This window comes from Haemorhous mexicanus, chromosome 2 (assembly GCF_027477595.1).
Source record: "Haemorhous mexicanus isolate bHaeMex1 chromosome 2, bHaeMex1.pri, whole genome shotgun sequence".
Taxonomy (NCBI): Eukaryota; Metazoa; Chordata; class Aves; order Passeriformes; family Fringillidae; genus Haemorhous; species Haemorhous mexicanus.
Window position 1 is genome coordinate 111,211,384 of NC_082342.1, and position 63,552 is coordinate 111,274,935.

At 40.7% G+C, this 63,552-nt stretch overlaps 1 protein-coding gene and 1 pseudogene across 2 annotated transcripts; both read right to left on the reverse strand.

Moving 5' to 3' along the window:
• Positions 1–22,066: 22,066 nt before the first annotated feature.
• On the reverse strand, positions 22,067–29,157 carry LOC132324008 (pre-mRNA-splicing factor ISY1 homolog; annotated as a pseudogene).
• Positions 29,158–35,107: 5,950 nt separating this feature from the next.
• Positions 35,108–44,391, reverse strand: TASL (TLR adaptor interacting with endolysosomal SLC15A4). 2 transcript variants are annotated; one of them, XM_059839931.1, is made up of 2 exons: positions 44,109–44,391; positions 35,108–37,413 (listed from the first exon to the last, which is right to left on the reverse strand). In XM_059839931.1, exon 2 carries the CDS (start codon positions 37,407–37,409, stop codon positions 36,534–36,536), a length of 876 nt encoding a protein of 291 aa, XP_059695914.1. In that variant the 5' UTR covers positions 37,410–37,413; positions 44,109–44,391; the 3' UTR covers positions 35,108–36,533. The 2 variants fall into 2 exon arrangements, with proteins under 2 accessions (XP_059695914.1, XP_059695913.1); XM_059839930.1 differs by having other exon boundaries at positions 35,108–37,410; positions 44,109–44,387.
• Positions 44,392–63,552: the final 19,161 nt, after the last annotated feature.

The window sequence follows — 63,552 nt, forward strand, 5'->3', positions numbered from 1 at the left end:
ATTCAATGAAGTATTTTCTGTCTCTGCCAGCATTCACTCTTGTAATTAAGTGTAATTGATAAAATTACAGAAATAAAGTTTATGGTTCAGATTCAATAATATGCTCCCAGGCCTGTGTGCAGTTTCCAGGATTTTTTTTGCCTTTCTTTCAGTGCCTTTATTCTTCTATCCATCTTGCTTCTCTTCTCATTGCTCTTGTAATTATCAGACATTTTGTGCTTAGAGCTCTCATTATTGCCAGCACATTTTCCTACAGAAAAGTTCAATTTTATAAAGAAGAAAATTGAGAAGGAAAAAAATAGCTGTGTGTAGTTATACAGCATAGTCTCCTATTCAACTATACATAACTGTATTCCCAGAATAAATAAAGCACTTTCTTTCCTATATTTCACTTAGCTTTACAATCAAACGTTTTGGAGCTTCTGATGTATCCAAGTATGGGTATGAATGTATTGAGTATGTGTGCACTCAGAAATGGAAGCAAAGATAAAAAAGAGCTTACTAAATCAGCATGACAGAGACTGTCTAGCTATACCTGAGGGCAGTGATCCCTAAAGAAACGAAGAATGAATCTCCTATTAAAAGTGAAAAAGAGAAGTTTGTTCTGTGCTGAATTTTGAGGCCAGACATGACCTCATGGTGATGCCTGAAAACTGCAGAAGGAAGCTTGAAACATCAGGCAATTCCTGCCTTTGCAGAGCCTAATTACAGGACTTGAGAGCATCATCAGCCTAGAAGTAAATTGGATAAATAGAAACATTGGAAAAGGGCTTGGAAAGAGACCACATTGGTGATTTGAGGTCCAAAAAGATGCCCATTACAGAAATGAGGATGGTGTGATTTTTAACATGTGATGAAGAAACCTCTGGATGTCTGCTTGCTGCTTTTATGTAATTTACAAATGGAACCATTTCAGAAATTCTCTAACAATCTTTAACCTTCTATGTGAAACTGTTCAAAGTCTGTGCATGTGCACTGGAAAACAGTTCTGTTTTCACAAATTGAGGAAGTCTGAGCCATGTGTTACTAGATTTTAGGATACTCATGAAAAAGAAAGGAATAGTCTTTTCTGTTGCAGAAATATCTTGTGGCATATCAGACAGATTCAGTTGTCACAATAATTCATTCCTCCCTCTTTTCCAATTTGTTAGCCATCTTTTGCTTTGTCAAAGTTGGCTCAAGAGATGTTTTTATATTGGGTCTTCAAGCATTTGTAATTGTAATTAATTTATGTGCTTAATTGTAAGACTTTTGTAAGACAAGGAAAATTCCAAACCAGAGAAATAGGTCAATTAATTGTAATTAATTTTCATGTGCTTCCAAAATTCAAACATTCACTCTGTGATTCTTTAAATTGCACACATCATTAGAAAGGTCTTCAAGACCTTCCTGTCTTTACAAACCATACCCACACACTCTGATGAAGAATGGACTCTGGATGTGTACACTGTCTGCCAGTGTTCCCACAACAATTATAAGTATCTTTTTCTATCCTTTTAGAATGCACACCTTTTTCCTCTCAAATACAATGCCAGTCCTTTCTAGCACTATTCTAATTCTTCTAAGTATGGCTGCTTTCCTTATTAACATTGTCCTATATTCTTTTTCCCTATGCTTTAGCAGTTTTAAAACATTCCTTCTTTGGTCACCAACAGCTTGAGCAATCCAGAATACACAATCTGCCTCTTTTCATTATTTAAGTCCCCCTTAATTTTTTATTTTTTTTTTTCCAAAAAGAGCAGCAAAGGTTTATCTTTTCTTCCCAATAAAAGCACCAAATTAACAACCAATATCAGCAAAGGTTTATATTTTCTTGTCTGTAAAAGCACCAAACAATGCAGTAGCAAGCAGTCATTCTAGCGGGAAGACTTCACCAGACTTCTCTCCAGCCATCATTTCCCATGGACAAGTGGAGCTGGAGAGCCAGGCATGGGTTTGTCCACTTCATGGACCCACACCAGTGACATGTGACATGACCTCAAACACTGTTCCCCACTTTGTAAAGATAATTGTTTTCATTCCCCTTCAGAACACAAGAAGCCTATTAAGCCCTACCTAAGATTAGGTGGCTTGAGACAGGCCATAAAATTGAAAAGTAATGTAAGACAAAAGCAGTACCCTTAGGGTCACATTGCTGTGTGTCATCTATCTATATTGCAGTCTTGTAACCTTTCTGTCCAAATATTATGAAATAAAATGCCTCTTATTGTACTTCTATGAAGTCAGGAATCTTCCATTAAGAAGGGTCATCTTAAGGCCACTGCCCTTTGTTATGTTACTTCCACTTTGTTCTCCTGCTACCGTGCCCAAAGGGAGGAATAATGTAGACATTGCTAGTGACTGGAGTTACCATGTTATCCAATCAAAACTTGATTGGGGTATTAAATGTATGATACTTGTGTGAAGGACAGTCTGTACCTTAGGATTCTTTTTTAAAGAACAGATAATAGTCTGGCTGTTAAAAAAAAAAAAAAAAAAAAAAAAAGAAGGATTAAAATTAAATGTGTATTTTTCTCCATTGTGCTGCATCTGTTTTCTGTCAGAATGAATCCTGCTGATCTTGGTTTCAAGGTTTCCATTCTGTGTGCTTTTAAACCAAGGTCAAGCAGTAGGCAGCAGAGGAACCTTGAAGGTGTCATTGGCTAGAAATACATAAGCTTTATAGCTACACCACTAATTATTTATCATTCATAGAAAGAAATATGGATGGGCAAAATGATATAGATACTGATACTTCTATAGCTGCACACAAACCAGAATAGCAAAAGACAGAAGCTTATTTGGCTGTGCATGTGAGTATACATGTACTTTTATTTGTGAGTGCAAATGTCTGTATGGTGATATGTGTTCCAGCCTCTGTGTCCAGAATGAAATTGTTTCCTGTTTGTGCTATATCGCTCACACGTATGGTCTAAGATGCCTGAGAAATCTATGAAGGGAAAAATCATTTAACAAAGCTGTCTGCCTACTATGGTTATATACTACTGTGAGTTTTTTCAAGGTGGTTTCTTCTCATTAAAAATAAAGCCCTTGGAATGAGGCCTTACACCTGAGAAAGCGGACATTTTTTTAGTGAAAAAAAAGAAAATATTACTTTAATAAATTGGGCCCTTCCCTGTATTCCTTGCTCTGTTTTTCCTTAATTTTGTGTTTGCCTTGAAAAAGGTACAACATCCTTGTACACATTACCAGTAACTTATGGCTTCTCATGCATTATCTGTTTAACCTGAATTTAAAGCAGAGTTTATAGGAATGGTTAATGCATATTCAGGGAAGACATCCTATTTTTCTAAGGCAGATGTGACTTCTGAAAAGCAGCAGAAGCAGGGCTTTCTATTTGTCAGACAGGCACCATGCAGACTGACACATTGGGCTCTCAGGAGACATAAAAAACAAACCCCAAATAACTCATCCTCTGACTGTCCAAGCATAGGGGCAGTTTTTCCTCTCCAGCTGTGCCTGCACTCCTGGACAAGCAGTCTCTACCAGGATAACAGAGAAAGGAGATAACAGACCCAGCCATCCTGACCCCAAGCTGTCTGGGCCAGGGAGCTCTGGAGCTGCCTCTTGGCTCAGCCCCTGGCTGTGGGTCCAGATGTCAAACAGGACAGGCTGGGCATCCCCAGCCAGGACTGGGAAATGCACTTCAGCCCCCGTGGGCTGGGTGCTGCCTGGAGCACCGAGTGCTGGCACTTCTGAGCTGTTTCCATTACCAAGACTGCTGATGCAGATCTGCTGATTGCAGCAGCCCAGGTCAAACACACCATAGAATCTGGGGGGGGGTGCTATGCCAGAGCAGCTTTGCTCTGGCTTTGTGCATTAATTGCTCATTAGCAGCTGAAGTGCCTTCCACAGCCACCGGGGCAGTGTCTGCCAGCTCACTTTCATCAAGGAATCTGTTTGCGTCCTGCACGACAAAGCTCTGATGTGAGATGCAGAAACCAAGACAAAAGTGCAATCCTGGTTCAAACTAAAATACCACACATGGCCATTTCATGGATGTGGCATATTGATTTACTGCACCTGTGTGACTTCCTGCATTTTCTGTAGGCAAAGCATGCAAAAATATTCTGCCTTCACAAATATAGATATTTTTCATAAGAAAAAACCCCAGTGTTTGAAAGAGGACATGAGTTTGATCCACACAGTATATGTCTTTTTTATTCAAACTGCCAAAAACTGCTGAATTTATGCCGACCTAATAAAATGTTGGAAGAAAAATTCCTTTAATAAACTTCCTTCTCTTTAAAGTATGACTGAAAACATTTCAGTCTATTTATCAGAATTATCACTGATGTTAACTAACTCATATTTCACAGAGGAACCATGGACAGAGGAACTCATATTTGCCAGGGAACCATGACATTCCCTTATTAGGAAATAAAAATTCAAAAATACCCCGTCTTAATTTAAGGAAAAAAATATATACTCAATTTTGGCCACAGCACAGCACAGTGCTTTTCCTTCCTTTATTGCCTTGTCCTCTCTAAACAATTCTGTGAGATAAAGATCAGCTCCCAAAATTTCTCCTTTTATAGAAGAAGCACCAACACCCACATTTGCTGACCATTAGTACTGTGTCATGCTTTCTCAGTTTCTTCAAGTTCTTCCTCTCAAATGAGGATGATATTTTCTCCCTCGCTTCCACCCCCTCAATCCCCTATATTTTCATGATTACTTCCAATTTTTTCTGCCTTGTCTGCTGCTTGCTTTCTTCCCACTCATCCAGAGTGCTGAGACACTGGGGTAACATTTCTGTCACTGGTAAGAACAAAGAAAGCCTAGTTATTTTTAAGACTGGTAATTACTGCCTGCAGGAAGGTGACAAAGGTTCACAAGAAGCTCAGCATCACCCAACAATGTGCACTCAACAGCCCAGAAAGGCAAATGTGTCCTGGACTGTGTCACATCAGCAGTGGGTCAAGGGAGGTGATTCAGCCCCTGGTGAGACCCTCCTGGGATCATCCATGCAGCTCTGGGATCCCAGCTCAGGAAGAACATGGACGTCTTGAAGCGAGTCCTGAGAAAGGCCATGAGGAATGATGATCAGAGGAATGGAGCACCTCTCCTATGAAGATGAGCTGAGAGAGTTGAGGTTTTCATCTGGAGAAGGCTCCAGGGAGACCTTAGAGCTCCTTCCAGTGCCTAAAGGGAGCCTGCAAGAGAGACAGAGACAGGGATTTTTTACAAGGGCAAGGGGGAATGATCTTAAGCAGAAGGAGAGTAGATTTAGATTAGATATTAGGAAGAAATTCTTTACTGAGAGGGTTGTGGGGCACTGGCAGAGGTTGTGGATGCCCCATCCCTAGAGGTGTTCCAGGCCAGGTTAGATGGAGCCTTGAGTCTGGTTTAGTGGAAGGTTTCCCTGCCCTTGGCAGGAGGGCTGGCAGCAGATATCTTCAAGGTCCCCTCCAACCCAAACCATTCTGTGATTCTACAATCACTAGACATAGAAGTCAGGAAGTTTTGTTTAGATTCTGCTGTCATGAGAATGGGAACTAATGAATTGCAGCTTCCACAGGATTAATTGCTTATAAGTTTTGTTGAGTTTCTGATGACTAAGGTGATGAGGCATTAACTGTCCCTGAAATGTTTCCCCTGGCATCCACTTTTCTCAGTGTATGGAGCCTCAGACACTTCACATGAACTGGATATTTACTTCAGCCTTTTTTCAAAGTGGGCCTGGAAAGCATTTTCCTCATCTACCCGGGTCCCTCATATGTGAAAATATAACAGCTGAGATTTCCAGAGGTTGATCAATCTGAAATCTGCAAACAGATGCAGGTTTATGGTGGAAAAACTAGGTAGAACTAGGTCCAAAAATATTTTCATTTTTACTTGGGGAGAAGGGAAGGAGTGGAAAGCTGAAACTCACATATATTGACAAATTATTTTGATTTCTCTATAGATACATTTCAAGAGAGTAATATATTAAATTTGAAAAATTCCACGTAGCAGTATTTGTGATTTGCAGTGTCCTGACTGGAGCCCATACCTTTACCCAGCACTGCTGCAGCCTCAATGCATACACCAAGTCTTGGGCACTCCAGACTTTGCACACTATGGCCCAACTGCAGCAGTTTTGCATGAGATTCTTTACAACTGAAAAATAGCTCAAATAGCATGTTTTATCAGAAATGGGTTTTGATAAAAAATGCACTCCACAGGGAGCACATCTAAAACGGAGCTTTCTCCACAGGCACTCTCCTTTTATGCACATACAGCATCTGAAATGGAAATGAGCCTCCCAAACTGCTGCTTTTAGGTGGAGAAAATGGGAGGGCAAAATGAACCCACAAGGCAGTTTCGTTATTCAAAAGGCAAATGGATGTATACAGGATTTGTAAAAATTTTTTAAATTGATCACTGAGTTTCTAATGTCTTGTACTGTTAACTAGGAGTGGACATATGACATCTGTGTTGCTTTAAATTTGTTGGGAGCTTCTGAGTATCAGTTCTTCCATTGTTAATACTGCCAGCAAATTGTTGCTCATGTGGAGCCATCATTTTCCTGGATATAAACATCAAAACTTCAGATTAATTTGATTTGTTGGGAATAGCACCACTTGGACAACTCTTAAAGTGAGCCTGCACACTAACAAGATTTAGTTCACAATAATATCTTTGCTTCTTCATTATTTTTTTTCCCCTGCCAATTAGAGTGAACATAATCCTTTCCTTTTTTGTCTTTCACATCATGCCACAGAGTAGCAGTGCGTCAAGGTTGCTGCATCCTGCAGAGAGAGTGAGAAGTTGTTCTGTTTCTTCTCAGGAGAGGTGTGGTAGATGAGAGGGATCCCAGCAGGCACCAGCACTGGCATGCTCTTCCAGCTAGACTTCCCTTCTTCCTTTTCCATTCTGGTGACTCCTCTCCTCATGAGGTCCCTTCCTCCCCACGTGGTAAGCACCTCCTTGTTCACGCTCTTTCTCTACCATCAAATTAAATTATGCTTGTTGATCAAGTGTAAAATTAAATACAATCTGTACTAAATAATTTCTGTGTCATAAGCCCATTTGTGTAGGATTTTTTTTCCAGACATATTAAAATAAGCAGCAGTCTGGTCACTGAAACTGGTGAGGGCTCCTAACATCTAATTTGTGTTTTCATTTCTGTTGTGGGAATTGTAATTCCTGAAAAATTTCACTTTATAAAACTAATTTCTGGATTTTTCCCATGCAAGAACACCAAAGAATGATTGAACTATTAAGCACAACTCATCCAGGCTGATATCTGACTGCTACAGATGTGTGCTAGAAAATTATTGCATCTGAGTTGAACCAGGCAAAGATTCATATATTTTAATCCATGTTGATTAAATGAATATTTTTCCAGTGACATTTTACATTGCACAGGCAATCTGGCCTCTTAGAGGTTCCAAGAAACATTAATCGTAAAGGGGATCTAAGAGTCTTTATTAACAATTTAATTTCTCTAGGGTATTTAATTCAGAGCCCTTTAATACTGTGTTTGACCTTTCCTTTCCTACAAACTTATTTAATACTGCTCCTAAAAGTGATTTTTTGGATACTGTATTTTTAACCTTTTTTTTGACTGGAAATGGAGCTTATTCTCATTATTTGTTTCCAAAAGCCACCTTGGAATCCACTGACAAGGGCTCAGAATCTTCAGAAGCAATTCTCTTCAGTTTCCTAATGTACATTCTTAAGCTTCAGTCTCCCTAGAGAAATCCAGTCCTAATGAGCCAAAACACACAAATTAAATTACCTACCTTTTGGTGTTACCTGTGTTTAAATGAGGTCATGTGACATTTTAGCTGTATTAAAATACCCATTTATATATCAAATAGACAAAAAATTACACTTCCTTTAATTTGTTTCAAATTAATGTTTTTTGACCTGTTGCAAAAATTGTAGTTAAGCAAAGAAATCATATTATACCACCCTGTACTGGTCTTAGCAAAAGAGAATTTTGCATAGCAAATGAACCTCTGTTTCCTCTTATATTCTAATATAGTGTGGGGATTGAAAAAAAATAAGACAGTGAAATGTTGAAAAGATCTTTCAGTTTTCCTGTATTAATTTGTGCTGTGACTATTTTACCCCACCTGGATTTTAGCACAAGTTCTGCCCCCTGGCTCACTCTCCAGGCAAGAATCAAGCTGGACAGGATCCCAAGCCCAGAACTGGGTCCCAAACCAAGAGCCAGGTCAGGACCTAAATCCCTCAACACATCCAAGTGTTGAGGCATCCCCTCCTTCCTCCTGCTCCTTCCTATCCCTCCCCACCTCCAAATAAAGTGAGATCCCTTTGTTTTCACTTGAAGGGAAACCCAGGCAGCCCCAGCCTGTTCCCTAGGGCAATTCCCAGCTCCCAGTTTGTATTTGCTCTCAGCTGCTCTGCTGTACCACACTCTGCAGGGCCTGGGTCCTTGGGATACAATCATTACTTCTTAACCCTTCAAGCAGAAAATTTCTGGAATTATCATTTATTCCAAATTGAGACAAGCATCTCTACTTATCTCCTTCCTTTCACACAGTGAAATGTATCCCTTTTATTACAAATAAATGCAAATATTTATTAGCAATGTGTGCAGCCATTATTATTGTTGTCCTGGTTAATGCTGTCTCTGAGGCAACGGCATATGAAATACTGCTTATGGCATCCCCAAGTGGAAGCAAAACTGCTCTTAAAATGTTCTTTGCAGAGTTTAATACAAAGAGTGAAAATAAATAATGTCAGGTCCTTGCCATGATCTGCCCATTTTAAACTTTTCGATGGCACAAATCATCATTAATGAAGCACTTAACATTACACTCCCGACAGCACAGCATAAAAATTACTGCAGTCATCCAAGGGATAAGAAGAAACATGGCAGATAACTTCTGGAGGGGAAAGATTTACACTCTTTTGATGAAACTTTATGGGCTCGAGTTTACATTAGAATAAAGCAGGGGAAAAATGCTTATCTCTTGAAAGCTTTTAGAGGAGATATTTGGAAAGAAATTGTGGGCTTTTTCCCCAAATGAATGAAGAAATGTCGGAGAGCAAGGTCTCAGCAGTAGTGGAATCTGGTTTGCATCATCAGCTATTTTGGTATAAAATACTGTAGCTAGAGTAATAGGACACAGAGATTTGCATTATAATGCAGAATAAAGTAAATTCTTTTATGCAAGTCCCCTTTGTTACATAGGTTTAGTCACAGTTTGCTCCAAAATAGCTGACAGTAAGCTCAACAGCTGTTATCTAATGCCTAATTTCCTTCCTGTTTATTTGTAAAAGCGGAATATCATGCTCTTTGTATAAAATTATGCTTAGAGAACAATCTCAAATTCACTTGCCTGAAAGGCACGGATCAGCACAAAGACTCCTGTTTGTGGTAAAGGACATAACAATCCAGGTGAGAGTCTGTGAGAAGCAAGAGGTTTTACTCACCTGCACTCAGAGGTATGGCAGGGTTTCTGTGAAGCTGGGATGGGGGCTGAGCAGGTCCCAGTGATGGAGGGGGACATGTCTGGGGGCACAAGCTGATCGGTGCCATAAGAGAAGACCACTCAATCCAGACTGCTCCCTGGTGGGAAACAGGTTTTAAGCCAGGACCTGGTGAAAGGGGAAGAGGAATAACTCTGTAGAGAGTAATTAGCATTTGTGATCAGAGGACAGAAAAGTATAAGGATGGAGATATCATTTAGCAAAACCAAAATGAACAAATTAAATATTTCAATGCCACATTTCATTTTGCAGCGATTTTTAAGAGAACCAGCAGAAGAAAGATGTAACCTTTAGCTTGGTTCACAATGCATGTAACTGGAAATAAAAGAGTTGGGTGCTGTGCTGCCTTCCAGGTGGAAAAAAAAAAAAAAGGCAAAAAGCCCCAACCAGCCACCCAAAACCCCTACCATTCATCAACATTTCACACTGTTCAGTCCAGGGAACACAGAATTCTGTTCTCCCGTGGAAAGTGCTTTGAGGAAAACCAAGCAATATATTATATTCAGAGAAATGGTTTGCTCTCCTGAGCTTATAAGGATGGCATCTAGGTTCTGAAATTCAATTTGTCTGCTTATCAAGAGGAACATTTACTTTCCTCATTGCAATCAATTCCTACTCAAAATAAGGTGATGATGTTAAACACATATATTTTCTCAAACTTGATCCACTTGATTGAAAATTTGTGATTTTCTCTCTATTTATTGACTAAAATGCTTCTAAATGCAATCCTACTTTATTTTCTATGCAAGTACGTGATCTATTTAAACCCTGTTTGTATTGCTTCACACTTTCTCAGAAATTCACCTCATTTGCTAACATATTTCATTTATCCTTTGTGAAGAACAAATTGTCTTTGTGAAAGGATCATAACCATCTTAAAGTGTTCTCTGCTCTCTGTGTTCTGCACAGTAATTCTCCAGAGTATCACAGGCTCTCCGAAATGCTTCTGGGATGAAATAACAAATAGCAGCACAAAAAGCAGAACCAAATTGTGATGTATTTGCATGTTACTAACCAAGGAAACTGTAAAAGAAAGGTAGCCAAAATTAAATTCGTGTTGATCCAAGATCAATATTTTGTTGTTATCTTCACTATAGATTGTTGTAGTTGTCAAATTTATCATCATTATAACAATGTCCCAAACAGGAAACACAGAATTAACTCTATCCATATGTTTCTAGAAAATGTATCACTAAAATGCCACACAAAGGTGAAAGTGTTGTTTTTCTTTGACCCATAAATTTTGGTCTCTATCAAAATAGGTCAAACGTTCCTGCAGGATAATCTTTTATTTTTTTTTTAATTAGAATAATTTAGAGGAATTGGTGTGTAATGCACATCACTTTAACAATAGTGCAACCAGCTTTCAGAAATATCACTATGATAACTCTGCTTCCAGTTTTGTCATGGAATAATGTTTTCATTTGACCTATTTTCTTCCAGTATTCCTGATGGTTGCTGTGGGAAACCAAGACAATCCTGAGCTTCTGCTAAGTTGAAATGTGTCCCTGTGGTTATTAATTTTTTTGAAATATAGGGCTAATGTTTTTCAGCACAGAAGCTGGAGTAATAGGGATTACTGGGCATGTGATAAATGCTGTATATGACAGAAATGTGTTCGGTACCATGAGGGGAGAATTTCAAAGGCAAAAATAGGAATGAAGTGCCTTTGAACATTAATTGGTAGATGAGCACCCGTATCCTTGATTAACATAATGAGAGTGGGAAAGAATAGAAAATAATTTGGTCACTAGAAACCTGTTTCTTACATAGTCTTCAGTAGCTCTTGAAACTGAGACTAGATGTTCTAAGGGATCACATAATATTTCTCTTAATTTTTCCACAGAGGAAAATCATGCACCTGACTCACCTGTCCAGTTAATCACTACAGCCTGGTTTGGAGCTGAAAATGCAGGAAAAACCTGGTAAGTGTAAAACCTGGCTAAGGAAAGTGCCCTATAATCTCACTGACTTACTCTTCCCCATGTTGAAGATAATTTTGATCTTACCTGCTTCTGCATTCAGCATGCACACAGCTCTATTCTAATGTTTGGCATGATGTGACTGACCAAGGGACTGCCAGAATTGGGCAGTCTGACTGACACTTCTGTCATCATGTCACCATGATTCCTTTGCTAGGGTCAGTGATTATTCTACATGTATACATATTTCAGGAGCAATAGCTGACCAAGCATTGAGTGTTCTTACTAAAGGGTTGCAGGGAAGTAGCCTGTTTAGCCTGGAAGGACTCTGACAAGACAAATACTTTGATTTTTGTCTTTTTCTTTGATTCATGACAGCTTGAGTGTTCTCAGTGAATCTACACAGACCCCACTGTGCACCAAGCAGGACACACAAACAGGGTACTTGGTAACCCCCTGCCTGGAAGGTGTTCAAGGACCAAGCTGTGCCTTCATAGGCAACTCCTAACTAGCTGCTGAAAATCTGGCAAATGCAAAAAGCTTTTATGAAATTGGTGTTGTCAAGCCCTGAAGAGACCCAGGGCATTTCTTTGCCTTGCTGCTCTGGAGGCCAGAGAAATGTTTTCAGCCCCAGGCTGAAGCAGCACTGGGGCCCTTGAGCTGTTTCTCCCAGGGCAACAGAGGAAGAAGGGCCATGCTGAGACCCTTGGCCAGCAGCAGACTGGTCTGGCTCCAGAAATCCCCAAATGCCACCACAGCCACAGCCGTGAGCAGCGACCAGAGCCTCCACTGCTGCATCTGCACTGGCACACAGGGAGACAAGAGAGAAGGCTGAAGCCTCACCTCTTCCTAGGACCAACAAATAAAGTGCACAGTAGAAGCTCCTGGTTTGATGGGAGTTTTTTATGATAGATGAAACATTATCTTTGTAACTGTTACGTGACATTTTGAGCCCTTCTGTGGAAAGCCTTTTCCAGCAGAAATGTTATTGCTATTTATTATTTTCCATTTGGTTTGAGGTGCAGTTTATACACAAGTTACATGTCTCAAGAGGAATAGCCATCCATGGCTTACAGTTTGAGCTGAAAAGAGATCATTAACCTGGTGACATTTGTGGAATCATTAGCAAAGGTGATGGGTACCCTTGGCAGCTTGGGGAAAGATTTTATACAGTGCATAAAGGTCCTAAAGGCATTCTTCATGAGGATCATACAGACCTTCTGTCCCAGTGACACAAGTCATGCTCTGACTGACAGTACAAGATTTAGCACTGGTTCTGGGAAGACTGATTTTCAGTTTATACACCTAAAAGCATGCAGATGTTGGCTAGGGAAGCCTAATGAAAGCAGAAATAAAAGCAGGGTGAAAAAGCTAAACACAGAGAAACCTGTCAGAGGAGATGTGCAGCAGTGTGAGCTGGAAGCAGGGCCAGGTGAGAGAGCAGCACACAGTGCAGAGGATGCCACACTGCTCACCTCTGCTGCCAACACCTGCAGGAGCTTCTGTTGAGAAATATTGCACAAAAAGTGGGACTTGTTTTGTGTATTAAATCAAAGACAAAAATATAGGTTTGGTATGTTCATTGGTAAGAAAAGAAAAGCAGAAGGCCCAAAGAGAATAGTGTGCGTGCTTTTTTACTACTCTCTTAGTATCAATACTGAATGACAGCTCTCTGGCTGCTCAAAAAATGTATCTCTAACCAACCAGTGACAAAATTCAGAAGAAAAGTTGATGCAACAGAGCCATAATTTCCTCTCCCTACAGCAAACTGACTGAGGCAATTACACAGCCTAATATCTTTCTGACATCCAGCAAACTCCTGTGGATAAATCCCCTCTTTTCCACACTTCAACACTCTTCAGAGTGTCACTCTTTGTGCACAGAAAAGGTAATGATTTAGACAGCAATTTCCAGAAAACTTTTCACATGCCATTCTGTCAGTAATCTTCATTCCAGGATGAAGAAACATTTTCAATGGTTTCGAAGTTTTAGAAGGTCCACTGAGATTTCTGTGGACCAATTACAAAATAAAATACCTACTCACTACTTTAAACCTCCATTTTCAACTCAGAGTGATATGATTTAATGCCTAGGATATCTGGGTATATTTAATTTTCTTTTTCATTTTATTTTATATTTTATTTTTATTTTATTTTATTTAAGAAATATATTGCTAGATTTATAACTTAGAGATATCATAAGATGGCTGTATCTGGACTTCTTGACTCACAGTCTTTGTCTCAACACTGAGTGCCTGTATAATACACCAACAGGTTCCTATTGACACATCAACATTTCCTATTAAACCACCCCATGGTGGGAACCTCAAATGTCCTCCCCAAGCTCATAAGTACCTGGGCAAAAAATTCCATGTAATAGATTCTCATTCCCTGCACAATAACTCCCCTTTACAGCTCTCTTGTTATATCCCCTTTCCCAGCACTTCTTCCAGCCTTGCAATTGGATCTTGGATCTTTCCTGCTGTATTTGTGAGCCAGCTCATCTTACTCCTCCTTTTGCCTCTCTCTCACCACCAATCTTTTCTCAAGGTTTTTCACCGTGACCTCTTTGGAGATAGTGTTTCTGGCTGCCCTGAGCACAGAGCAAACAGCTCAGGGGCTGAGCAGCTCCCTGCTGGTTCCCATTCGGAACAGAGAGATCCTGGCTGAGCAGCCAACTCCCAGCAGTACCCCAGGCAAGCCCTGTAAAAGTGATGGATACCTGCTTTCCCCCAGGCTTTCCCTGAGAAATTTAGCCATGTTTTGGCAACTAGGCATCTATCTGGAAAACCTCCTGAATGCATAAACATTCCTGGGGTTTACTAGTGCTAATGCTCGAGTCCATTCCCTTCCTGTATGTGCTTAACAGTGGAATTTCTTCCTGGCAGTCCTGCCTGCTGTCTGTGCAGCAGGCTCAGAGTCACACAGAGCTCTGCTTTGGTAACACCAGCACAGCTGCACAGGCTGAGAGCTGGGGCTCTGCAGCCTGGAGAAGACAAGGCTCCTGAGAGACCTCAGAGCCCCTTTCAGTACCTTAAAGGGGAACAAGGCAGACAAAGAGGAGATTTTTACAAGGACTGCAGTGACAGGACAAGCTGGGGCAGCTTTAAGTGGAAAGAGGTTTAGATTACAAGTTAGGAAGAAATTTTTTTAAGATGAGGGTAATGAGGCACTGGAACAGGTTGCCCTGAAAGTAGTGGAAGCTCCATCCCTGGAAACATTCAAAGCCCGATTGGGTGGGGCTGTGAGCAGCCTGGCCTGGTGGAAGGTGTCCCAGCCCATGGCACAGGGCTTGGACCAGATGCCCCTTAAAGGTCCCTTCCCACCCAAATCAGCCCAGGATCAAGCAAGCAGAGGGGCAGGGGCTGCAACAGGAGGGAACTGCCCTTCTCCTGGGGGCACAGAAACCTGGCTTTGCCCAAATGGCACAGCCATCCTCTGAGCCTTCCAAGCACAGCTAGGGCTCCTTACCTCCTGTCCAGGTAAGGGGATCAAATGGCCACACAAAATCCTTCCGTATTAGGAGCAAAAAAACCAACAAGCCTGAAGACCTTGAAGGCCTGCTGGTACATTAGTAGGTGTCAAAGAGATCTTTCTGATCTAGTCTTTGACAGGTTGCTATTTTCTGCATTTCTCAAGCAACTAAAACCTAGATAATTATCTGTGTCTCTTTCCAAGTTCTTAAAACGCCAGACGAAGGAAATTTTCTGCAGATTTTCCCAGAGTGTGGATTTTTAAAGCTGATGATGGTAAAACAATGACACCTTGTGGCACCGAAGAGCAATAAAACCCACACAGCCACAGGTTAAGATAAAGCATTGCCAAGAAATAGATTGCATTTCCCAGAACTACTTTGAATTATTGATGAGCTAAGTTTTCAGCTACAAGTTTGTCCTTAGATCTTTAATCTAAAATTGTTCTTGATGTTTACAACGTTTGAAAGCATCCTTCTAATGATGGGAATACTTTAGACACTTGTTATTCAGGAATATAGCAAATTTCCAAGAAAGTTCTGTAACTATTTTTGCAGTGAATAATATTTTTTTTTCATTTATCTAATATATTCATGTTGTTAAAAAACACTCAGAGGAATTGTTCATCTTTTAAATGTCCCTGACCTTACTTCAGGCAACTAGGTGATTTAAATTGCACTGGCTGGTGGGAGAAATGTTGTGCAGAATTGCCAACAAGAAAGATGTGATGCCTGCTAGTTTCATGTAGGTTAAAGGGAAGACTCCACCTGTCCACACTTTTCTCAGAAATGAGGATTTTCTGTTGTAATTATTTTAAATGGGTGTAACTGAATGGAACAGATGTGGTGCAATGTCATTTTAAAGTTCTTATCAGATTTTAGGCTTGATAATGGTGATTTTATATCAACCCTATTAACTCCGAAAGACTGGAAAGTTAATGATTTGAAGGCAGCTCTTCCTTTAATTTGTGGATCTGTTCAAATCAGAAAGTATTAATGACTGTAAGTGAATGAGAATTCCTACAAACTGATAAAGAGCCCAAGATTGTTGCAGTGAAATGGTTTTTTGAAAAAAACATTTCAAAGTTTATAGAGTTCCCAATTATTTTCCTGTCTACCAAGTACAAGCTTTCAGTACCAGCACTGACTACTGACCTTACCAGTATCTTCTCTGACCTCCATTTAGACAAGGTATACTGCAAATTATTGAGATTTTGAGTGAATTATGACCTGATTAAGATGACTGGTGAGCTATTCCTGGTATTACATTATGCAACTAAAACATTATGCCTGCATTCATATATTTTATAACTGTCTAAAAATTAAAATCTTTTTGTCAGCATAATAACATTGCTGGGACAGCACTACTCAGTTCCAAGGGTATTCTGGGGACAGGAAAGAAACCCACATTGTTATATAAAAAGCACATCATCATCAAAGAAGTGATATACAGGAACAAGGTATATTTGGTGCCTCTGTCATTTGTCACTGAGGAGTTTCAAATCTTGACACCCTTTTTGCATCAAGAGGTAGATTTTTTTTCCAACCTGATGGCAACAAACTATATGTTTTACATTGGCATAGTGGAAATTACACAATAAATCTTAAATAGTATTCACCTCAAACATTAGACAACAAATAAGTCAAATACATCAGCAATGGCAGATGACTAATAGTGCACTTTGGTAAAATGTGGAAATCACTTCTCTCTTGTAAAGGAGCCTGTACTCACCAACTATTGCAAGATCTAAAGGTGCATTGAGCCATTCCTGCTGTGGGCAGTGCACACCCAAAAAATCCCAGAGCCTTTCTATCACACATTAAACCACAAATTAAACCAAAACTCCCACCCTGGTGCTGTCTGAGGACTGCAGTGCAGGCCTTGGCATGTGCTCAGCTGCATCTCCCACCTTTCAAAGGCCACAGCCTGACAGGGGCATCCTGCACCTCCTCATCCGTGTGCGGCTGGCAGGTGAAGTGCTGCCAGGAGAGCTCTTGTCTGATGGGAGTGCTGCTGGTGGTCAGTGGGACAAAGAGGTCATAATTCACACTTCCATTTCTCAGTCCCTGTAAACTTGCTCTGCAGGCAGAGACTAAACCAGCCCTCAGTTACTCCTGGGCTTTGCCAGCTCTCCTGCAGCTGCAGAAGAGCCAAGGGCAAGTTCATGACAGCCAATTCTCTTCTCACTCATTTATTTATGCCTCTCACCCCACCTGAATCCCAGCTCACCCAGATGCTGGAATATTTCTTGCACCCAGCAGTGCTACAAAGCTCACAGGTGAGAGAGTTTTCCATGACCATTGTATACATGTTTTATTGCCCTCGTGTAGCATCCCCTTACATGTTCTGTATTCACTCAGTTTTCATCAGTCACTGACTCCAGGGACCATTTCTGGGTTTGCACTTTCAGTAAAGATGAGGGAACTCAACTGCCTGTTCTTAAGAACATGAAAATGCTGGAAAATGACAGAAAATAACAGTTATTATGCTTATGTACAGTAAAATATCCAGACAACTCCAAAAAAAGGGATGTGATTTTTACTCCTTGTTATGGTGTGATGGAAATAGAATATCTATGTCCTGATGTGCAGAGCAAATTAGATGCTTTTACTTGCTTGTTGCCTCAGTGACTCATTAAAGTGAGTTGATGAACATTAATTTTTACATCAGAAAAAAAAAAAACAAGTGAGTCTTCCTTTCTTCCTTTGTTCTCACCTTCTGTTTGTAAAGTTCAGGGAATTAATAAAGACTGTCACTTTCACAGCTCACAAATGAAAATTAACCATCCTTATTGTGAGTTTGAAGATCGATTTAACCTCCTTTGGCCCTGTTGTGAACTACACCTGTGGCATTTTTACTGTTTTACCACCTTAAACAGAAAAGTAGATAATGAAATCCTAGATCTTCTAAAATCCCTTAAATATATTTTTATTTCCTGTTTCTGAAAAGTACCCAAATGCCTCTGTTTCTTCTGACCTTTTGCTTCCATGGGTTACCAATCTTCTGATTTGCAGCCACTTCAGTCCTCAGGGGAGCATTGCTCCACCACATAAACCAGGGGTTCAGGGAGGTCTGATTTTGGGAATACCTGGAGGCTGAAGGCTTCAGGCATCAGTAAGACTGTGTGTCATCCCCTCAGAAAGCCTCCAAAATCTGTCTGCCAGGTAAAACTCCTTAGAGAAGCAATGGCAGTTTAACATAAGACATATTCGTTGCAATTGTTACATCATTATACAAGGTCTTAAAAAAGGGTGAAGTAAAATCTGGTCATTTTTTTATGCTTCAATATCTACTATTTTTATACTACTTTTTTGAAAATCTTCACCAAATATAAATGCATGTCAGGATGGTGGTGCTCTTACATTTCATTGGCTACAGCCCTTGCCACATGTGGAACCCTGACAAAAAACCTGTGAGATCTTTCCTCACCATGGGCTGCCTGGCACTAATATTTGAACTAGAATTAAGAGCTGCTAGAGCTCAGAATTCCTCCCCTCAAGATACAGCCACAGGAAAAGATCCAGAAAATTATCCAGGCTTGAGCTGGCATCTGGCAGGTAATCAGAGGACACAGGCTCAGTTTTCCCATCTTAAAGTGGAGCAGAGATATTGTCCAAAACATAATGAGCACCCTTTTTTTTTGCCTCCAGTTCCCCAGCCTTGCATTCAACCAGTCATTCCTGTTGACACCTTGCCTGCCACTGCAGCCCTGCTGCTCCAACACCCCTCTGCTGCTGGTGAAATATGAATTTCAGTGACTCACTCTGCCCGTGCTGGGGGAAATGAAGGTTGGTACAAGGATGGAGACATTTAAATGTGGACTAGGGCAGCTGAGGGAGGTGCCATCTGAACCCCACAGAGCATCTGCAGCCCCAAAGCAGGGCTGGATTCCCCGGGTTTGGAGCAGCAGAATAGCAGCAGAGGAATTTTGCTGGATGTTTTCTTCCTCTCCTTTTCTGTTCTTCACATCAAAAACTTTTGAAAATGGCTTATACTTGGCTTCTTTGCTCAGGGCAGTTGTTTTACACTCTCAGCAGACTCAGAGAGATAAGAAAATCCTGAGTATGATCACATCCAGTATCAAACTCTCCTTCATATTTTTTCCTACCAAAAAAAAAAAAAAAAAAAAAAAACAAACCAAAACTTTTTTCAATTAATTGGCTGAAATTCTTGAATGCCCACACCAGTGGCTAAGACATGTTCCCATGGCTCCAGCCCTGTGTTCATTTCAACCATTCACTGCTCATTTTCAAACTGTTTTTTTTGGCCTTAGTCAAACTTGAACTTTAGTTGATAAATAAATCATAGCAGCATGCCCACTACTCTACTTTATGATCTTGTGCATAAGAAAAAGGGATGTTAAATTCACACAGCTTTTGGGAAGAACAAGAGACTTGTTTTAAAACTGTGATCTGAGATTAAAGCTCCAGAAGGAAATTGCTCAAATTGGATCTTACAATCAGGACAAGTCTGAGCCAAAAAATATTCCTCCTTTAAAACCCTGTTGTGCAATGTGTTTCAATTACAGGAGCTCTGGACTAACATTACCACTGCACAGGTCAATTTAGCTAACATGTTCTTAAATGTGTTATGGCCTAAACCTTATAAAAAGGATTTAAAACCAAATTGTTTGAATCATGCACTCATACATTTTAGCTATGCATTGAGATATAATTTCACTACCCTAAATATAACCACAATATTAAATCAGACTGTTTATGTGAGGAAGATTATTTACATATTTCCTCAGAATTAGTCATTTGGTTCTTCATTCAGTCGTGGCTGTTGCATATATTAATGCTAAAATCCTTTAAATATATTTTTACATTTCTGAGAAGCAGACAAAAACCTCTGCTTCTTCTTAATATTAATACCCTTTGTCCAATGTGTTCCCCAGGCCCAAAAGTGAAAAGATTAAGTAGAGAAATCCCCCAAAACTGAAGAAAACAAAACTGTTATAAATACTCTGATGAAAACTCTTCTCATTTTACTTTGCTCAACCTTAAATCTTCCACAGAGTAAATGCTCACTAGTTCTTCAGTCACTCATATAAAGGAAAAGATAAATAACTTAGTCTGGTTTGCTTTTGCATGTTTTTAGTGATTGTTACTTAGATTTAGCTCAGTCAAAACTTTTGTCTTGTGTGCAGTGATACATCTACCATTGCAACAGCGTGATACTGAATTAATACTTGACTCAAAACTAGCTTTTTGATGCAAATTTGGGATTTTTTTTTTACTCACAGGTGGAGTAGGTGAAGATTTAATCAGCAGTGATGATACCAAATGCAATGAAAAGGAAGAAGAAGAGGTTAAAATCCTGAAACTGGTTACCAGAGAGAAGAGATCAGTGCTTAGGACAGTTTTGAGGCTGTCAGATAATTTAACCACTTTCATGTATCCCAGTCTTGGATGCCTGTACCACTGAAAGTGATGAGTGGGCTCACTTAGTTTAAGGTGCTGTTGAAGCTGTAGAGCCCAAGGGGAAGCATCTGCTCCTGGAACAGCCCAGACACTGCTAGGGGAATTCCTTTGCTTTGCATGGAAGGATCAGGGGGAAATTTAAACCTAAACTCTGCATCCAACCTTTAAATTTTGACTCTAATTTGTTTCTTTCTAGGAAAGGTGCTGCACAAAAGGCTTGTGTGGCCGGGAGAGGTTTCAAATCTTCTAAACTTGCCTAATCCAATCCAGCATCTTTCTGAGCGATATAATGTCTTTCCAACTTATGGAAAGCCTCCAAACAGGAGGAGAAATCAATGCTCCCTGACTCCATTGATATGGTAAATCAGTGGGTACAGCTTGAATTTCAGCTGCCAACTCACACTGAGCTGGTCAGGGTCCATTCTTCTAAGTGCAGCTAACAAGCAATTTGCAGGTTCCGATGTGAAGCTATTTTGAGGGGTGGTTAGATCCACCCCTTGGTCTCATGCCCACTTATAGGTAACATCTCTACCCTGATGACTTGAGGCATCATGGGCCCATCAAACTAGAAAAAGCTCTCCCTTGTGTTGCCAATCTATCTTTGACACCCCTATCTTTGCAGCTTGGTCTACCTGCTCATTGTTTCAGTGCTCCTCATTAGCCCGGCTCTTGGGGACATGGGCATCTACACAATGGACTTTCACAGGTAGCTTCTCTACCTGAGTGGCAATGTCTTTCCATTCCTCAGCAGCCAAAATTGGCTTTCCTCTAACCTTGGTAATTATTTCTTTCCAGGGCATATATACTACAGGTTTCTTCAAAGGGATCTGGCAGATCATACCCAAAAGCTTGGTCATGGGAGGTTGGGGCTACTTTCTCTTTACTGGAATCCCTTGGTTAGTGTTTCCCTCCTTGAGTTGACACACTCGTGCTGCGAGGACAGAAGTGGGTTTCCCATCCCACCTTCCCATGTCTTCCCCATGGTCACACAGGAAGAACCACAGGTCAGCCCATGGGGTTGTCTCTCTAGCTGAGTGACACTGGGCTCTGACTTTGGGGCCTGTGACTCTCACTGGTGCTGCATTGATCTTCCTCATCTCCTCTTTGAACTCCTCTTTGAATTCCATAATCACAGCAGAGACATGAGCCTGAATCAGGCCATTGATCATACTCTCATAATTTCTAAGCTTGTTGGTGACAGAGCCCACTGTCACTTGATTGGTATCAGCCTTAATTGTTGCAAAGAAGGTGGTGTATTGAGATGGCCCTAGACTTGCCAGGCTCCACAACATTTGCCCTGTGCACCTGACCTTGTCAGGGTCATTATCATGCTGTCCATCCCTCCCATACAGTTAGTGTATGACAGCTCTGAATCCATGTGCCGGCCTTCCAGAGGGAATTTAAAATCCATTAATTCTATACCTTATTAACCCATAAATCAAACTGGGTAACAGCCACAGTAACCTTAGCTATAGGACCCATGTTTAGAAATGGGCCTGCAAATGGGGGAAAGGTAGCCACGACCACATGCCACCTAAACCTGAGTAAGCTAGACCACATGGTGACACTTAGTGAGGTTTCTATCTGCAATACACTAAAATTAGATTACTCAAGAGCTGTTACTCTTTTTTCACCCTTTTTCTCTCAATGCCCTCAGGCCCCACTGCTGGGTGCCAAAATCTGTCCTGGTTTACAAGACAGGTGTCTGCTAGGGAAGGCAGGAGCCTCCCTTTGAATGGAGAATTCCCCCTTCCTCCAAATTATTAGAATTTTGAAATTAAGGGGCTCTCAGGCAAAGATGTGGGAGTAGGAATAACAGTTTTTTACTAGTGTGCATAACAAGGTAAACAAACAACAAACACAGCATTAGTAATTATTTACTAGTAATAAACAGAACCTGGAACCCCGCTCTCGGCTGTGGTGTTGTCCCACTCAGTGCAGTTCCGGGCATGGCCAGCAGGGGCGCTGCCGCTCCCGGTGGGCGGGGCCGGTGCGGTGACTCCCCGCGCCTGCAGGGGGCGCTGTGGGGCGGGCTCGGGCAGCGCGCGGGAATGGCGGCTGGGCCTGGACGGGAAGGGATGGAGGGGAGAGGAGCGGGGAAGGGACAGAGGAGGAGAGAGGAGCAGGGAAGGGATGGAGGAGGCGAGAGGAGCAGCTTCACTTCACAAACCCTGGGGCAGCCGATTCCAGTGCCCCTGCAGGACTCTCGGAAGCAGCAGGCTGGAACAGCAAGGATGAGCAGAAATCCCAGGGCAGGGGGCAAGAATGTACCAAATCTCCCCAGCAATAGCTGGAACCTGCGGGATGTCCTGGCAGGGCAGGGGGATGCGGGGCCCAGCAGCGGGAGAAAGGTTCCCTGCTGGCTTATGGTGGTGGCAGCCAACTCCTTTCCCCAGGCTGCAGGTCTGGCCATCCTCCTCCAAAGAGAGAAGCTGCCCACAAACCGATCTCTTCTGCTTGTCCCCCATTCTCACAGTATCCCTGCCCCCCACTCTGCCCAAGAGAAAACTCCCAAAAACCAAAGGAGTTCCCCCTCCCCGCTGTCTGAAGCACCCAGCCATCAGTGCGTCTTAGCAACTCAATGGGGAAAAATTCCACACTAACAAGGAAAAACAGAAAAAACCCAACCCCCAACATTACTGTTACAATCCTAAAAGTGTCTTTGCCTCCTCGCTCTGTGCCAGAAGGGTTTCTGGCATACTTCTGGAGCAGATCCATCTTCTTTCTTCGTACAAGAGCTTTCTCAGTCTCCGGCTGAGTTGGCACTGGAACACGTGCAATAAATTTCTGTTGGCCATCTTCACCTTCTCTCTCCTTGCCACCTTCCTCATCACAATCTTCCTTGTGGACAGCTTATATATTTTCTTCCTCCTCCTCCTCACCTCCTGCAAGTCATGCTTCTCTCTCCATCTTCCATTTTTCCACTGCTTCTGCTATAACTTTCTTCTCATGTTCCTGCTCCAGGGGCTCCAGAATCCCACATCTTCATCCCTGTAGCCATAGTACTCAGCCTCAATGTCCTTCATAAGCTCAGCCCGAGTCTTCCACGGGGGTGGCAGGGGCTCCTTTTCAAAAAGCTCTCTAACTCCTGGCAAGTCCTTTGCAGCCCCAAAGTATTTGTAGCCTCTGTTTCCTGGAACTTCTTTCCCTTCACAATCTAACATTTTTGGGCCAATGATAGCATAATCAGGACTCACAGCTCCTTTATTCTGTATTCCCAGTGTCCTTTGTCCCTCAGAAGTTTGTTGAGTTCATCGTTCAGGTCCTGAATTCTGAATTCACCCCATCCAGCGTTTTGGATCTGTGCCACTTTCTTAGAAATCTCCCCAACAATCTGTCTCCTCCATTTCTCACCTTTGGGCAGCTTATTACACTCTGATGCAAGGAAAGGCCTTCGCTCCTTGACTTTTCCTTCCTCAAGCTGGGCTCGCCGAAATCTTGCCAAGGCTGTCTTGGCCTTCTCTGCATTGCAAGCCATGGTCCTGCTGTGCCCCTCAGTCCCACCAAACACGGCGTGCACGCAGAAGCTCCAAGCCCCAGAACTGAACCCAGCCCCGCTCCCCTGTGGCTCTCTCTTCTCCCTCTTTACTCGTCTCCCAAGATTATTTGCAGCAATTAATTTTAAGTTCTTAAGTCCTATAACCTTGAATTTTATCTGCAGCAGTTTAGAAATAATTAGTTCACAAAAAAAATTTTACTTGTGAAACAGACAAAATCAGAATACAACCTGACACCCTGTCAGTCAGGGTGGTGGTAGCAGTCCAAGTAAATGGTGGCTGCAGTCCTCCTGGAGTGACAGATGCAGTTCTGTTGAAGCAGTGATCCTGTAGAAGGGTAGAGATGTCCTCTGAAGGTTCAGTGGTGGTGTAGAAGGATCTGGTTTTCCTCTAGTTATCCAGTGGAAAATGCTGCCTGTGGTGTTCTGAATCTCAGATTATATCCAGGTGGGAATGCTTGGCTCCTCCCCCTAGGTGGAGCATCTCACAATGGGATGAGGGAATTCTTATCAGTCATTCAGTGAGACTCAATGGGCCATTAACAGAAGATATCTCCTTGAGGGAGAGATCCTGGGAGGATCATGGAAGAGATAAAGAGCACTGCCCCACCTGGTTTTAACAGATGGTGATAGAATACATCTGGTTACATCTTGCATTGCAATCTAAGACAGCTAAATATTACTTTTCTACATTGTAAGATATATAGTTGTTTTCTTTTAAAGGATAAGATGACTCTGACTAAAACAGCTGTGATGAAGCACTAACACCTGTTTGTGGGTAAAGAAGATACAGTGTGTTCACCCTTGATTATGTTGAAGATTCTGATGCTCATTACAATCTCTGCTGTTTTATCTTCCATAGCTAACACAGAAGAGTCTGTTATGATTCTACATTATGCCTGTTACTGATTGTAAGCTGTTTTAGTGTTTTCCTTTGTTTCATTTTTCTGTCATAGGTACATGACTATATATTTAGAAAAGTGTAATCTCAAATTCCTAGGACGGTTACCACTGATTTATCGATTACATGATGTGAATTTACTGATTTTGTTATAGGCATTATTCATAAGATGTTATTACTGTATTTTTAGCCGTCTTCTTATATGCTTCAACATCTCTTTGTGTAGTTGTCTAAGAGACACATGTCATTTCAGGGTCCTTTTTTCTGTTCTCTAGCTGCTTAGGCATCTCTCGGACCAGGTTAGCTCTCTGGCTAGTCCCTGCACTGGCTCTATTGGGTTTGACCCAATGCTGTCTCATAATTTTTTTTTTCAAAGTTCCAAGAAAAGATATCTGAGCTTCGTTGAAAGCCTCCTCCAAACTGCTAGTCAAGTGGTTTTCCCCAGTTATTATTACAGAAGCAGTTTGCTGTGTTTGAAGCACTTCAATCCTGAAGGAAACTTCAGAGGGATCCAGGTACTAGATAGTTTGATTAGTCTTTAACCCCAAGGCATTTACTCATAACTGTTATTCTTAGGAACCTTGTTTTAAAATGTGTTTAGGGAATTCCCTCCCAGTTGGAGCTTGGGCAGTGGCCAGGCCTTGGCTCTACCTGGATGGAGAATCTGCCAATAAACCCAGATGTTGTCTGCTTCAAAACTAGATTCAGATCACTTTCACTTGGCAATTTGACCCTTTATAAATGACAGCTGAACCTATTTTTAGAGTGAGCTTGTGAATTATTATCTGGAAATAATAATCCAAGCCCTCACTAAATTGAGGTTTGTCAGCTCTTTGCAGACTCTGGGATGATGTACAGTATTTCATAGATTCCTAATTACCTAATTTCACATGTATTATTAATTATGTGTATTATCTGAAATATTCTTAATTGGTGTACCTGACTTATTCCTGACTGCTCTCAGTTTCTTGTTCCTTATATGTATTGTTTTGCCTTGATGTTTTTTCATGCTCATAACCAAACTCATGCATCTCATTTTAAGAAAACGAAAAGAAGGGGAATTTAGTGCCTTAAGAATGTCCAAGTAATGTAATATGTACATTAGAAATTTAGACGACAAATCATTTTGAATAATGCAATATTTGCATTAGAAATTTGGAAAAAAGATCATCAAATCTAAATCCCAATTGAGTGTGCCACAGCAAAGCCTAATTGATTCATGGGCTTGAAGAGAGGGCGTGCTTGTGGTTTATCATCAGCAGGTTCAAAGCAGTCACCTGTTCATTCGATCAGACACCGATCCCCTGCAAGAAAGTGAGGCCCAGTGGAAAGAGAAATAACCTAACCCCCATACAGCCTTTGTGGCCAGAACAGGAACAGAGGTAGGATTGCCAAGACATAGCTGTGTCTGCAAATTACAGGGGTAATTTGCCAACAAAAGCCTTATGTCATCATGATGGTATAGTGTTCCTACTAACTTTCTTCCTGGAAGGTTCCTTATTCCCTGTTCCAGGATGACATCCAGTGATGTCAGAGATCAGCATTTCCAGCTAATGAACTTTCTCCTGAGTCTCAACTATGTGGACTTTAAAACAATGGTCATTTGTTTCCATTTCCCTAAGAGACATTGGACATTATTCTTTTGTTTTCTCATGCTGTGAAACCGTGTCGATGACATGATAGAATTTGATATGTTTTGTTGATTGTAATCAGTCTTTTATGTATCTTACCCCATATCTAATAGATAACCAGTGGTAACCTTAATGAGATAATAGCTCACAAGAGCAAGCTGTGTTAAAGTCAGAACATATGAGCCTTTTTTAAATTAACAAAAGGGGTGAGATATTATAGACAGGTAGAAGAATTATGAAAGAAAGGCCTTATGAAATCAGGCCTTACTCTGCTAAAATTGCCAAAGCTGGCCTGTCATTTCCTCTAAGTGCAGCTAACAAGAAATTTGCAAGTTCCCTTGTGGAGCTATTTTGAGAATGAGAAGTTGTTTAATACAACAATTCTGAGGGTGAAAAACAAATGCACCTGTATAAACAATAAGAATTGTCTCATGAGACCCCACAAAGGAAAAATGTATACATATCTAGAGATAGAAAATTTGATAGACATATACTATAGCCATTTCTGACCAATGAACCGAGTTTCACTGTATTGCTGACCAATTAGGTTTAGCACAGTGCCTTCTGATATTTCCTACATATATGAGCTTTGTGAATAAAAAATTAGCTTTCTGCATGAAAAAAATGGAGTCTTGGCTGATTTATTCCAACACTCAAGTAACTGCCTTTCCTTGCAAATTGTCATTGTGCATCCTGGATCAAAGCACTTCCTAGGAGTCTCAGGTTTCTCTCTTATTCATCACTTCTGTCCTCTCTTTCTTTGCTCTCTTTCTTCTCATCTAAATGCAATTTTTTAAGGTTTTCTCTCCTCATGCCTCCTAATTTCTGTGATCTGAACCCATGAGTGTTTTTCCCCAGTTTGATTCTACTTTGACCTTTTTTTCTCTCTGGTCTCTGCCTCCAGTTGCTGTGGCAGGTCATGACACAAGCCCTCTGCTGTACATTTCACCTCACGCTGGGCAGCCCCACTCAGCTCTCCAGGGCTCTTTTCACCAAACACTGGCCTCTTCTGATCTGTTTGTGTCTTACCAATCTTGTAATTTCCTCTGCTTCTTTCCACTTGTCCCTAGCCAACAGTACTGCAAATTTTTACATGGCCACCCAGTTCAGTTCAATGACATTTTTTCATCTTAAGATATTTCCTTTCTCTTCCCTTTCCTTTCTTCTATGAGCATAATTGTTGATTTTTCCTGTTTCAGCCATGACTTCTAAGTCTTCCTAGACAAATGACTTTTGCAACTCTGTTGACCACAGCTCTAGATCCTTTCACAACTTTTACCTGACATCACACTTTTTCCTATTTCCTCCTTCATTATTTTTCTTGATAAAAGAACTGTTGAGCATGCCAAATTAAAATTACATTTTAACCTTTTGATTCCATGACACTTTACCTTTTCATGCTCTCATTTTTCTTGTGCAATTTTGCCCTCCCTTTTAAATTCAATCTCTTCTGTCTCCATGTCTTCATGTCCCAAGTATAATTTCTTTTGCATTTCTCCTGAATTCTTTTTTTATCTTTACCTTCAAAGATGTTTTATTCTATTCTGCCTAAACAACAATGTAAAAAAAAACCCTTTAATTCTATTTGGTTTCACAATAGCTACATCTTCAGTTGTCCTTTAAGTTTATTCCACATATCAAATACAAATCTGTGGCTGTGTCCATCCACACAGATGGCTCTTGTCCAAGTTCTCAGCTTCTGCATTCTCAAGCACTACAACATCCTTGACTAATTCAGTCCTGCCCTCCCCACCCTTCTACAAAAATAGTTTTACTAGTTCCTTGTTTTGAGCACATCATTCTTCTCTCTGAATTCCTCCACCGCTATCCTGCCTTCATATCATCAAACATGAATAAAAATGAAGTGTGATATCTCCTTACAGTCTTACCTTATCCTATCAAAAGCAAGACAAATAAATAAATAATAATAGGAATAATAGAAACATGCATGGAAACACACAAGATTATGAGATTGGCACATCTCATTGTGAAAACATCAGTATAACTTGGTACATCTAACAGAAAGCTTCTCTCCCAGCCACATCACTGAAGTTACTGTTCATATATTTTTGATAAATTTTCCCTCTTTGTATTAAAGGTTTGCATCTGGTACCTTAGTTAAACTGACTAATACTTTGTTTAATGACTTGGTCCACTGAGGTCATGACTTGTGAAGAAAAGTGCTATTTAATTGGAGCCAAGATGATACAACTTGCCAATAAAAAAACTTGGCTTTTAAATATTATTTTTAAAGTTGTATTTGAAAGATCATACTTTTTTCCCCTTTTCTTTTGCTTTACTGTTTTTTAAAATATGCTAATCACATCTAACAGTCAAGGATCAGAGGCTGTGTGACTTCATTAGATAGAAATACAATTAATGGAATTTTCCCAAATGCTGTTGTTCATGTGAGCAGAATAAGGAAACAGGTCACTGGTGAACTTCATTTCACAGTACATGACAACTGGCATGCAAACAAAATGCAATCTCAAACTGGTTTATCTTCTTACTACTGCCTTTGATCTTCAATTGCATATTTCTATACATCAGTGGTTCAATAACCTCTATAGTGTTTGCCATGACAGCTGACACCAGATTAATTGATTGTTACACAAGTACCTTAGAAATATGATGAAATAATTAGTAAATAATCATGTTCCTGACTGAAAAGCAATATATTATTGTACAAAGGGATGAATCTAGCATTTTAATAATTTCAAATTGATTTAATGAATGTGGTTCTACCAGACACCATTCTGCTTTGCTCCAGTCTTCAAAAGTACACTTATTAACAGACCTTCTGTTTTCCACAGGAGTGCTCTGGACTCTGTGTTCAGTCTGGATTTTTTTTTTTTTTTTTTTTTTTTTTTTTTGCAATAGCTCATAGGCTAATAGAAATAAGAAACTTTACTATACTTGTTTTAAAAAGCTTATGTTGTTGTAATTGATTAATTTTAATAGTTTTTCCAATGACTAAACCTCTAGCTTCTTATCTAAGTTTAGCTGGTCAAGGCCTGAACTAAAAGTAGGATGAAGGGGGAAAAAAGCTGCCATAGATCTGCTCTGTACATCACCATTGATTCAGTATAATGTCCCTATGACATCCTTATGCCAAAGGAGAGCACGTTTCAAGTTGCCTGGACAGAAGAGATGCATCCAAAGGACAAAGGAACAGAAGAAAATAGCAAGACTAAAGGTAAGGAAATTAAATTAAGTGCTCCCAGATCAAAGTTGTTAAGATGATAAAGCAAATTGTATACAAAGAGCTGGTAGCCTGATTGGAGTTAAAACTGTAAATTGGATGCTATGGGTTTGAAGAACATAATTTGAAGCAAAAATTAGTTCTGTGAATTAAAAATAGTTCACTAGTTCTTTTTTCTACTAATAGATTTCTTTCCACCATTGCACCCAATTCAAATGTCACATCTGTCTACAATGAACTGTGAAGATTTATATAAAATTGAATGTCATAATAGCAATTTGAGTTTTATGGCTTTGAATGTACTTTAGTCAGGCACTCCGCTTCTGAAGTGACACTTTGGCCAGCTTTTGCTAAATAGGTCACCTAAACCTTGAGATTAATTTGTTTAAAATGCTGTAACTGAAGAACTCTAACCTTCCTTTCTTAAAATTGGTGAGCCTACCTTTGTTAAGATGTTTCTTTTTTTCTTTTGATATGGTTTCTATGTAGAAATGCATAAGAATATGTCACCTGTGTTAAAGTGGTACTGATCAAATTATTACTGGTTGGTTTCTATTCTATTCTGTTTCTACCCTCCAAACAGGATGCATTTTCAGGCAAGGGAGCTTGTGTGTAAAGATGAACGTTAGACAACTGCATCAATGAAAATACCAAAGTCAGCTCTGCCAACTAGGATTTTATTCTTATAGTCTAGCTCTGGTTAGAGAAAAATTAATTTGTAAACAAAGCCACTGCATGACCTGACCCTAATTCCTGTCTTTCCCATTCCCATTGCTTGTTCTTAAGAAAGGTCTCCTATCCCACTTTGTGTTTAGCAAGCAAAGTTCAGTAACGAAGGAAAACAGGTCAGAACTGAGACAGCCAGTGTAGGATCTGGAGAAAGGTTGTGGAGTTGCTGATGCTCCAGCAGCAGCAGCAGCAGCTGCTGCTGCAGCCCCCAGGCCCCACTGTGACCCCCAGCAGCAGGAGTGGAGGCTGGAACACCTCTGTCCAGCAGAGCTGGTGGGCACTGCTGTGGCCAGAGACCCCTGGTGTGTCCTGCCCAGGTGTGGCTGCAGAGGGAAGGAATGAAACCCCATGTGGGATTCTACAACTCTTTATGCTTGAAAAATGCCATGGGTGGAGCTGGGGAGATTGCTGTCTAAAGTACAGAGACACTCCTTCCATACAGGGAGTGGCTGGAAATGCTGCCATCCCTCAGGCTTGGCTTCCCTGGGAAGATTGTGAAACCTCTTTCCTCAGCTGCCCGCCATCTCCCAGTATGTTTCACAAATTCAGCTCTGCAAGGGCTTCCTCCACCTTCACAGGAGTGCCTCACTTCTCCCACAGGAACTCAGGCCATCACCAGCCTTTGTCTCCCCATCTCCCTTTGCCATGGCTCCCTCCAGATGTTCAGGATCTGACTCTGCCATCAGACTGGTTGTTCTGGTTGTTAGGGGAGCCAGGATCATCTTCTGTGAGGGGGGATTATAAGGGCAAGGGAGGTTAGAGAGCACAGGAGCACAGCTTGCCAAACCACCAAATGTAGGGTTGTATGGCAGGAGGATGGAAGGAAATGCTGGGGCAGTCCTGGAGGTTTTGACATGGCAGAAATGCAGATGCCCTCAGTGACCAGCTTTGTGGAAAGCTAAAGCTGGAGCATCACATTGTGAAGGACAGCAGCACAGAGTTCAGTAATAACCAGATGTTAACAAAATGAGACACTGTTAATACTCCTAGAGGGGATTTCCACTTCAAGCAAGGTAGTTCATTCAACATTTGCCCTGAAAGAGATGTAAGAAGGTCTGAGAATGAGCCTCGGGAGCATTGTTCCCTTCAGCCCTTAGAAAACCTGCCTAATGTTCCGAAAAGCCATCCTAATCCTGTCAGCAGAAATGCCTGAGAGGCAGCAAACCAGCTCTTCCCAGTGCAGCAGAAGTAACACTGCAGTGCACAGAATAATTCTGATTTGACCTAAACTTCTGTTCCTTTACATGTTAGTCATATTCTGCTACACATTTCTAAACTGCAAATGCTCTTCAAAGACAGTGATGGTTTTACCCAGCACAACACAGATTGGTGAGCAGGTCTCAGTCCATGTTAGCTGGCATGGCTCCACCTGCTAGAGACCAGCCCTGTCAATTTGGATGCCAATACATTGATTTAAGCTGCTGTCCTGCTCATACTCTATGTAATTAATGCAGATGGAGAAATTCATGTCCCTTCTGAGCACTGTCCATAGCCATTGTGTGAGTCTGTCAGAGAGGGGGGTGCTGTGAACAGAGAGGTGCCAAGCAGACCCACACACCAGCTGTCCTGGACATACAGGTTGCATTTAATGAGGTTTGTGGCAAGATAGTAACTTCACCAGTTACCAAAAGGGTAGCAGTCCTTTCATATGTCAGTATTGGTTTAAAAAATATGGTGATTGACCTCCCTAAATTGATAATTATCCCTCCTGAATCTGGGAGAACAAGGGATGTCTCCCAGCCCATACTGTCCATACCAGCAAGATATGTTACAGCAATTCTGATAATCAAGGTAACAAAACCTGCAGTCCCTCTTACCCCTCCTGCCCAAGCCATTTATACTGGCAGCTGGTTCCATCCCAGCAGGTCCTATCTCAGAGAGAAACCTGTGGTAGGAAGAAGCTCAGGAAAGGAATAGTCCTAAATAAATCCCCACTGCTTCAATCTTTGAAAGGACAGTAGAAGGGGAATGAGATGAACCTTGGGGTGCTGGGAGGTCCCAGCTTCCCCAAGGTGAAATACCAGCAATATGCCTGGCTGGAGTCAGCACTGTAGAACTTCATTTATTTCAGTTTTAGATGCTTGGCTTTTTGCCTGCATCTGAACCTAACAACCAGAGCATGAAATGCTCACTTTTACATTCAGCACAAAGCCCAGTCTTCACTTGATATCCATTTTTCTTCCCTTCTGTGTTTCTTGGTACAGACAAGAAATCAGAGCCAGCAAAGGGGTTAAAATCAAAGGCAGGACCTACAGGTTCCAACAATTTTGACAAACTCCTTTTCCCTCTCTTTTCTCCCTTTGCCAAGGGTTTTTCTTGTCACACTACACATCCAGCCTTCCTGGAGTCCACAAGTAATGTTCATCTGCCACAGTGATGGGCTCAGACTCTTGGAGGCACAATCACAACATCTATAAACAATAAAATTCCTAGCTGCTATAATCATGTTGTCAGCAATGAGTAATATGTTCTGCACAAAATGCCTAAGGAAGCTGCTGGAGTGTGCTAAAGGTGGCTGTAAACTATCCTTCTGAGAGCAGCTTCGTGACAGTTGGTCAAAATTTCAACCAAAGAGTTACTGAAATGTTCATCACAATTTTCTTTGCCTTCTTAAATTATGTTGGTCCTATTAAAATAGCCATACTGTTAGGATGTATTGTGTGGGCAGAATTCAAACTCTCCTCTCCAGCACACACTCCCCAGATGCCAGGGCTCCTATCAGCATTTTGACAAGATCATGTCAAGAAATTATATGCCCCTGACTAAAAATTAATTATTTAAGAGAGCTACTAAAAAAATTGGGATCTCTCTCTTTAAATGCTTGACCCTGAGGCAGAAGAGGAGGTGGGGGAGAGAGAGAGGAGAGAGAAAACGATAATCGCTTTAGATAACAACCTGAGTCATGGTAATAGCAGCCTAATTGCTATCCAAGTGCTTTCAGCAGGAAACAGGCACACCTAGAGAGGCACCTGTGCAGAGCAAGATTAAATGGAAGAAGGACAGAGATATAAATGCACTTTCATCTGAGTATAGTGGAAAGGAAGAAATGGTTCTTTATGTAGAAACTGCCTGAAATCCAAGAGCTGCTTCAGACAATGGCACGTGGCTGGTATGCAATTCTTGTGAGAAACAGGCACACTACAGGGCTCAAAGTGAAATGGGCATTGGTATTTAGGCAGAGAAAAGAAAATAAGTGTATGTGGGGAAGAAGTGGCTGATGCTGTCTTTCCAGGATAAATCAGCTTCTGCAATGATTATGACTTTTTTATAAAATGAAATAAATTTAGTAATGTCAGTCTGACAATACAAAATAGGATCTCTTTTTGAAAGTCAGTATGACTGCAGTAAGTGATTTGCTTGGAAGAAAGCTGCCTGAGAATGGAATGGTTTGTAGTTGATTGATAAATATCAAACATGCTCTTCATATGCATGAGCCTGTTTGTGTACATTAAAGAGTTATTGTTCTTCTCCACTGCTGTTCTCTGAGCACTGCTCCTGGCTCTGGCTGCAGCCCCTGACACAGCAGCTGTGGGAGGTTTCCACCCGAGTTTGGGCAGAGCTCCTGGCCCCTGTTCTCCAGCTGCCCTCCCTCTTTGGTGCCTCGGTTCCGAGAAAGAGGACATGCTGACCAGGTGCTGCCCACGTGCTGAGGGGAAATGAAGATTGGGATTTCTGAGTAAGAGGCGATAAAATGCTGCTCTGTTTGTGCAGGACGAGGTCTGTGGAGTGGGGAGAGCTGAGTGCAAGAATCGATGGTGTCCTCTGATGAAGGAGTCAGATCTTTCAGCAAGGGTATTGATTTACACATTCAACTCTGCAAGTTGCTTTCCACTACATCTTTTGCAACTGAAACTCAGTGATGTGAATGTCAATAGGTGTTATGAGTAAAAAAAGAATTACCCTTTTTTTTTAAGAAAAGGGTTGCAGAGTTTAAAGTTAAGCTGGGAACTGATCGCTGGCCAAGAGTTCTTTTGTTGGTTAAATGTTGTAATCACCTGTTGAGTATTGTCGTTAACTCTCTATTATGGAGAATTCTTTTTTTCAGTATCACCCTTGCCTGCTGCCAAGAAGATGACAACCCCCCCACCCCCGGATGGTGGGGAGGGAGGGGGAATTTGCATCTCAGGATACATGCAAATTTATCTCAAAACCCAGACTGCATTGGGACGGGACCTCCACCAAATCCCGGAAAATACCTCAAAAGAGATGAGCCAAATCAGAATTGAGAGGTCAGGGTGGTGTTTGGACAGCAGGGGCGAGGTCCAAAGCCGGCAGAGACACTGAGAACCTTGGTCACTCCTCGCCCCGGTTAAACGAAGTCAGGACCCCTGGACCGGTGATCCAAACTGAACCCCATTGCACTTGCAGAGGCAGGACTCCGAGCTCTGCCTCCTTGGGGACAGAGCTGCACTTTCCTCCTCCTCCAAATCACTTCAAGGAGTGGCGGTAGGGAACCGCGGACCTGCAAACCCCACATTGTGAGCTGATCACTTTTAATAAAGGCATTAAAAAGGAGAAAGATCTCCTGCCCTGTTTATTTCAAAAGGCATGAACAAAAGCCTCGTGTGTTGAAAAGCCTGAATCTGTATCTGTAGGGTATAAAAGCTGATACATTTCTGTGCTTTTGCTCTCCTCTGGAAGTCATTTTTCCAGGTTGTTGGTAGTGGATGTTGCATGCAGAATGTATGTGGGTGCCTATGCATTACCATGATTGTTATTTTACCCTAAAAATAGCTGTTTTTAATTATTTGTAAATAGCATTTGATCACAGTCTAGAAATATTGCGTGACAGAAATTATCTGTCTTGAATTGCTGAGTAATAATATTTGGGTAGGCTGTTATGGCAACAGAGGTACACCCTCTGGATTTAAGCATCACAGGTTCTCATGGCAACTTTTTTTAATACCTGCACATGCAGGAAAATATGCTGGGCTATCCAGTAATCTCTGGAAAAACAGCAGCAACATAATAAATTGACATGTTTATCACCTTACCTTTGTTTTTGAAATAGATATAAAAACGTGCTTTAAATAAAATACATCAATAAATAAATATGGGGAGGAAAGCCCATAAAAGCCAAAACAACACTGTGAAAACAATAACATGAAATAATTTCATGAATATTTAGTATAAAATAGTATTTATGTTACACTGATACACAGAACTTCAACCAATGATGGATTGGCATTGTCAATATACATTATGAACACTCAGAGTAGGTACCAACGCTTGCCATGAGGCAGCTCTGGTTATTGGTTTTTTGTTCTTTGTTAAGACTTACTGAAATTTTACAAAATAGGACCTTCTATTAGAAATGCATCAAGTTCAAATGACCTTGACCTCTGATACAGCAATCCTAACAAAAGTGTTCAGCCACAGTGTCAAATGCTCCATTTCAGCTTTTCTTCTGCATTCCAGGGCACTGTTCACATTAATCCAATGGGCTTTGGAGTAGCCCTTTTCCTTCAACGTGCAATTCTCAAAACAAAGGTAAATGTTCCCTCCTCTTCTCCCTTTATTACTCTGCTGTCCCCACATGACCCCTCCACAGTGTCAGGTGTGTAAGCACCTGGCCAAGGTGGCGTCTGTCTGTGATCACAGGTCCCCAGTGCTCATTGTGAGGGTTCAAGCCAGTGCAAAGCACACAGGTTTACACACACACTCCAGAGGATGCTGTCTGTTTGGAAACAGAGCTTGTGCTTCACAAAAAAGGGATGGTAACTCTTGAACAGGAGGACACCAACTAAATAATTAGGGTTAGCATAGAAAGAGCTGTAAACTGTCTATCCCTTAATATCTTTAAGAACAAATTATAAAACTTTCTGTGAGGCATGTCCTCAAGTAAAGCCCTTAAGGGCAGGGAGGTGAACTGGATGACATCCTAAATTCTTTATTTCTGTGGCTGTGCCATCACTGTTCTTGCTTGTCCTCACATGAGTGTAAGCCTGCACAAGCACAGACCCAGAGGTAGCATGGCAGATGCCACAGAGAGGAAATTTCAAATGATACATCAAGTATATGAGGGAGAAAGTGAACACCTGAGCACCTGGAAAAGTTTCATATGCTCTAAGTAATTTTTTCTGTGAAACTTTTAATGTCTGAAGTTCATTAAAAAAACTTTAAAAAATAACTTACTGGTCCACACTAGGAGCTGCACAGCACAGGAATACAGGTGGTTTTACCTATTTAATATGTACTGAAAGATTTCATTTAAGTGGTGGATGATAAATGCATTTTTATTAAGCAGAAAGTATCTTAAACCAAAAACTGACTTTGAAGAACATAAACACTTTCTAACATTCAAACACTAAGCATTAATGTGACTATACTGGGAGATGTGCAGAGTAGGTGTGCTCATTTCTGAGGAAACCTTCCCACTGGCTATTTGTAAGAAGCGGCTGATGACGATGTCTTTGGCCTTGCCAGTCTCCATGTTCCTCTCCCGTGATATCTGCATGCTGATTTGATCCACGTTGGTCATGATTAGCTCCGAGGCCAGGATCTGGGTGGGGGATGCCCTGTTGGCTGTGCTGTCCATGATGTACTGCTTGTACAGTTCCACCAGCTTCTGCTCCAGGTAGTCGTTGAGGGCAGAGTCGGAGAGGGGCTGCAGGTGTGGCCCCAGGCTGGCCAGCCGCCAGCACGAGGAGTGGCCCTGGCCAGGCCTGCGGATGGTGTCACTCGTGGGGGGAGCCTTCACAGACTCCATGGCCGGAGGAATCTCTGAGGACTCCAAGAAGGGGCCTATGCCGCTGTCACAAGCAAAATCTGTGGTGACCGAGCTAATTGGCACCACGTAGTCCCCAGCTATATGCAAATCGTTGTAGTTCTTGCAAATGCTCTTGCAGGAAGGTGGAACCAGGTAGGTGACTTTTTTGGTCAGCTCCTCACAGACATGCGTAGCTGGAAGTGGCTGCCCTGTGGGTGTTGGGTGCTGGACAGGTTGTGGGAGATTGTCCTTCTGCCTTCTGCGGTGCTTGCTGCCTCTGGAGCAGACTGAGGAAATGCACTTGCCAGCAGATCTGCATCTCTGAAGGAGGCTTTTTCCTTGTTCTTCGCCTGTGGAGGAATAACTAATGGAGCTCATTTCATACACCCCTTCATCAGGCAAACTCTCGTAGAGTGCAGGGTTCAGGTGCTCCCAAAGGCAGGTGATTCTGTGAAGGTAACCTTCTGACAGCATCCTTCTCCAAGGGAAAGGAACCACCAGCAGACGCAAAAATGAGAAGAAGAAGTTAATTACAAAAAGTTCATTTGAAACTCCCTGAGCTGTGATTGCACTCGCCAGTCTGTTACAAGCTGCAAAGAGATGTCTCCAATTTGGGCATGAACAGGAGTGTCTCTGCTTTACTGGGCACTTGAGTCAGTGAGTGAAGTGACCAGCCAGTGTCCCTGTTGTGCTGAATCTCACCAAAGCATGTCTTGTGTAACAGAAGGTATTGCACATCCAGTGCATCCAATGGCAAGTGAGTTGTGGAGAGAGGGAAAAGTCTTTTGTGGTGGAATAGCTGCTGTAATAGCTTACACTAAAATGCATCTAATTTTGCCCTGGAATTCATTAAGAAGCCAAGGGTTCCCCTCTTTTTCTTATATGCTTTTAAGAAGCCAGGGGTTTCCCCCTTTGTCTCACATGATTTGAAGCAACTTTTGTTGTGTGTGGTTTGTCAGCGTCCTCTGAACTTTGATGATTTGAGATTCATATTGAGAGTATCACCCCTTCTGTTCCAGTCTAATCAACCACTGTAGGTGTGGTTCCTTTTTCATTAAAAAATCTCAGACCATTAAATTTGCACTTTGCACTTCTGCATTGCAATCAGGATGGAATTAATTGTCTCTGCCTTTTATACGTGAAAATGTCAGTGGAAAAAGCAAAACGTTTTGGAGGCATGATTCATCTGGCCTGGTTTAGACACCTAAATCAAAAGGAAATTAATTGTATCCTAGATTTGCTTATCACACTCCAGTTGCTATAAAAGGATCTTAAACTAGATCCTAGACATAGATATCTGCAGGGTACTTTTGAGGAGACAGATTTCAGTGCAATACATAGGAAAGTGCACATTTCAGAAGTACTCCAGCTCCCTCTTTCACCGTGGGATTAGCCACACCACAGCTCTGGAATCAGTTTTCATTGCATGCAAAGTCACAGTTGGGTTCCAGCAGTCACTAACTCTCTCCACTCTCTGAGCAGGCAGCTCAGACCCAAAAGCTGCACAGAAATGTTAGTAATTAAAGACAGGATTTACCAGCAAGGACACACATGCTGCACATCAGTAAATGTTCTGCCCAAACTTTGGCAGCTCCACTACCAAAAAAATTGCTTTAAATACTCCTCTGTCTTTTTTTTTTTTTTTTTTTAACAGATGTCAAGGATACAATCAATGGGAAAGATATTCTAAAGAAATTGTTTGGTCCAGCAAAGAAAAAATAGATTTAAATTTTAAAAAAATTAAAATTAAAATTATTTAAATAATTTTTTTCTTTATATACTACAAATAGTCTTTTCCAATAGTGAAAGGACTCTTATTTTGTAGTAAAATTTTCATGTGTCACAGTTGCAAATGCAAAATGCTGCACTAATAATTGTTGGCTAAATCCTGTCTAAGCATGGAGATAGACTTTAGATAAATGTTGTGGAACAGACAGTGTGAGAAAAGACTTTCCTTGGGGGGAGGGAATCACTTCCACACCATGAAGAAGGTTGAAGAAAAAGGTGAAGAGAAAATAACCTTCCTTCAGGCAGAAATATTAATGGGAATTAGATGTGTCCAAACACTTGCTTTGGTGACCCTGTTGCTGCCAGTTGTGTGAGACTTCCCACAGTCAGTAACATTTAATTAATGTGACCTATTTACACAGAAGGGGGGAAAATCATGTCTGGGGCTTGGCAGTTCTTGTATATGGTGCTGTTGTCTTGCTTTGGCTTTTAGCTGTAATTAAAGTGCCCCCACAGAAATCTTAGCCAAATGTTAGAGCTGCTCAGGTTATCAACTCTGTCTTCTGCTTCTGTTCCCTTCCCTCCACCATCCATGGCCCAGATGTCCTTATTGCAAAATCACCACTAACCATGGCTTGCTTGAATCAGGAACTGTTCTACATTCATTTGTGTGTTATTTTTAATGTGGATTTGGAGAAATGAGTGGAAATGTAACATACAGCCTGTCCACTGCCCAACCAACATAGGCAAAGGCAGGTGTGCTCAGGCACCATGTGACACTTTGGTCTTTCCTGCTCCCCAGATGTGAGTTGTTTCTGCCATAAGGTGCTACATGAGGGAAATGAAACTGTTGGTTTCATTTCTTTGCACTGCATTCTGCTTTGCTTATTTTAAGAGTGTTAGAGTACACTGAGACAGGAGTGGAAACAAAAGAATTGGCAAATTCAAAAATATTAGGGTCTCGTGCTCAGAGTTGTGTGTTCTGCTGATGAGTTACAAGATTGCCCTCTGAAGCTGGCAAAGGCTGCCACAGTAATCTGGCTCTTCCCAGCTCTGCAAGGAAATCTGACTGAAGTTTTGATAGGAGTGCTGAGAGCATGAATGCAAAAGGGAGGTGCATATATCCCTGGTGTTTCTTGTCCTAGTACTTAATATAATATATAACTCTGACAAGTTATTATCCCATCGCTCCAACTGTCATGCGACTGTCATACCACCTTTAATTTTTGCATTTTAAATCAGATAAGGATTGCAGTTTTCATTAATTCTGCCTTCTTGCGCCTCTTCTCTTAATCCCCTCTCCATGCACACCAGGATTCCAAGGGCACAGAGATTATATCTGATGTCTTTCAATATTTGGGTTTCATGCTCCTTAAATCCAGATTTCACTTACATCTGCCCGAAAATACTTGCATAACTTTTTGTTGCACAAGGTAAACCAGTCCCTTTTACAATTCTGATCTGACACATTTTGCTTGTAAGGTGAACAAAACCAATTTTTCTCATGTTGCTACTGCCCTGGCAATGGGCACTGACTACATTCTGTCTAAACCTAGTGGAGATAGAGGGAGAAGACTGCCTGGTTTACACTGTCTTTTGTATCTGACATAGTCTTCATTACAGTCAGATGATCTTAAAAACTCCTATGTCTTGCTTGATGTTTTTGTTCCGTTCTTCACCAGAAGAAAAGCCTGAAGGCAGGATGAATATTTAAGATCACATGGAGAATCCAGGGGTATTACCAGTGTGTGTCAGCAAATTTGCTAGCTTGTAATGCCTGTAGACAGTGCCAATGTTTGCATAAAGAACTCAAATTACAGTCTGAGAGCAGGGAAACAGAACGGGAGTTCTTGGCTCAGAATAAGCAAAACACTTACGGAAAGCCTGAGAAGGGTGCACAGAGATATGATAAATTGTGTCCTGTTCAAAAACCTAAGCAAGATGAAAAGTTGCTAGAGAGAATGGAAAGATCATGCCCACTGGGATCACAGCTCAGCGGGGAAAGGGACATTCTTCTGCATTGCAAAAGAAGGGGATGGAAACTCATAGAAGAGACAGGCTTGTGTTGGATATGTCTGGCTTTCAGATCCCTGACCAGGGCTCTGAGTGGCATTAAAGTTGTGCTGCTGAGGACTGGAGCTCGGCTCTTATCACAGAGTATACCTTGAGCTCTAGCTGATTTACTAGATGGGATCCCAGATGACAGTCTCCCTGTCTTGAGGAAACTCAAATCCTATGGATCTGTCTGTAGTGTTTTTTCCCTATTTTAAGAGACATTTTTCCAGTTTGTGGAGATACAGACAGATCCCCTCAGTGAGGTGTGGGATCCACCTCAGATTGCCAGATACTCATGCAAGAGTCCTGGCAAGAAGGATAGTCTGTAGAGCAAGCTTACAAGTATTGCAGGACCCATATCTCACTTCCCCTGGGGCTAGTGTGGAACAGCTCCCAGGAAGCCTCAGTGCAGCCAGCGTGGGGAAACCAGGACAGTGAAGAAGGCAGTATAATGAGCTGTGTACATGGGTAAGTAGAGCCTCTCCTTAATGCCTGAAACCTACAGATCTTTGGTATCTGAACCTCATTTGCCTTGGGTGAAGGTAATGCTTATGAGACACCAAATTGTGTGGTGACATGGACATATTTTACAGAGGGACCTGCACAGGCTGGAAGGTGGGCCAGCAATAACAGCATCAGGATAACAAAGGCAAGTGGCAACTCCTGCACGGGATGACACAAACAAAGAGCCCAGCACAGGATCTGTGTGCCTGCAGAGCCTTGCTGAGAGGGACATGGGGGCCCTGGTGCACAACAAGGGGACCCTGAGCCAGCAGAGCAGGGCTGCAGCAATGAGGAAAATCAGATGCTGGGCTGCACCCACTGTGGCTGAGATAGAGACAGGATCTTCCCACTCAGCATTTGTCAGGTTGCCCCTGGAGCATCTAGATCTGCTCCCAAAAAATTCAAAGAAGATGTGGACAGACTGGAGACAGTCCAATGGAGGACCAAGAAGATGATCAAAGGGCTGGAAAAGCTGCGTTGTGAAGAAAGTTTGAAGGAGTTAGGACTCTTCTCCCTGGAGAAAAGAAGACGTGGGGTAGGGGACAGCTCATCATAGTATTCCAGTGTCTACAGCTGCAAAGAATACAGAGGCTCTCTCTTTGCAAGCAGCCACATGGAAAAGACGAGTGGCAATGAGCACAAGTTGCATTGGAATAGAATTACAGAATCACATGTGTTGGAAAAGGCCTCTAAGATCATTAAGTCCAGCCATTAACCCAGCGCCATCATGTTCACTGCTAAACCATGTCCCCAGTGCTCCCAGGGATAAGAGGGAAGAGAAGGAAATTTTTACAGTGAGAACAATCAATGACTGGAACAACCTCACCAGAGACATGGTGGAGTCCCCTTCACTGGATGTTTTCAAGGGATTGGACGAGGTTCTACAAACATCAGGCCAGATTATATTTTGAGGTCTTTTCCAACTTACGCTTCTCTCTGACTATAATTCTACAATAGCAGTGGCTGCTGTTTGATGAAGGAGTGGCTCACTTTGCTCACAGCAGAGAAGATGAATAGCCAGAGGATGGTTCTGCACAAGCATCCGAATGCTACCCACTACATTTGTCACTTCCTCTCCCTGCTGCTGCTGCTCTGGAAGATTTGGAGATGCACCAAGAGGCTCCTTAAGCAGTCACTGTGAGCCAAACCACTCTTGTCCCCTCCCCACATTTCTCTTGACTCTAATCTTTTGTTCCTCCCACAGGAGAAAACATAAGCCCTGTTCATCTCCTTTATTCACACATCAACAGTTGAAGAGACACAGAAAAGCTGGAGTTCCTCACCCACGGGGGAGTGTGAGCTGATTCGAGGGGAACAAGTAGGTTTCAAAGAATAATAATCCTGTATATCAAGAGTATGAGGGGATCTGCTGGAAGGACAGGCTAAATGAAGCAAGAGGGGAAACATCTTCCCCAAGAAGTCTACTATACTGTTGAATGCTCTTCCTATACAAACACCTACCAATTTTTGATCATGCAAAAATGGATGGCAATGAGTTTCAGGAGCATTCAGCTTCTTTAATTTAGAAACAAATATGTTATGTTCTCAGTGTATTTTTGAGTGTTGTTGTATCTTTGAGTTAGGGGGACATACTTCCATAAAAATACAATGAAAACTGTATGTTGGTAAATATAGCTTCTTGAGCTCTCAAAGTTTTCCACCCAAGTTTGTTTTCCACTCAGTTCAAGTTCCTCGAAACATCATACAGATAATTTTCCATAATTTTCTTCATCATCTATGCCTATACAAAGTTGGCTTAGGACCCCATCAATCTGGTTGGATAGCATTTTAAATCTCATACCCACAGCTGTAAACAACTGCATGAAATCTGAGGCAGGAAAGAATCAGGCTCCACATTCATAAGGAAGACTTGACTACATAAGATTTCTACCCTGTGCTTTTATAATTTTCTTCCTGGGCTGGAAATCATTTCATGTCTGTAGATGTCTGTGTTAATTTGAATGAGTTGTTAGCTGTTATAATTGAACTATGTGTACTGCAACATTTTGAATCTAAGCATTTGAAGTAAAGAGAGAATAAATTTGCATGAACTCTTACAGAAGAGAATACACTTTCTAGAAATTAAAAGAATAAATGGTAAAGCAAGAAAGACAGAAAAGGCTGAAGGTGTTTCCCAGAAGGAGAATGAAGGAAATGGTCCACAAAAAGGCATTGAAATGTTAGTCACGTTTGTGGTAGAGCATAAAAAAGAGGGCAGAGGAGGCCTGTTGTGCATGTATACCCTTGTCAAGCTGTGAATTTGCAGCAAACCAGATAACTCACTAAGAATTGGAAAAAATGTGTTTGTTTATCATTTTTAACATCATCGTGTTCTCAGAGAAGTCTCATCTTTCTTCTTATGAACTTTTTTAAAATATGATGCCCATATTAATCTATTTTGGTGCCTATTTTTATTTATAATCTACAAATAGAGTACTCCAGTTGGAGGACATTACTTAGACAGTACAGTAACATGCACAGAAATTTCCATAACAATATCTTAATTATTCTAAAAGCAACACAGCTAGTAAGGCTCACTTTAAAAATATTCTGAAAAACCTGTTTAGTCTTATTTTATGAAAGTCTTTAGAAGTATCAGAGGAAAAATTTTGTGTTCATTTTGAAGTCTCATTGCAACCACAGTTGGTCATGGTTGTGAAGATGGCACCTTAGAAATGTTATCATCACTTCTTAAGGCAGCAGTAAGTGTCTGTGGGCAGAAGCTGAGACTCTGCAAACACATGTGGATTCAAAACAGAAAAAAGTGCATTCTCATTCTACCAGCTATCAGCTGTGGTGCCACACAAACAGAACCCAAGCCACTTTGATAAGCAAGGGCAACATTTTCATACATTTATAGAATGTGCAGTATATTTTAGTTCTTACCTCCAAAGATAGAGCAGCTGACCAGGTACAGAAAAATTGATGTCTTCTAACTGCTTTGAAGCTTCCTGTGGGTCTCTCCTACCCCAAAATACAACGTTCTGTTTTTATTTCCTTTTTAATTACACTTCTAAGATAACATCTGTTTTACTTCTAATCCTCTATACCAAAGAAGTATAGAAAGAAGGTCCCTTAGGAGATGAGGGGGTTTTATAACTGACTGAACTGCAACATGCTGAACTTGCTTCCTCTTTTATGTCCAAAAGAAACTTCATTGTGAAACTGTGTACTGTTAAAATAGCTGATTGCAACACTCTCAGTCCAGGCAGATGGACTGTTGTAAGAAAAAAATGCCCTGGTGAGTCAAACACTCAGAACAATCTTAGAGAAACTGTTCATCTGTTGGCAGCTTACAGTGTACCCCATTTTGGCCATCACTCTCCTTTTAGCTGACATGGCAAGACATCAAGACAAGACAGACCAAGACTGTCAGGCCAAATAGATTGGAAGAGTGGGGTGTCAAAGCACAAATGCATTGCACAGCAGGCCTACTTTGTTGTCTGCAGACCTTTGTACATATAATTTTCCACCAAGTAGCACAGCACAGCTGCTTTCTTAGGTTTTGCTTTGGCAAACTTGACAACACTTGTCAGGACAAAAGTTAGCTCTGAAAGTTATGCCTCATCTGATTTAGCACTCAGTATCATACCCAGGAAGTTTGTCTTGGGAGGGGCAGTGGATGAAAATACCTGGGGTAAGCAGGAATTCATCCACCAAGTGTGAGGTGTGAGAACAGTGAATATGGCTTTGAGATTGGTGTTGGAGTATTCCTTAAGGGCAGAAGATAAATACTGTTTGAAACACATAACTGGGCTGTTTGAATTGATCCCAATAGGATATACAGAATTTGCTTTAAAAGGCATAATTATACATCCATACATTGCAATAATAAGCAAAATATATTAGAAATATATTTTAATTCTCGCTGAATTTTAACTTCCTCATTCAGTACCATGTGTTCTTCTCAGAAGCCTCCTACTCTGCCAGCCAGAAACAATACTTTTGTTAATGTCATTTTCCTAAATATTCACTATGATGCAACATATGATTGGGGCCTAATATCAAAGACTTCTTCCAAAGTCTTCTTAGACATAAGCATGAAAAAAGTACAAGTGTCATTCTGTCCCTACCTACACATTTGTAGATAATTCATACAGCAGTTTAACAAGTGATATTGTACCCTGTCATATGTCATGCTAGGATCAACAGCATCTAAACAGCACAAAAACTGGACAACACTGGCAGTTTAATGCAAGTCTCATCAGATATCTTTGCTGTGAAAGTTCTCCCTGTGTGTCCTAGATTGCAAGGCAGTATGTATTCTATGTGCCATCTGTAAGAGGTGTGGCAGTTATCTTCTGTTAATTAGGCAGTTTTCTTTATCTCTTCCACAAACTAATCCTCCCTCTGGGGGGCTATCTTCTGTTAATGGGCCATTGAATGTCACTGCATGATTGATAAAATTATGTCATCCCATTGTGAGAACCTCTGCCCAGAGGGAGGAGCCAAGCATTCCTAACTGGATAAAATCTGAGATTTTGGGAACAGCCATTCCACTGGATTCCCAGAGGACAGCTGCCTTTTCCACTGGATCTTCAGAGTAAGACTACACCCTTCTACAGGATCCCTGCCCCAACAGAACCACACCTGACACTCCAGGAGGACTGCAGCCATCATTCAAATTAATTGGACTGCTACCAATACCCTGACCCCAAGGGTGTCAGGCCGTATTCTGGCTCTGCCAGTGTTGATTTACTGCATTGTTTATTTTTTTAATTATTATTTTCTTCCCTAATAAAAAACTGCTCCCATACCTTTGCCTGAGAGCTCCCCTTAATTTCAAAATTATAACAATTCAGAGGGAGGGGGTTTACAGTTTCCAGTTCAGGGGAGGCTCCTGCCTTCCTTAGCAGACACCTGTCTTTTCAAACCAAGACACTGTGGAAACAAAGCTACTGTCATAACAGACCAACCCTTTTATGCTTAACATTAACATTAATATTAACATTATTGTAATTTTTTTCTCTGAACTTTCATTTGTACTATGGACCAATTTCAGGCCTTGTCACATTTATATTGGCCCAACACTTTTTTCCCATGTTTCCTTACCTGGATGAAATGCATTGAGGAAAGCAAGAAATAAATCTCTGTGAGGTTTCACCTCTTTTGTACATCCAGAGAGCTCTATATTCACTGAAGCTCAATATTTCTAATTAGACTGTTGGGGAAAAGCTTTGGTAGTATAAAAAAAGCATTTCTATAATGGTCCTCAGAGAGTTTTCAAAATATTTTTTTAATAACATAAATCCATGCAAAATCAGGAAGATACAAATGGACAAATATTTTAAAGTACTTCTACTGCCAAAATAGCACAGCTATCTAGAAGCACTGTAAAATCAATCTACTTTCACAGATTTATTTAAGTATGGTTTTAAGACTTATCTTCAGATGCCTAGATTTGCATAAAATAAGTGACCTTTTTTGTCATGCATGTGGAATGTTTTCAGTTCTCTAGAAGAGCTCAAACATTGTCTGCATTTCTGCACAGTAGCTTTGGGTACTTATGGAAGTGAGATATAAAACTGTAATTTTTTGTCACTGAAATTGCACATTAACATCCTGACAGTCTAGGCTCTCAGGACACCCACTTATTCTAATGACCTTTTCCACATTCACTCCTGACCTTGGAAGAGTTTTCCTCAGCTAACAAGTACTGTTCTATATGAATTTTTGCCATGTGGCTTATAAACTGCTCTGAGTGCAGCACTCTGAGGGCCAGATCCAGATCTGAATGGGCTGGGTACAACACACCAGCACCTGACCCCTGCTGCAAAGATCCCCACGTGGGCTGTGCCTCCCGTGCCCTGTGAAACAGATGTGAGAGAGAGGAAAGCTTCAGCACCTCAGGGAATCTTTCAGTCAGTCTCTTCATCTGTAAATGTAGCTCAGATTGTGAGGCCATGCCAAATTATTTTTGTCAGTGTAATTCACTACAGCAAACCCAATATATCAAGACTGTATGTCTATCCACTCCCCCCGAACCCCACAAAAAAAAAAAAAAAAAAAAAAATTCAAGTAAATTTCCATGTTTCCTTCTCTACCACATTATTCTACTCATAAGGAATTTCCTTGAGGAAACTGCTTTAATTTTGATCCTAAGTAGTTCTGATCCTTAGTTTTTTTTATTTCAGTTCAAGAGTTTATCTTCAAGACAAATGTGCCAGATGTTTGCCCTCACTTTGCTTTGGTTGGCCTCTGCTTAGGCTGGGCCTGTTTGTTCAGAGAGTGCAAAGGCAGCTGCCTGTCATTTGCAGGTGCAATGTTTATATTCTAGAAACGATAAATTGGGATCTTTTGATAAGATAATATTCCACAGCTTTTTTGTTAAATTTAATAGCAGGAATAAGTGCATAAAACAAATCAGCTTGCCTGTACATATATACTCAAGAAGGTATGTACACAGTAAGCTCTCTCTGGTTATCAAACTATTTTAGCTCTATTCTTATTTGGTATGTCTGTACCTTTACCCACAAATTTTGAAATTTAAAAGGTTAAAGATACCACCTTAAGATTATGACCTAGTTTCTAAGTAGGTCTTATTTGTGCAATAGGACAAAGGGGATATTTTCAAACCTTTTGATCTTTGTAAGGAAAGATTTTATGGGAAGGAGGTAAGCATGTTATCCAGTACTCCATCATAGAAAGATTTTATGGGAAGGAGATAAGCATGTTATCCAGTACTCCATCATAAAAACAATAATGAATGATTTATATTCCTTACAGCAGCACAATCAGATATATTTCAAGCTTTCTAGTGTATGTAGAAGTTTAACTTGATTTGAACTGAAAACCCATTTTTCAATGCAATCTTTGCACCAGTATAATCAATTATTTGAGAAAATCAGCACTCTTTAAACAGGGAAGAACCTTCATAATACACAGTTAATTTTCATCCTCCTTCATTGCTGGTAGTAGAAAATAGATCAGTAGAATTTTCTAGGTAAAATGTGAGGATTCCCATCTTACAAATGAGTTCCAGGCAAGTCTGGTTTTGAGATATCTCAGGCCAAAGGGAGTTTCCTGGATTAATTACTCCAGCCCTTTACTTGCTGTGTGGGAAAAAAGTGGTTGCCACATCGTTCACTTGGTCATGCATTTCCAGGGAGGAAAAAAAGACCACAGATACAGAGAGAGCCCTCCCATTCTAGAAGAGGTGAAGGAGTTTTGGTGCCCACCCATATTTGCTGTTTCCAGCTGTCCCTGGCCAGTGATTGCCCATGCAGCAATGAGAAGTCTGGCTGTCCTTGGGGCCCAGAGCCTTAACTCAGAAACTCAAGGAGCTCAGCACCTTCCATGTAGTTATATCCACCAAGCTCTGCACTCAGAGTATGATACTTCAAAATGAAGCAATTGTTTCATCACACAAAAGTGACCACTAAATCTTTTCCTTAACTACAGAGACATTTGTAATTCAAGCACAAATAGGGTAATAATTGGGAACATTTGCTGCTTTTTGTGCTCCTTCTAGTCCGTTACATATACAATTTATTCCTGTGTAAAATTCCTTTTCTCTTCTGTGGATCACATAAATATTTAGTTATATGAAGATATGGCTACAGGTTCGATCTATGTACCAATCAAGGAAACAAAAGCAAGGCCTTTGATATGAAAAAATTATAAGCAAGAACATTGCACCCTCTGATAAAATCTCCAAGGCCAAGGGGAGTTTGCTTGGGAGGAGATAACAGAACTGGATATAGCATATTGAAGCTGGTCTACATTATGTTCCCAGCACTGGTCTTTTGTAGTTACAAGTAGCCAATTAGTGAAGTCTTTTCAGATCATGTTCTTTTCTTCTCTCACTAATTTACACAAACTAGGAGATTGATCTTGCCACAGTTCAGAAATCTTTCCCTTTAATCTCAACCTCTCTTCATTCATAAGCCCTTATTTACCTTTTGTAATCAAACTGTTCTGCCCACATCCTTTTGTTTTAATGGTCACAAATGGTCACTGATGTATCCTGAACAAAGTACATCATTGTACAAGTGACCCCCACTGATGGCAGAAACTATCCTGAGGTTTCCATGCATAACCACACATGGGCACATAAGCCTTTAAGCCCTGCAGAGCATGAATCACCCTGTAAAGCATCAGAAGGCAGCAGGCTGGGTGAGCTGCTCTCTTTCCATTGTCTGTGTCTGGCCAGAAGCCAAAAACTTCTCTTTGTTTTATTCTCTTATCTCTTTTTTTTTTCCTCCAAACTAGTACCATGATAACTTAGAAATGGATAGTTTTAAACAAACCACGAATATTTACATCTAAATGCCACCTACTTTTAAGCACCCTCAAATAACAACATGCATAAAAGGTGGTATACAGTGTGCAGATGCATAGAGCTATATTTACTGAAATCCTGATGCACACCACAGATACTGTGCATGGCTTGCTCTGTGCTGCTGGTTGAAATACCCCAGGGTCTGATGCACTTCAGTCAGCAGCAGAGAGGAGCCTGACTCTCAGCACACTGTGGAGAGTGCAAACCACAACTACTCCTCAAGCAATGAAGCATATTATTCCCCAGCTCACCACCCAGCTCAGCAAAAGGCTTTATCAGCACCTATAACTCTCATGTTTGCACCTTCCAGATCTTGTTAGACAGTCCTCTGGGGTCACGTTTTAAGCTCCCCAGGATGCACACATTAGTTCTGATCCTTTCACAGAATATGTATTTAAATTTTCAAATTATGTCCTTATACACTGAAGACTTGGTGATTTATCTCAGTTTTAGATTTATTTAATGGTTTTCATACATTGAAAATTTCTTTAAATGCTTGAAATTAGCATAAATAATTTCAGCAATGTAAAATAAACATTTTATAAACCTGAGTGTGCATAGCAAATAGAAATGATGAAAATTAGTGTTTCAGGTATCACACAAATAAAACAGCTACCCCAAATCCCTGAACCCAAGGCATCTCCTGCAGAATAAGAAAGGGCTTGAGTTCCTGACTATGTCAGATCACTTCCTACCATAGGAAACCCTCAGGGATGTTACACTGCATTCTTGGCTTCACAAGTCTGAAATGATCATTCACACATGCTCACTTAATTAAGTAGAAGCTAATTGCATCCTGCTTATCAGATAGAAAGGTGTTAAACCTTTGGAAACCACTGGACCACTGATAAAAATAACCTGTCGGTTGGGAAGGAAATATTTTTGCTGCTTCCACCTTATATTGAAGGAGTGCTTTTACAGATGCAGTGTCTAAAGGAGAGATTCCAGCAGCCCACACCATCCTAGGGAGAGGCCAGCAGAGCTGAAGTGTTTTTACCAATTTTGACAGAGCTTGACTTTCTTTCCACAAGAATTTTTTTCTGCTTTCTTGCCTCTGGGTGAGCTCATGATTGCCTTCTCAGCAGGTCTCTAGATCTAATAAACTCTAAGCCTCAGCAAATCCCAGCTGATGAGGGGAGGAGCTTGTTCTTTCACCTGGCTGCACCTTGAGGACAAGGAAGACTATTCATCTTTGCAGGACAAGTGTACTACAGTACTGGCAGTGTTCTTCCTGGCTTTCTGCCAGATTCCCACTGAGGCTACACACACCCTCTAGGATAAAACAGGATATTCCTAAGGAAGAACTGGTTAATTACATTATAAAAGTTTTAAATGTCATTTCCAAGAACAATAAACATTGTCTGAAAGACTGCCTACCTGTACAGAATCCTGTCATATGATACATATCCTAATTCCAATGCTTGCATTTGGTCTTTGTTAAAAATAAATCATGCATCCAGCTGCTAATGTACTTCTTGGTTCAGTGACAGCTACCCACTAGTGGTCAGGCTTTACAATCATGCAAAGAGCTCTTATCTGTAAAACAGGACTGAACAATAGATAAGGGCTTTCTTTTTATTTTTTTTTTTTACTACACATCTGTGTAACAATAAAATTGAAGGCACTCAGGCTACTAAAAAGGGATTTTTTTTTTTGTTAGTGTATCAAAATACCCCCAAAATTGCAGAAATCCAAGAAGTGTTACAGCAATCTGGTTTCTTTAGGTGCATTGGCTTATGTCTGTAATTTCTTGGTAGAGCCATCCCATGATAATTGGGTGATTTTCATGGGGTTTTTTTTCTCAAGTACTGGCTCTTAATTTGACTCTGATTTCTACATTCCTCACTTTCTTACTCTTCCATCTTCCCAGCAGTGAACTTTTACATCTATTCTAAATTCTGTATCAGCAACATTCATTTGAAAATTTTGTCATAAAGTAGGAACAGAATAAGCAATCTATCTGCTGAGTACTTTTAACAAAATAATGTTAAAAAACCTCCTACACTTTGGTCCATGCAAACCAGAAGCCATCACTGCCCACGGGGTTTTTTTTGAGTTAGGTAATCCTGGCTAACCATGCCATGAGTGAAGAAAAACAGGAAAAGCAGAAAATGTGAGGGTCTGGATCACTAGTGGACAAATCACAAGTTCCATTTGCTAAGAAATGATGTTCAGCACAGTTTCTTGCTGTTGGGCATTAGCCAGGGGCATAAGACCCACCAAAGGAAGTGAGAGGGACAAATGTTTTAATGAAAAACTTCCTGAAAAGCAGATTGAAAGCAAAGGGTCACTGAGTTGATTTTTTTTTTTTTGAAAGAGATAGTTACAGAAAAGGGGCAGAAAAACAAGAAATTGAGCAGTTAGACAGGCATGGAGAACCCGGGAAGCTTTTTCAGATGGAGGCTGTAACTGAGATTTTGCAAGGAAGACTGGTAGGGAAAGGTTCTTTAGTTACATGAATAAGGAGAAAACAATTTCAGAAAAATTGATCCAGTGTGTTTTCTGAAGAAAACAAACATATTTACTTTAAGATGGAACTCAGTGAATTAATGAAAATATATATTTGGTGTGGTATTTAGGGGATTTATGGAAGATATATATACATATCCAGGAAGATTGGGACAGAAACAATACAAAGATTTAGAAATGAGAAAAAAAAAATTTAAATTATGAGCAATGTGTCATTGTAGAAAGCAAGCCAATATTATCTTGTGCTGCATTAGGCAGAGCATTGTCTACAGTTTGAGAGAGCTGATCCTTCCACTCTGCTCCAGCCTTGAAGATACTCAAAACCAAATGGACACCTGCTCTCACAGACTCATATTTGAGCAGAAATTTGGACCAGATGATCTTCATAGGCCTTCCTGCCTCAGCTGGTCTGTGATCCTAAACAGGAAGGAGGCAGAAAACACAGCATTTGGTACAACAATCAACAAATATTTCTCTGCAAATGTTTGCTGCTACTGCAGCATAAAAGAGCATTGATGTGTGAATACAATACAGTGAAATACACAAATATGTGTGACAGTAAGCACAATGACACAATAGACAAAAGCTGGATATAAAACTAGACAAAGAGGTAGCAGAATAACCACAAAGGAAGAAAATGGAAACTAAAGGTAAAAAAAGTTTTTTTCCTCAAAGCAACATTTGAGAATTGGGGCTGTATTGGCAACACTGCCAAAATCCTCTGTTTCTGAATGAGATCTATAAATATTACATGACTAATTTTCTCAACTGGTAAAATCACTTAATAGCAAGCATGGGTTTACATAACACTTCCAAGTAAACAAGACAATCTCTTGGATTTGATTATACAAAAGGTGAAAAAATTCAAGTGATTTCAGTAACCACTAAGCTAAACACCAAAGACTGTGGCCACAGGCCATATAATTACATTTCCATACTGAATGATATGTATACTGGCATCAAGAATCCCAAACGTGCAGAGAAATTTCTGAAAACCAGTAAGAGGCAGGAAACTTACAGATCAGGACAATGTGGATTGCTCCTAAATCAGTATTAAGGAATGTTTGTCTCTTTCTGGGCATTACAGAAATGTTGAAAAAATGTGAGGCTGTAATGTCAGGTAAAATTGGTTATTTCTTCCTCTTTATTTAATTTTTTTTTCCATTAAACTGTTTATCTTTTATTTCATCTTAAGTAGTTGGCATCTTTAATGACTTAGTAAAGCTACTGGTAAAGGGAAGAACAAGATAAATAATCAGAAATTAGAGATGTTTAGTATTTGTTTGATTTCTTCTTCTCTTTTTTTAACCCACTTTACATCAAGCTGCACAAGTGTTAGTGACCTAACAGATACCTGTATCATCATCAAACTCAAGAGCCATTTGTGCTAAGTCAGACAGGGCAAAGTAAAATAATAGAATAGGTCAATAAAATAATTATACATACCAGATACCATGATAACGAGCACTTACAGAACATAATTCACATTTTGCTATGGATTTACTTTACCAGTAAACGGGAAATATTTCACAATATCCTCGACTCACCCATGTGTGATACATGATGCAATCAATTTCCATGGAAATTTGTATCTAGCCTTTTACTAGAACAGTACTTTGAACCCCATATTTTTATGCTTTGGCAAAATTCAGGATTAAGGCTGCTTGCTGTCAAAGCAGGCTGTTTAGCACACACAGACTGGAGAGAAAAAAGGGCACATTATTGACAATGTTCTCTGGTAGCCCTGAGGACCTCTAAAATACAGCTGTTAAGGTCAGTGGTCCTGGTCTCTTATGACTATCCTGAAGGGTTGGGGTTTTTTTACTGAAGTGTTTGAATCACCTCAAGTCATTCTAAAGAGAAGACTGGACTCTGGATACCATATCTGCACATCTCCCCAGTTACATCCCACAGCTTCTCTGCAGACTCAGCTGCACCTTCAGTGTGAAGCACAAGCTCCTAAAGAGCAGAGGCTGCTTGGTCACTGCCTTGCTGCCTTTAGTTGTGGCTAAAGAGAGGACAGAGAGGAGAAAATTTTAGCCATTCAGTTGTTGGCTTTGCTGCCAAGCAATGTAACCTCTGGGATGAACTGAGCAGGTCTGAGCAGCTCTGCACAGCAGTGGATGGGCACTTCCCATTAACTCTGAGGGTTCTTAGAGCAGCCCAAGGAAAAGGACAAACTACCAGCCCCTTGACTCACAGCCCTGGCAGCTGTGGAGAGCAGGGGAGGGGAGGAGAAACAAAGTTACTCCTTTTGCTGTTTTAAGTGTTTAATTCGATTACTTATGATTAGGATATACCTCTTACAGGGTGGAATGTTTCTCAATGCAATAAACATCAACCTGACATGAGGAACAGTGGGTTTTGTAGAGCAGGAAGGAAGGAGCTTTGTCCTGTCCTCTAAAATACATATTCTTATGAAACCACTTGAGAATCGAGAACTTGTTTTACCTGAAGACTGGAAAGAATCATCCTTTTTCTTCTTTTTTTTTATTCCTTAATTCTCCAGCCCTCGGGCCCAAAACCACAGAATATTATTGGACTGACCTGCTCCAGGTGACACTGTGCATGTTTAAAGGCACAAAGGTCAGAGGAGCATTTGAGCCTGTTAAGATTTGAATTGAGAGCTAAGACTTCATTTATAAGATTTGGTAAGAAATGGACACTCCACCTTTGAACTGTTTCTATTGCAGAACACAGCCCAGTTCCTCATTCTTTGTCGTCTGAGGTAAATGAACTGAGCATTGCTCGTGAAAGTGCAGAATGAACTTTTCACAACTGGGTAAATTCCCTATAATCAAGACAGCCTGGGAACTTGAACCAACAAATGAGAGGCAGAGCAACTGTGGGAAAAGTAAAGCATCCACTCACCTGCCGCTCTGTGTGTGGAAGGCCACACCACATTCAAGGAAAGCATCTTCTCACCTTTCTTCCACAACAGCCTCTTCCTTAGTGAGTGATTATGCATCAGATTTCCTTGGGAGGCTGATTGTTTAAAGTTTGCCTAATGAGGGCTTTTCACATAGCAAAAAGATTGCATGCCATTCTTAAAACCTCCATCTCCTGCCCACAAAGCTCCCAGGAGAAACATGCTTTGTTAGCTGGGACCATTTGTTTTACATACACTGTCTCAGCTGTCAAAATTACAAAAAAGTTAAACCTTCTGCTGATGTGTATAAGGAAAACAGAATTTCAGCCACAGAAAAGCTCTGTGTTTTATATCAGGCTTCTAATTATTACAAAATTTTAAAGAGGAAAAGGCAAAAAGAAAATAGGAGCAAAAAGAAAATAGGAATCAGTCTTTTTGGAGAAGATATGGAAAAAACCCTTTTATTTGGATGTTGCGTCATCTGACAACTTAAGGCATAGCCTAAGTGAATGTCTAGGCAAAAAACAGATGGTGTTTTCAACCTTAGAATAGGGGGATGGAGGGACTTTATAAGTTCGCTCCCAACCTAATTTATTTTATGAAAATAATGGCATTGAACTGTTAGAAAGCCACTTACTACTTTATGCTATTTGACGTGTATTGTGATGTTATTTTAATGTAATATCTGAAATTATTATATTATACAAAACTTTATCTCTGTTATTATTACATGTATATATAAGACATTTACTCAATCATATATATTATATCTATAACTAAGTATATATCTATATCCATGTGTATTAACTGTAATTATTTAGTGTACATACCATTTATTTTCAAAGTTCTCATCATGCATTTATTGTGAATAAATAGAACTGTATTTCCCTATGTTTCATATGCCTCCAAGATTTCTGATACCCCCAGTTCTCTTTTGTGTTAGCAGAGTTACATGCTCCATCATCTGAGAAGTCTGTAGAAAATACACCATGGATGTAGGTCTTTTCTGTTCACTCACTGTTTACATGTTGCTTACAAAAAAAACAGTAAGTGAAGATAACAGAAAGAAACTCATTTTTATGTTAAAATGTTAGTCTTGTTTCTTTCTTAAGTGAGCAGTGCTAAAGCAAAGCAAACACATACACCAAGCTCATTTTAGGGCATCCACAAGAGACAGGCACATCTCCTTGCCTTCTTAAATTCGCTGCAAAAGCTTCCTTTGACTGCAGGGGGAGCAAGAATTTTCCTAAAGTATTTTTGAAGCATTTAGCCATGTGGCGCACTCACTGTGCAGTGTCTTGCTCGTTAGCTAGATAATTATTTCTCCACAGAGCAGAAAGAATGAACTACATACATAGCATATGAAACACTGAGCAGTGTGTTGCCTCAGGCTGAGTCTCTGTAGAAACAAATGTATAAAAGAGGCTAAAGTTAGTAATTTAATTTCTTTGTATTATTATACCAAAAATATAATTTCATACAGAATGAACAGCCAGATATAAATTTATCTTGGAATACCAGGTAACTTATGTTGTTAGAAAGGTAATTTTTCTACTTCTGCAATAAATAGATGAATTTTACCAGTGCTACACTGACATTCTTCACCTGAATGCGTAGCCTTACGATTTTATCTATGCCCCTATTATATTTTGTCCTAATATCCTCGGTAAGGAGTATATATGAACAAATAATTCTTTTGTATTCATTAGAATCTTATTAAACTGCATAGCAGAATCAATGCAGCTTCTAGAAGTTAATGTACTCACAGGAATGACTCAGAAATAAAGCAGCTGGAACAGTTTCCACCCCAGCTCTCACTCTGCCCCTAAGAAGCTTCTGTTCCTGTAGAAGAGCACTGTAACCTGGAAAGAACCAAATGCTATGAGTACTCTCTTCTGATAATGGACCAAGAGCATTACTGCAATCAGAAGTTGATAACAAGGAGCTGCAATATGAAGAATGACACACATTCTGTTAACAAACCACTGATAAGTAGATTGAAATGTCAAAGGCCCTGAGCCGTAGTTATCAGGAACTCACCTCAGGAAACCCGGGCAGGAAACTATGTTTTGAGGTACATAAAAAAAACTGGAACCTGCTGTTGGGAAACCAGACATGTATAAAAACATGTATAAAACAATGTATAAAAACATAATTTGACCATGTATAGAACTCCACAATAACTTATTGAACTAGCCATAAGTGATAGCAGAGATGGAGCCATCTGCAAATATAAGCCTGTAAGAAATACCTCCTGCTGCCTGTCTGTGCTTTAGAATCCAGAATGCAAACCTGAGCACTCAGCTTGCCTGCAATGCTCCCACTGAAGTGTTACCTTACAGTCATCCCAGGGAAAGACACCTTATCTTCACCTCTGCTCCAGCACCCTGCCCAGCAGGTTTGGCTGTAAACCAGCTGGGCCTGATGGAGGCAGGTGTTAAGCCCAGCATTACCCTGGATTTCCAGGACTGACACAGGCCTGGTGTCTGTGCTGGATCAGAACAGTAAGGTCATCAGTTCATCCTCACCTTCCAGAACTGGAGCAATAAGAGCTGAACTGATCACTGTTTCAGAAAAGCGTCTTCTTTTTGTGTGTCATGCTCCTCCACCAGTGCACCAGGAAAGTGCATTCTTAGATCTGCTGCTTAAAATATGCAGATGCTCAGAAAGCAAACAATAAATCATCAAAATGTCAAACCCAGTCTTTGAAGATCAGCCCACTAGATATGTCATGGTTTTCTCATACTTTTCCCAGGATACTTTTGAGTTTACCTCACAAACTCACGTATCCTCCACTACTAAAGAGCCTTTTTCTCTTGAGCAGTTTCATTGATAGCTTAGTTATCTTCCTCTCTGTGTTTTGCTGGGAGTTTTTTTTAGTGGATTACATATAAGAGTTTCTTCTTTCTAGAGCAGGGTTGTTACTTTCTTTCTCCATAAGCACAGCTTTGAGGTTCTGCTTTGGCAACCACGGAAAGAAATACATGTAATATCTCTCAGATTCATTTCAAATGCAATTCAATTCTCAATAAAACACAGCAAGACATCTTTTACGAAGCTCAGCACGACTGGTGTTCATTTCAGTGTTCTTGGTGAGGTGTATTTTCCAGCTGTCATGGGTTAGGAATATTATTCCTCAATTTAGTATTCCCACTGTAAAGACAACAAGAAGACATTCCCCTCCCCCACTCCAGCAAGAGACACAAAAGGCAGAGATTACATGTTAAGATTTATTGGGAACAGCAATGAGATAAGAAAATGAACGTTAAAACAGCATTAATAACAATAGCATACAAAAAGTGGGTGATCTACATGCAACAAGATGCTCACTGATATTCCAGGAGATCCATCTCCTCTATACTCTCCCACTAGGTAAAGTTATAGGCAGCAGTGAGATGTCCCCTAGGTTTTCTCTTCCCAGGGCCAAGCAAACACACCTCTCTCAGCAGCTGTCTGTAAATTACCTGTGAGTCCCCCAGAATTCCACCTGCAGGTAACTAACACCATTTTGCCTTCTGATATAAGTGGAGCATAAAGAATCTCCAGAAGACATGAGTGTAGCTGAGCTCTCCCATCAGTTTTATAATACACTTGTTTTGTGATGTAAAATTGAAAACATCAATGTATTAAAGTTGTTTTCAAAAGCAGACAGTACAGTCTAGTCTTCATGATAATAATGCAGCCATTAACATCTCCAGAATTTCCTAATAGATGGCTAACATTTGATTTGATGATATGGAGGCTGAAGGTCTGTCAGCAGCTGAGGCAATCTAAGAGGCTGCAGCTGCTGAATATTTCATGCTGTCCCCAGTCTCCTCCACATCATCTCCTACTTATTCTTAACCTTTCCCATGCTCCTTGCTGTGGTAAGCTCTGCTTTTCCACCAGCTCTGGCACTCATTACAGCAAGTGAGTCAATTCAGCTTCTTGGCAGAGAACAATCCACTTTTATTTTGTCTGGGTATGTTTTCTGCCATATTAATGAGCTCAGAGGACTCAAGAAAGGATCCAGTAAAAACCAGACCCCTTGCACAACATGCAGAAACTGCATGGCTGGGATCAGGATGGTAGTGGTAAAAACACCATCCTTTAGAATCTGTGTGAGGCCAGATCTACTTATCCTGTGAAATCCTGCCTCTGCCAGTTATTACCAGCTTATTCAGTCCTGTCCTCTCTGAGGGCAACAGGAATGCAGTTACTGATTCCCAAGAAAGGCAGTGGCCAAGGAAAGCAATGTCTTTGGACCTCAGAGAAAGCTGTGCTTTACCTCTGCTCTGCTAAGCACTACGTGACCATTGGCATGTAATTTAGCTGCTCTAGACTCACCTCCACATCTGTAAAAAAATGCCATGGACATTACATTTTCACAAGAGGTTTCATAGATATAATACATAAAAGCCCTTTGATGTTCATAGACAACATAAAGCTCCTGAGAGCATCTAATTAGCTAGAGTAAATGACCAGGTCACTTTATAATAAACGCTGCTGAACTCTCACTTCCTATCTGAGGGTGTTGCACAGTAATTCAGTATGCCATCGCCAAACTGAAACAGAAAACCAAAAAGATGGGATATATTTTATTTACTAGAATATGTATTTTCCTTAGCAGAATGTATATTTGACAGTATGCTTTCATAAAAACTGTCCTCCTGTACTCCCTATAGACATATGACATCTCCCACTTGAAACTTTATATTCTATTCCTTTGCTTTAGTTCTGCATGATGCAAGAGCTCAGGTTTGTGCAGGATTAACAGAATTTAAACCCATTGTAGCAACAGTCTCAGGGTCTTCATGTAGTTCCACTGCTGCTTCTTGGTTTTAATATCTTCATCACATATGAAAACCAAAGCCTGGAGTGTACATCACTAAATTTTCTACTTCCAACTAGGATGTAGAGGCAAAAGTATCAAATATCAGTATTTAGAGCAGTATACAATCTTATTATTGTATACAGCAATTTCACAAAAGCCTTTTTTTGGAAATATCCACTGTGCAGTGCAAAAACAAAAAAAGAAAGATGTGAAAAGATATCGTTTATGACCAGCAGTTGCCTTGCCTCTGTTAACTTCAGGGTAAAGTACAGAATAAGCCTATAAGAATTGGCCCTATCATCATCTTATGGAGCACTAATTAGATTAGCTCATTTGATTTAAAAAAAAAAAAAACCAAAACCCTTGCAAAATACAGTTATTATGAAAACAGTAGAAAGCTAACTCATATTTAATGTGTCCTTTCAATCCAGTGTATAATTTCAGGAGTAAATTTTGCAGTGAGTTGCCATAATTTTTTATGGAAGCTAGAAGACCAGGTATCTCAGTTAAGGATTTTGAAGCATGGAGTAGCTACTATACCACTAATGAATATTTATAGTCTCTAAATTATTCATTTTCATTCCCAAGAACATTTACTTTTATCTACACAAAATTCTTGTAGGGTGTTTTTTCTGATTTCCCCTATTTGATTTGAATAATAGGGCTTTGAGCAACCTGGTCTAGTGAGTGGTCTCTCTGGTCATTGGCAGGGGAATTATCTTTGACATCCCTTCCAACCTATACCATTGTGTGATTCTATGACTCTTGTAAAGACTTACTGGCTTAATAACTGCTTTTCAAAGGACTTAATATTGGCTACCTTCAAAATGTGAATTTATTTTATTTATTTATTTATTTTATTGTCCACCAGAAAGACGGCAACTGCAACAATGATTACTCGAGGTTTGAACACTGTGAGAGTGATTCTAAATATAAAATGTCATTCAGGGAAAACTATTGTCTAATACCAGGTCAGAAGTAAAACATACCCTGCGAAACATTCATTGCATCACTGCAGTCATAACTTCACATTAAAATAGTTCCTGCCAAACGGTGACAGGGTATTGTCATGTACTGTTTGGCGTGTGCCAAAACAAATGTAGGAGACAGAACACAGAATGGGTCACTGCAATCCTGCCCTCCTCGGGATCTACAGAGAGGTTTCCAGCACACAAAGGGTGCTGCAGATGACCTATAGAAATGTGAGGGCACTGGCAGCCAAGGTCACAATCTGTTTGTGCTGGCTCCCTGCACCAGACCAACGGAGTTTATCCACTTGTGCAGGCACAGGCACCCTCGCACATACCACTCATCTTCCCAGTAGGCAAAAGGGTGCAAGGGGCAGCGTGACTCGTTACCCTGGTGCCCTGGACACTTTACAACTCCACCTGTTCCAGCCTAGCTCCAAATACGTGCCTTCTGTCCCTGCTGTGGGAGCCCAAGGATCCCACATCTGTAAGGAAGTGCAGGATTTGATGGCCGAGACCTCTCTGTCACCAAGAGACAGAAGGGAAAGACATGGACCTCTGGCATCCACTCTTTAATTCACACTGTATCACATGCTTGGAGTAGTCTGACACAGTCACATTTTGTCCTTAGCTTGAGGTCAGTAAAGAAGACTCAGCCTAGAAGAGCAGAACGTAATTGCCAACCGAACTCTGCTGAGATTAAAGACAAAAATCAAACTGAAACTAAAAAAAACCCAAACCAAAAGCAAACAATTAGGTTTATGTGCTATTGAAATTAGTTCTTTAGGAACTAAATTATGTTGGCTCTGAAAAATGCACTGCAAATATTTATGTGCTTAATTAATGTCTTCCAATGTGTCCACGACCTTAAAAATATATTTTAAAAAAAAGCAGTGGGGCTGTATTCAAAGATAGAAAAACCTTCCATTTGAGTTCAGTTTAAAGAACAAGAGGTCAAAAAGCTGCATGGGGAACAAGAGCAGCATTTACAGGAATCTGCACTGTGTGGGCAGTTGACAATAATCAGCAACTTTATACATGTTACATTTTCAGGAACTGAAAACAACTTTCTTATAATTAAGTCCTCCAAAATCAATGAGATCCTCCATTATTTCTACCAGGCTGGAAATTGTTATAGCAAGTATATCTAAATTCTAAAATCTCTCCTCCTGTCAGGAATAATACATACAAGGCTCTCAACTAGCACTTGAGCTTTATCTTCTTTTTTTTTTTTTTTTCATTTTGTAAGTTCTTCAGGAGAACAGAACAGCAAACAACTTGATTTGCACTGTGTAGACTTGCCTCAGTGAGATTTGAGCCAGAAGCAGAAGAAATTAGTCCACATGGATATCCACACTCCTTCCTTTAAGGAAGCTAATTCTTTTAGAAGTGTCTCAGCTGAGCATGGTCTCACACCGTCTTACTGTAAAGGTACGGCCAGAGCTCCACCCTTCCTTCCCCTGCAGGCTTCCCTGGGATAGCACCCTCTATCCCTGCTCTGCAAATAGTATTGCATAATAAATACTACAAGAAAAAAAATGTCCTATTCAAACAGTGAATAGGAATGTGAAGGAAGCGTGAGCACACTGTTGAATGAGCTGGGAAGAATAAACTATTCTCCCTGAGTCAATATTTTCTGGTCTTGGACTAAATTATTTCCCCCTTCTGCCTGTCTTGCATGTCTGTTGAGGGTTAAGGAAATATCACAGGTTATTGCTGTCACCCCTCCTGTTCCTGGTCTATAAACATTCACAGGCATTGCTAAAGAACACCTGAGGAAATGGCACCTCCAGAGAATTTCTGTAACTCAGTAATCCTTAACAGTACACTGGTATTTCATGTTTTGCATAAATGTCTGTCATAATATTGCTTCCTCTCTTCTTGGATCAATAGAGACCTCAACCTTTGCTGAAAATTGTCACATCCTATCTTGAGCTAAAATACTCAGAACACAATACTGCAGCTTTTAAAAGAGAAAAAAAGAAATAACACAAACCCCACACTTTTCCTAGGAATTATACTAATTAATTCAGATTTAACTAAGATCCCATGGGATTAATTCCTTGAATTCCCAATCCAAATGGAGAAGCTGTAGCTTTGGATAAGTTTTTCTAATCAACTGCAGCTCTTGGCAGTGGCTTTAGAATAGAAGCTCCCTGTGACAAGTGAGGGAAGTAGAGGGGGGATCTCTGGCAAAGCCAGGAAGGATCATTATGACCTTCTAGGACAAACTCTGTGGATCTTTCTCTAAGGCTTGCAGCATGCTCTTGAGCAAGATGATCTCTAAGCTATAGCTAGGTTCCAAGAAAAAAAAAAAAAAAAAAAAACAGTCTTGGAGATAAGATTTGAGAATAATAGAAAATCTTTGATAATATTTGGCAAGTGGTCCACATGCTACTGTCCACATGCTACTTCACTGTCAGTCTGGAAAATGTGGATGTGGATCTTTCCACAAGACTGTATTTGCCTCATTTCAGATCCTGTACTTAAGGGCTGCAATGAAATTCCCTGCTATTACACATGAGCATAAAGTGCTGTTCATGCCCCATCCAAGGCTCCTTGATGCCAGCTGAAGCACTAACAAACAAAAAAATAAAAGAGTTGGGTAAGGTATCTCGCAAAGCTTTCCCAAGCGGCAGCAATCAGATTTTGCTTTTCACGGAGGAATTGCAGCAAAACAACCCAAGTTTGGACAACTACTAGTAACATGAATTAATGGCAAAGGCAAATCTTTTTAATGGTGTCTGTGGGGGCTGGTTTACTGGCACCGTGTGTCACTGGTAGCTTTTCAGGCCCTTCAGTCAGCATTGTTGGCTTTTGCAATTCCATCCCGGCTCTTACAACACCAGCGGTTTTTCTGGAACCACAAGTTACCAACAAGGAGTAAGGAAGGAAGACCGAGATTCCATTTCTTTTAAGCCAAACGCAGG

What these genes read in the sequence shown, in the direction of transcription:
- TASL (XM_059839931.1), bottom strand. Translation starts at nt 37,409, where the DNA reads ATGCTGTCAGAAGGTTACCTTCACAGAATCACCTGCCTTTGGGAGCAC.